The following is a 72089-nucleotide window of genomic DNA, read 5'->3' as shown; positions in this document are numbered from 1 at the left end:
TCCGTCGTCTGTCTCATATCCAAGAACTCCCTGGCCAGCTGCTGAAGCTCGACAGCCGGCATGAACTCTGCCCTGAACCTGGTCGCGAAGTCCGACCAAGTCATAGCCTCGACAACCGAGGCTCCCAACGAGTCACCCACGGACTCCCACCAATCCCTAGCTCGATCTCGTAAACACCCTGCTGCGAACCTCACCTTTGACCCCTTAGGGCAGAAGCTAATCATCTGTGCAGACTCAATGTCTGCAATCCATCGTCTGGCAGCTATGGGGTCCTTTGCCCCATGAAAATCCAACGCACCATTGCCCTGGAAGTCCTTGAAGGAAGTGTGCGAGATCCCGACTAGCCAGATGTCATGTCGCTCCTAAATGCCCTGAGGCAATCCTCCATCAACTCCAGTATCCCTTCCTTGATCGACCTGAAGATAATGGGGGTCGACTCAAGGATGCCTCTGGTGATCTCTGACGCGATGAACTCGCGTAGCCCCTCATCTACTGGCTCGGAACCTGATCCCGAACCCGATCCCTCTCTTGTACTGCCAACTGCTGGCCTCGAGCATAGCACCACCATTCTGAAATACATGATAAAAATTACTAGCGATACAGATACCTCTGGAGAGATCATACCTATTACCAGTTCCCTGGTCTTATCTTGGCATTCCTCGGTTCGGGTACGGATCCTCTGCTTTCAGTACTACGGGCCCATACTACCTTCCACATCTATCCGTACCTTCTCCAAGGACTGCCTTGACTCCACCATGTCCCTTTCCCTACCGCTGATCACTGCTATACTCATCCTAGGCTTGCCCTAGGAAAATCTCTAACTCCACCCTATCCGGTCCTCAGCTACTGAAGGTCTCCTTGTAACGCCAATTAGCCATTACCTGAACACCATCACATGTGATGAGGCTCAGATAATTCTTCGAGTAACAAACTCGTCCCTATAACGGTTAGACTCAAACGAGAGCTGCGCAATAGGGCCCAATCCAGCACTCTGAGATTATTCAACCCTGATCACATGTGACATGACGTATTCACCTAATGGCTAACTCTCATCACTCAGAATCCCACGAAGCACAAAGCAAGCAGCATTCAGACAACAGGAAACAATCTCAAGCAAATTCGTCCTCATAAAGAGAAACTGAACTAACATACAATGCTAAAATCATACTATCAGGCATAACCTAAACAGGCTATCCTACTGCTGTCTACTCAATTCTAGCATGTAGTTTTTCATACATTGAATCACATAAAGCAGGCACATAAGGCATCACTCCTAGATCCTTAGTCCTATCCTAACATGCGGTTCTACTGAAACTGATAAACACAACATAAGCTTGTATGGGTACTTTGAGGAATACTTACTTGAGCTCGGCCGGTCACGCACATCACACACTTCGTTCCTTCTTAAAACTCTTTACTTAGTTTTTCAGAAAATATTTTCTTCTTTAAAATCTTTTAATCCCTCGATTTGAGTTCAGTCACCCCCGAAGGTGTGTCCGAATCCCTCAAACCAGGGCTCTGATACCAACTTGTAACGTCCCAAAAACACGAGCCAAAATTTCATTTTTAAAACATGTACTTTAGCAAAACATTAGGAATAAAACGTTCAACGATCATATCATTTCACAAAAGATATTGTCTGTCTGGAAAACATTTTTAATAAACATAAAAGTGTCAGAGTACAAATCCCCAGGAAGATCTCATAATGCGGAATACAAGGCATGTGTGTGATGTACCGCTACTGCGCCAGCTCCTTCCCCTTCGAAGAAGAGGTACCTGAAACCAAAACTGAAAACTGTAAGCACGAAGCTTAGTGAGTTCCCCCACTGTACCACATACCATATAATCACATAACATACATATATTGTCGGGCATATCTGGGTGCCCGACCTACCCCTTCGGTCCTCACGAACGGATACTGGCTAGCATATCTGGGTGCTAGCCTCCCCTTCGGTCCTTACGATCGGATACTGTCGGGCATATCTGGGTGCCCGACCTAACCCTTCGGTCCTTACGACCGGATGCTGCCGGGCATATCTGGGTGCCCAACCTACCCCTTCAGTCCTTACGACCGGATACTGGGGACTATTTCACCCCTACTACTACCGCATAACACATAGCATCATATCATACTAGCACATAAACATATTATAGGTAGCAGCAAACCTAGATGAATATCATAGAGACAATCATCTAATCATACAACTCCTACTGATGGGCCGGCATTGTGGCCGTAGACCCATCGCTATTGGAAGGTAACTCACCTCAAAGTAGCTGCTGATCGGTATGGAAACTGACTGTCTTCTGTTGTTGCTGCTCCGGAAATCCTCCGGCTATAATTCCCACAAAACACTTAGTCAAATACCGCTAACCGACCTCAGGGTAAAATGACCATTTACCCCTAACCAACCAAGAGTCAAAGTCAAAGTCAACTGCCAGTTGACCTGACTCGCCGAGTTGGCTTGCCAACTCGCCGAGTCCCTGTCCCTTTGTCTGACCATAAACCCGTCTCTACTCGTCGAGTTAGGCGTTGACTCGACGAGTTTCCCTTCTAAACCCAAGGCCAATATTCCTTCATCCTACTCGCCGAGTTGTATGAACAACTCGCCGAGTTTATCTTCATCCGAAGAACACTCTATGTTGCGACTCGCCGAGTTGTTCTTGAGGCAAGAAGATTGCCTTAAACTCGTCGAGTCATGGCATTGACTTGCCGAGTTACTTCATGAGTGATTCTAGCTTCCGACCCACCGAGTCATACCCCATGACTCACTACTCCACCCCGCAACCACGAAAAAGGGGGGAAACTCGGGGACTCGCGACTCGACTCGCCGAGTCTGTCACATGCAAAAACTATATACTCGATTTTGCTTGTATCCAGCTCATGCCATTCATAGATTTGGGTTTCTAGGGCATGAATAACACGTAAAGTTTCCAACTTTACGTGTAAATAATCACCAATAAGGGTTTTAAGGCTCAAAGTGCACCAAAAGAGTAGATCTAGGGCTTTCATGCAATATGGCTCCATAAAGGCAGTAGATCCAAGCTCCTGGAGCTCAATCATGCCTAGATCTAAAGGCTAAACAACTTATTACAAACCATAATGCACAATCAAGCTCGGGGAAAAGCTCAAGAAGGACTTCCATGGAGCTATAAGGGACTATAAGCATGAAAACAGAGGGAAATCGAGTTATACCTCAAGGAAATCACTGAGATAACACAAAGATGCCTGGCCTCCTCCTCCTCTTCTTGATCTCTGAGGTTGGAAGCATATCTGAGGTTCGAAGCTACTGGAACGAGTTGTGGTTGTTGATGGAAGACAGTTTGATTCAGCATTCGCAGATGCTGATTCAGTGTTGTTGGAGGTTGTCGGTGCGCAGCATAGTAATGTTGCTGAGTAGGAGTAGAAGACAGTGATTGTTGTGAAGGAAGAGGAGTAGTTGTTACATTACCGAGGGCAGCAGGTGGTTGTCCTAGAATTCCAGCGAAATGGAGTTGCGGATCGACGGGATGTTCCTGAGAAAATTTTCATTGGGCATTCCGATTACTGTTCCTGTTTTTGTTCCAGCGATTCTTAGGTCTTCCCGAATTGTTGGATGAAGAATAGAGGGTTGCACTTTGTGTCATGGATGGTTCAAGTAGAGAATCTGAAGCTGTCTCGCGAGACTCATGCAAGAGGATCATGTTTTTGGCCTCAAGAAAAGATGGGAATGGCTTCGTGTTAGTAATGGCATCCACAATGCTATGGTAGGAAGGTGGAAGTTGTCTCAAAACTTGCATGACTAGTTCAATTTTAGTGATGTTTGAATCCACATCTTTGAGATCATCAACTAGGTTCTTAAGTGTATAGAACTTGAGCCTTTCTTAGTGTTCCGAAATTGATCTTGTAGTTGTAGCATCTGAGACATCTTATTGTTCCTGAAGAATTCATCTAATCTATCCCAAATTTGTTTAGTAGTACACTCATCACTAGATATAATTTGTAATAATCCGGGTTCACAGGTACTGTAAAACTAAGACTTGATTATAGCATCAACAGAGAACCATTCCTCATCATCATCATTTGTTGGAACTAATTTCCTGAAAAGATGGCCATAGGATAAAGTACCTCTACACATATTGGAAAAGATTTTCCTCCATAATTTGTATCTTGACCCGTCAACAGTTAATTTAAAACTGAATTGGTTGTATACGTTGGTAAGAGTGCACACTAAACTTAATTTGGATGTGGTTGTAGAGGATGATGAACCAGGAGTAGAAGACATGATTGTATCTTTGAGAAGTAGCAGCCAAGAAAAGGAATGTGGAAGACAAGAGATCGATCACAGAAAAGACAGAGGCAGCAAGAGAAAATTGCTATTACTGTGATCTGAAAAAGAAGGGCAACAACAAAATCGATGGCAGCGACAATAACAGGCACTTTGAGCAGGTGACTGGAAAAAAAATTGACAGTCACTAGAGTATGTTGAAGTCGTACGTGATTTTGTGTGAGTAATAAACCCTAGCTTGATACCATGTTGATTAGGGTAAAAAGTCTCGTTAATGAGAGGCTGTGAATGTTGTATATTTATATAAAAGAATATTACAATAAGGTCCCTACACTATACAATATGTATAAATAAAAATATAAACTAACATAATCATTTCCTCTTGTTGTCTTGGGTAGTCCTAAAACAAAATCCATAGAAATATCATCCCAAGGACCTTCGGGTACAGGCAATGGGGTATATAAACTGGTATTTTGGGACCGACCTTTGGTTGTTTGACAAATAAGACATTTAGCAACGAATTGTCCCACATCCCGACGTGAGACTTACTTCTCACGACGTGAGTACATATTCTTCTAAAAGATAACTATGCAGAATACAGTTTCCTTGCCGAACACGAATTGTACTGATCTCACCATGTGAGCCATTACTGCTCACGATGTGAGATGCGATATTTGGAAACTATAAATATTCCTTTACCTATCGACTTTTGGGAGGTTGGATATGATTTTCTAGAGAGATAATCGATTTTAGAGGCTAGAGATCTACGAAAACAACCCTTTGGAAGAGAGAACACTTGGAGATTGAAGATTTGAAGATCACACATCACATTCGGTTTGCATTAGATTGACAATTTTGAATTCTTATGTTATTGTGTGCTTATTTTTAGCTATGAATAGCTAATAATTAGGCTTTCGTTTAGTGAAGATGAACCATAATACTATGTGTTAGTTTCTAGCTTATATTTGGATTTTATGAAGTTGGTCAATGCATGTGTTTGATTATCATTACCTAGTTTTTGAAGTTTTTGTATGTATGGCATAGTTACAATTTTGTCCTTACCTTGTTGCAGATTCTTTTAATTGCTCGAGTGCTGCCTCTGATGCTGATTTCCATTGGAAATTGCTTTTTCCAATGCATCATGTGAGCGTTTGGAAGAGTGGCATGGCTTTTTTTGTTGATTTGGAGATGAATCGGCTTAGAGCGGTTAGCTTGCCATTTAAGCCGTGGGCAACTCTTAGGGTGTGCAGGGATGACACCTTTATCAATTCGTCCACCTTGGTAGGGAGCGATTGAATCCCTTCTTGGGTGACATAGTATCCCAAGAATTACCCTTCCTCTATTTTGAAGGTGCATTTCCCCGGGTTTAATTTCATTATGACCTTCTACAGAGTCTTGAGTGTCTCTTTTACGTCTTCCAACAATCTTCCTTCGTTTGGGATTTTTATGACCATGTCGTCTACAGATACCTCGATGTTCTTGCCAATCTGCTTTATAAAGAGCGAGTCGACGAGTCGCTGGTAGGTTGCCCCCGCGGTCTTTAGGCCGAACGGCATTTTCTGGTAACAGAATGCACCATGGTCCGTGTAAAAAATAGTATTCTTCTTATCCTCCTTGCTCATCAAGATTTGTGATATCCCTTGTACGCGTCTAAAAAGCATTTTAGTTTGAACCCTTGCAATGACTCTGTCACACCCCCAAACCGGAACGACGGAAACGTTTGGGGGCGGATGACGTCATGTATAGTATCACAACAATTGAATAATAGTAATCCAAGCAACAACAACCATTGTATTAATAGTATAATGTTTACATTGTTTTCGAATCATAAACAATTGACTCCAAAAGTAAATAACAAGTAAAGACTCGAAGCTACTATGCTCCGTCTTCTTGAACCCTGAGCATGTACATGTCTACTAGTGCCCTGAGAATACAAGTAGGTTTTGAAAGAGTATCAGCATTAAGCTGGTGAATTCATAAGTGTTTTGTTTTAGAAAACTGTTATGTGTTCTTTCGAAAAATGCGTTATGTTTCTCCAGAAAACCTTATATTTTCTTATGTAATGAATGTTCAGTAAAAACAAATGATTCTTACTAGTTCCTCCTACGAGTACTTAGTGTATACAAATCATATACAATTCAGATCGGACAAACAATTGATTGTGTGATTCTGCCTCAAGCCCACAACCAAACAAGGAACAGGAAATAAGGCGGAGTCACACATCCCACTGCAATTCGGATCTTCAAGTATATAACCCTGAAGTATTCACTAGATACTTACAGATTTAACTGTATTGGTCCTTTGATATCTATTGATATTGTTCCTCAAGAAAATCCAATATTTTCTTATGAAAAGCTTGATTAAACCCATTCCTTCTATAAATACTTAGTTCGTACTAGTTATGTATAAACTAATATCGAATAGACAGTTAATTGTGTGGATCTGACCTAAACCCACAACAAAACAAGGAACAGGGAATGAGGCGGAAACCACACATTCCACAGCCTATTGGATATTCTTCATTCGTAACTCGGTTGTATAGACTAAGGATTTATAGAATTAATAATGAATATTCGTTAATTGAATATTAATCTCATTGTTTGTAAAGTCCTGATGTTTATCCTGGAAAATCCTATATTTTTCCTAAGTGTAAGTTATTGAATTATCTGTTCCAAATCGAAGAGTAGAAGTATCTACCATACTTATGTTGTTTAAGCATTGTTTTGTTTGAAAACCCTAGCTACCACCAGTAATGTATAGTAGTTTTATTACATAAATAAAACTAGTTGAAAACGTATTGTTCTGTATACTGAAAGTGTTGTTAATACCCTCCGGTGATCACTTAGTACATACGAGTTATAGAAATCAAGATCGAACAGACAGTCGATTGGGTGATTCTGCCTAAACCCACAACCGAACAAGGAACAGGGAATGAGGCAGAAACCACACATCCCACTGCATGTCGGAGGTTAATTAATTTCGTATCACCATGATGTATATACTAAGTAATCCCCTAGTTATTGACAATGATGACTGATTGTTAAGTACATTATTACGTGAACGAGTCGTTGTTTCCCCAGTGAGTTCTTATAACCATACTATGGACGATAAACATTACGACGTACTTCGGATGTCGTGAACTGAATGACGTTTGTCACCCTATGTTGACTATAGCTAATAGTCAGGGTGCAGGATTTTCACTCCCGTATAGATATATACACAAACTCACGCTCTCCCTCCAGGAGACTCTGGTTACAAGGGGTAGACTTCCCAGAAGACATCTCTCGCATTGTAGTTCTCTCAACGAATCCATGAATAATACTATGAAAACCCCTTTTGTTATAAATATGAATTCTTATAAAATAGTACCTTTATTTCATAATTCATAAGTTTGTTTCCCTGTTCGAAAACTGTACTTGTAACGTTTGTATCTTAACATGTTCTGTAAAACTGATTTCAAGTCTAGTAATAACGATGTTTATCATGTTTAGTAAGTTCTACGTTCGATGCGTGCTAATGATAGAAAAATATAATAAAAACAAATTATATTTTTAAACACAAGATTTCTTGTGCTTTTACTTGTACCCCCCCCCCCCCCCCCCCCAAAAAAAAAAAAAACATTAAAAAGCTTGTAAAATATGGGGGTATGAACTCGCTGTTGGTTGTGTGTGTGTGCCAGACCACGAGACTGGATATGATGACCCTCGAGTTTGTTGTACGCGGTGTGTAACGGAATCCTAATAACAATTAAATACATATTTGTATCTAAATTAGCGATTTCGTTAGATAAAGTGTTAGAAAAACACTTGCTTTCGGTTAAGGAATGTTACATGGACTCGATTAACTCGGGAAAAGCAGGTTTTCAGCCACGAATCACGGTGAGAGGGAGTTTGCGGCCGTGAAAGGTTTCCATCTGTGATCTATTTGCGACTATGAATAGCCCCTTGAAGGGTTTACGACCGTAAACAGTGTTCTTGAAGGAATTATAAATCTTTGAAGGGTTTACGGCTGTGAACGGTTTGCGACCCTTGAAGGTTTGAAGATTTGAAGGGTGTACGACCGTAAACTCAAGAACAATGGTATTGGATTCGATGAAAAACGCGTTTTAGATGCCCCACAACAACACCCAAAGGTGTTTCTTGATGATTTTTGGAAGAAAAAGGGGTATTTTGGTGTTTACGGTTGAGAGGTTAAAGAGAGAATGAGGGTGTTTCCTACCAGAAAAATGTAAATGAGGAGTAGGGGCTCGTATTTATAGGGAGTTCCATGGTTGGTGGTGGGGGTCCACCTGTTACTGGACGTAAATGGGTTTACGGCTGTGAACTCCAGTCAGGCCGTGAATTGTTGTTTTGTTCGAAGGAAAACTCGGAATTTTGCGTGGTTTTGGTCCCGACTCATATATATAAAGTTCAATTATATAACTAAATGATTTTCCAAACCAAAGGAATTTGACGGGACTCAATAAAATTCAAATTTTATTAACGGAAATTGGCTAACGCTAACGGAAAAAAGGTTCGGGTTGTCACAGACTCCACCTTTTCGTCCATTTTTGGTAGGGGTAGTAGTCTTTGGGGCAGGCCTTGTTTAGGTCGGAATAGTCAACGCACATATGCCACGTTCCATCATGCTTCTTAACCATGACCGGGTTTGCAATCCATGTCGGGAAGATTGCTTCGCGTAGTATCCCTGCATTGTTCAACTTGGCTACCTTAACATTGATCTCTTTGTTCCCGTCTCCTCCCTGGACACATACCTTGGTCCCTGGCTTTATCATTAGCTTGTGTTCTATGACCTCTCTATTCACCCCCACCATGTCTGTGGGTGTCCATGCGAAGGCATGTTTGTATTTCTTCAATAGGTCAATTAGCTCCTGCCTTTTTGCCGGAGGGAGGTTGGCGCATATGTTGAATGGTTGGTCCGGGTGTTCTGTATTGATGATCACCCTTCCGTTGGACAACTATGGTCGTGACTTTTTGTCCTCTATCATGATTTCCTTTAGTTGCATGATTTTGTAGCATCGTAATTCTTTTGGTGGTGTAGCTAGGATTGTCCCCGGTCCTTCTGTCATGCCAAATTTCACTACTCTGTGTATGGTGGACAGTATTGCTTTGAACTTGAACAAAGTTGTCCGTCCCAATATAATATTGTGTTTTGTTGGGTGTCATATGACAATAAAGTCGATGAGAGTCGTCTTCCGCCTTGTCTTGTCGTGGCTCGTCAGTGTGAACGGTAAGTGGATCGTGCCTTGGGGCCACAGGCTGTGCCCTGTAAATCCTGTCAGCTGTCTTGTTGCGGGCTTAAGACCCTCCTTCCATCTGTCCAGAAGGAGGCGAAAGCAATATTCATAGATGATGTCTGATGAGCTGCCAGTGTCTACATTCACACGATGGATGATGGTGTTTCTTATGGATCCTTGGATTATCAACGGGTTATCCCCTCGCAACCCTACGGGGCACGAGTCCGTCATTGAGAAAGTTAGGCCTTTCATGGATCTTGTGATATTATATATTCCGTCGTCATCCCCCGACCTTCCTCTCTTTGCCAGTATGGTCAGGATTTCCTATGGATGGTCGTTCTCTTTCGCTCCATCCTTGGCGTTCTTGGCATTAAATTTTGCACGGAGGCTTCGTGCGATCTCTATCAGGTCCCTTTTCAATTGTTTCTCCTCCATTTCTCATTCACATGTAAATCACAAGTGAATCACATAAGAATTACATGTGATTCACATCTAATTCACATATAAATCACATATGAATTATATGTTTTATGATTGTATTCCTTTTCTCCTGCATGTATTCCACGTTTTATGAAATCGATATAAACTTTTTTTTATTGCACTACTAGAAAAACAGCCTTTTACGACGCTCATTGTGCGTCGTAAAACGCTTAGACGGCGCGCAAATGCGCGTCAAGGAAGGCCCTGTCATAAAGAGAGACGACGCGCGGTTATGACACGCAATGCGTGTCAAGGAAGGCCCTATCATAAAGGAAGACAACACGCATTTGTGTGTCGTAACCTTACGACGTGCGTGTTTATGACACGCAATGCGTATCAAGGAAGCCCCTGTCAAGAAAGGACATGTCATAAATGAAGACGACACACATTTTTGCGTATCGTAATTTTAATTTTTTTTTTAAAAAATTATTTATAGATTTACTGATTTTCAAATTAAATTTGTATTTCATGTCTCATAATAGAAAATAAAATACCATATACAAAAAATATAATACATTGTAATACATTGATACTAAAGGGATCTGATTGTACATTGTTATTAAGAGGTTTTCCTCAACTATATAACCTAATACTACATTATTGTAAAGGGCACCTTCTTTTTTAAGTAACTCATCATTAAGCTGTCATAAGAAGCTCTGAAACCCTTCATGTATCCAACCAATGATCATGTCTATTAGCTTAAATATGAATCCCAACTCTTAATGAAGAACAACACGGAAATCCTACACAATAATCATGTCAGTTGTACAATATCAATATCAACTAATTAATAATACACATGGTATGTATGTATGAGAGTGGAATCAAAATGATCTACCAATAAGAGTTTTGTATTGCCTTGAATCAAAGTACTTTTGATGGCCTCAAGGGCAGCTCCCAAAGGATACTCCTTACATGTGCCATCTTCCTTTTGAATTTGCAGGAGTGTCTGGCAGTTCAAATCAGAAAAGAAAACCAACCAAACCATTACACTTTTATCCTTGTTCATGTTAAAAAATTCCTTTCTATACATATACATATCTAAAGAGTGACAATTAATCAGCACAAAACATACCACCAGACCTGGAAGGCTGCCCTGGTACATAACTAATTGATATTATGCACGAATTGAATTCCATAATGGAGATGAGTAATTGAAGGGAACCAATAGTATATATAAACAGCTCAAGACAGAAAACTTACCATTGTTGTGACAAAATATAATAAACCAAAGTTCCATATGCTTTAAGAAAGATTTGTAAAAACCTAATCATTGGTTCAAAAACAAAATATATTGAACAAAATTCATTTCATTTGATCACGAAATGAAAAGGGTCTGCAACATAAATACTTGGGAACCCATAATTAATTGGAGCTGATGATGGATTTTATCAACAAATTGTGAGCTTTCAGTTTCACACCTATTATTAACAACAACAATGAAATCAGGAAGATATAATATTTACAAATATAATCAATAATGAAAGAAAAGTAAAAACCTTTCTAAAGTACAAGTTCTGTCAGACTTTGAATGATTCAAGACTGCAGCAGCCACAAGAGGTGCACTCTGTGTTTAGCGATTTCTTCCTGTTCCTGTTGTTGTTAAAATTCTATTTTTAGCATGTGCTACTGCTGCTTCTTTATCTGCTTGTGGTTTCTCTGTTTCTTTTCTGCTTTTTTCTTCAACAATAATACTTCCTTTATCATCAGTTTCTGGCAGTTTACTTTCTTTATTGATTAGGGATTCAGATGGGACAACTTCATCACTGAAGGAAAAACAGTTAAACATTAAATACTAATATAAAAAGAACAACAACATTAATAACAATTGGTAAATAAAACTTGCAGGATAAACATCGACCTAGACTCAATGTCGCTTGTGGAATGTTTGTTAATAGTAGTAGCCTTCGAATTGGATGCTTCCTGTAACAGAGAAAAGTTAACATTCCAAAGTTGAGATAATATATATATATATATATATATATATATATATATATATATATATATGTATGTATGTATGTATGTATCCTTACATTATTGGCAAATGAAGTTGAATCTACATCATGGTCCCTGATATCTTGAATTTCGTCATCGTCTTGCAACTTCGTTGAATATGAAAAATCGAACATTTCAGTTATAGTCGATTATTTAACAGTTACCATATAAAGTATGTAAATTTGAAAAAGAAAAAACAAGATCTATGATAATTAAGATGAATACCAAGGATTCTTTGAATTTTAAATCTTCAAGGTCAAAATTACAAGCACCAACACCTCGCTGATACTCACTCTGTTTATCATCATCAACAAGAAAAAAGAATTAGACACACAAAAACTATAATTAGAAAAGAAAATAAAAAAAACAACAATGCTTCTTGTAACCATTGATATGGTTTCTTGCTCGGCTGAAGGCATCTTTTTAAGTGCTAGTTGGGCAGCATCTTTTGGCTGCAGATAGATATTTATGAATTATATATAAATAAATGTGAAAATACAGTTTTATAAATTATACGGTGGATGCATACCTGGGGGGCTTTGACACGATGCCAAAGTCGTGGCAAGTCACCAAATAATTTCCTGGCAGAGAGTTCTGGAGCTTTAGCTTTCTTAAAAAAAGAAAGGTTTAACAACTTCTCAACATTGCCACCATTTCTTTAAAATACTGTTTTTTCACAATTGGGCCCTACCGGATGACTTTAGAAGAAAGCCTCTTCAGATGCAAGTGCATCATGTATTCCACGATTAAGCTTAATATCCTGTGAACATAGAAATGATGTTAGAAGATTGTATACTATTCACAACCTTCCTCAAATCATGTATTCGATGATTAAGCTTACTATGTTTTCAGAATTCAGATATATGGGGATTTGTTTTTTCAAGCACTAAGGAGATGACAGCTGGATCTGCTTCTGTTTGGTGGTTTGATATCAAAATCACATATTCTCCCTGATGGTTTATTAATAATTATTAGGATTTGAACTAATCATATTCATATAATATAGAATAATAGAAACAAGTATGGGAATGAGAATGAGGAACCTAATTAAGTTGTTGTTCTATTTTAGTGAAAAGGGAGAGTGAGTGGGCCCCCATTTCAGCTATGACTTCATAGCTCTGATCCACATTGACTTCTGGTTGGACATTCCTTAGACGAGAACTTGCCCTTGTCATGGTACGTTGTTTCCATCTGAGCAACATGAACAGATCCACCAATTTTTTCAGGCAGAGTGAGTGGGCCCCCGTTTTCTGCTATTTTTTCACAATAACTCACCAATGCGGGGTCCATCTGTGATAGCATTCCATGCACCTGTAACCCCAAAAACACTTCAATCAAACCAAAACTTTGATCTTTTGTATGTGCAAAGGACATAATTGCCCTTGTCATCAAGAGTAGTCTTAGAAAGCTTTGTAATTAAGTAAAAGAAAATGGGCCAAATTAATTCCTTTCATATATTTATAGTGTTATCACATGTTGCAAATTGTTAACATTTCTGTAAATTGAAGAAAAGATTCAAAAGCCAAGCTTCAATTTTCAGTGGGCCATCTTGAAAGACAATCATGAAACAGAATATTACCTCAAATTTAGCTCATCTTTCCTCATCTTGAAGTTTAGCTCAGAAGCCATATGTCGCAAGACACAAGTCCTAATTTTTATAACAAATTAATTCCAAACCAAATAAATTAATTTGAGCAGAATGTTAAAGAAGTACAAAAAATGAAGCTGAAATTAATAAAATTGATTATATATACTATTATTCATACTTACAAGAGCCTTCCAAAAGCATCAATTATGTGGTTCCCACCTCCACCACCACCACCGTTGTTAATGGAACCCATGATTGATCGAGTTTACTTATCTAAATTTGATGAGTAGAGACTTGGAAGGGTAATGTCAGTGCATCCCATCTACTTCAGTAGCAGGGTACGAGGTTGCACCGTGTGAACTCAGGGATGGGGTCTGCAAGTCCAGTAAAGCTAATGCCACCCAGAGGCATATAAAAGTCAAACAAAAACCTTTAAAATGTCATATATGTGTAGTTTGTACTAAATTTAAGGAAATACAAAAGATTTATAATTATTAATCACAATGCATGGTACTTATAACTCCAACTAAAAGTATCCATGTGATTTCTCCCACTGAACACATTTACTAATTCTTGGTTAGGAGTACTATCAGACATCACCAAAATTCAAAACGAAATTGGTATTAATGTTAGTAAACAAATGAAGTTAAATCTAGATTTCAAAAGTGTAACCATTCATCCGAAACAACAGTTCTCATCAAATATTTGAAGAAAGTTTCTTGTCATTTTTTCCATTAACCATTTGCATAACTCTCTTACTAAAGATATAATAATAATATTTAAAAAAACTCACCTGCCCAAGCATTACACCGTTGCCAAATCAACATGAAAATGAAGTCGATTTTCTACTACTCATGTCACAAGAGAATGATTTCCAGCCAAAACTTCAAAGGATGCAGGGACTATTATACCCTTTGGAAGCAAAGCCTCTAAAATCTGCAGTTATTGGATAAAGAAACATGGTTCAAAACATTCCAAGATATAAACTTTATTAAGGAAGTCACATTGAAACCTATAGTTTAATATCGGGGAAAGAGAAGGGCAGAAAAGTAAATTTAGTTGGGAGTTTTAATGGTTGCAAACAATGGTCAATGGATACCTCATTCATTTTCCAATAACTGTAATACAAAGTCAGCTTGCATCTCACAAGTTCAAATGGTGATCTTGTTAAGCATGCCTGAAGAAAACAGATGATAAAACACATATAATAAGCTCATGAATCGGGAAAAGATAAGTTGGAATGAATACCTTAATTGCCTTAGGCATTTCATCAAATGAATTATAGGCGGCCGGGGTTTGGATAGGCTATCACTGGCGTATCGATGATGGCTACTTCCTATAGTACTACCAGATAAACACTGAAAACATAAACATAAACACACGAGATTTAATATTCAAAATTTCATATGTCTTTCGAACTAGATTACTCACCCTCTCGGGAACATGATAGCTTAGAAACGAGGCAATAACTCTTGTTATCTTCTCTATCCAATCCATCTGATCAAGGTCGTGTTCCCCTTATTTGCTGCATGGATGAAGAAAAAGGACCAAGGCTAAAAGCGCAACTGGACTAGGGTTTGTAAATTTGAGGAGTCGTTGTAGATGGAGTAGGGTAGAGGTGAAGAGGAGTTCAGTTACCAATTTTATGTTGAGATTATTGTGTCTAAATTTTGCCATAAAGATACGATCGAGAGAGAATGGTCTTCCATTTCTGGAAGGAAGCGATGGTGTTACAGAGAGGGGGGATCAGACTCGCATGGAGATCTAAGGAGAGAGTGAGCGGTCTTCGATCCGATCGAGAGAGAATCGTCGCCATAAAGATACGATCGAGGAAAATCGTCTTGAGAGGGGAAGTTATTTGGGAAGAACTTGAAGCATTTGAAACCCTAGACCTTGATTCGATGTAACTTGACAGTGGCCATTGTAGATTGATAGATTGAAGACCTGGAGCTATCCCTTGTGAAGAAAGCTGCGCGATTACAGATAGTCCTTGTTGACCGGATCCAAAGATTCTGTCAATGGCTCTATCGGGTTTGGTTAAATCCCCAGTTTGGAATGTGCTACATCTGGTTCATGAACTTGCCAAGTCAATTAGGGTTTTTTTTAATGAAAAATGAAAGGGGTTAATGGATTAGGATGACGTCGTACCTGAGAAAACAAAGAAAAAGAAGGAGACCTCGCAGATCAATTACGATTCACCTTCGAGGTTTACAGAGAGACGGGAGGTAGAGAATGATGGGAGATCTAGAGGAGAGAGTATCAGAGAGGAGAGGGGAGAGTGGATTGCAAGGATGAAAAATAGATAGAAGATAGAAAAAACAAGGCGGGTTTTCAAAATTTTGGGGATTTCGTTTCCCCCTTCATTAACTAAAAACGCATTTCATTAAAATTATAAAGCGACATGTACAGACGACGCACGTTTAAGATAAAGCGCCCTCCGTGTTTCTAATTTTTTTTCTTGAGACACTAAATTAAGGGCACGCAATAATGCGTGACGTAAATCCTTAAATTTTTTGGAGAGATAACACTATTTTAAGGGCACGTCCTTTTGCGTATCGTTAATCAGCGCGTGTTGTAAAAAAGCGCGTCATTAAAGGTCTATTTTCTAGTAGTGTTGGTTGATTTACCACTTCTTCATTATGTAAAATGGTTAGCTTGAATTCTTTTTGTTCACAATATAACAACTTTTGAGCATTTGAACTACATATAATTCACATGTAAATCCCTAGTGAATCATATAAGAATTACATGTGATTCACATATAAATCACATATGAATCACATGTGATTCACCCGATCATGTTTATATATATATATATATATATATATATATATATATATATATATATATATATATATATATAGAGAGAGAGAGAGAGAGAGAGAGTTAGGTTCATATATGAACCCTAACTATTGTGTGATTGTATGACCAAATTTTAACCATTGATCTACCCAAGGCTATGATCGACATTTTCCTTTTATCTTAACTATATACCTAAATTAAAAAAGTAATATATATGGAAGCAACTCTATCAGACGTTTCAAAAGCTCGATCGTTTAATTAGGGCTTCGATCAACATCTTTAATTTCGCCATGTATCCTTTCTTAATCAACTTTTGTGTAGTTTGTCTAAATATATCATACACACCTATATCACTTTTGCTGTGAGAATGTTTATCGTCGATAATGAAATAAACACCGGTATATATGAGGGATTTGTTCGAGTGATGTTTGGGCAAATGTATGCTTTTTTCTGCTTATTTTCTCTTTTATAATTTTTACATTACGTATATTTGAATTGGTTTTTTGTGGTTTGTGATGAGGCACATATATTCTTAAAGAATGTTGAATTTTTTAACAGGGTAGTAGATGTTCATCCCTTTGAGTTCGGTTGCTTTGTCAAGAACAGAAAATTCTTGTAGAATAAAAGTAGTTGTTTTGTAGGTTGCTTCAATTTGAACAGAACATTCATTTAGAATAAACATACATATTAATATGGCTTCAGTTTGAATGAAATAAGATTTATTACTTAAAACCATACTACTACAAAATATTCTTAGAGATTATACATATAAACGTAACATATTATTACAGTAATATTAGACATTGTTCGTGTAAATGTTACATCCTTTGCACCATTAATTTAAGTTATTACCTACTCATATTCCTTAAGAATCGACAATTTCACATAAAAATATACACACAATTATAACATCATTACTTAATGCATTAATAGTTGAAAAAATTGTTAGACTAATAGCCAAAAACCATAATTTTTTTTTCAACCATAACTTCCATAAACCATATTTTTTGTTCAGACCATAAATTCAAAAGACTAAAAGGTTCCATTGACTAAAGACACACAAAACCTATCATAATAATTTTTAGACATTGTATTCTTCAAGAATGCTTTAATTCTTCGAGAATTCTTCAATTGTGTAAAAATATTATGGTGTTTTAGAGCTAAAGAAGTATATTCTTTAAGAATTTTTTCAGTTGTATAAAACATTTGTGGTTTTATAGAGCTATAATACATCAAATCTTTAAGAATTATTCAGAAAAAAATGAAATAAGTTAAACCATTTCTTAACCATAAATTCTAAGAGAATATTTGATTTGTTGCTAACTTAAATGTATTATTAACCCTAAATTCAACCAAAATATTTCATTCGTCGATATGTTAAACAAATTGTTAATCTGTATCTTGAGATTAGAATTTAATTACGTAAATTGAAAATTAAACTGAAACTAAAATTGACATTGATATCCTATTAAAAGCGTATATTCCATATATATTTATTAATCATTTTTATGCTTTTGTCCTTAGAATTAATTCAGTGTAATTATATAGTACATGATATCTTATGTTAATAACATGGACCTTAATATCACAATCATTAAATCTTTTAATCCAATGGACAATAAGTGGTCATATATTCACACAATATTTGTAGTTCACATTTAATCCTAACCCTATATATATATATATATATATATATATATATATATATATATATATATATATATATATATATATTGGTTTTGATTTAGATTTCGAAAACTGAAAGTCAAATTGGTTAACTGGTTAAGTGTCCTATGTTGGCATTTAGTTTGAAAGTTGGTTTTGTTTTTGTTAGTATTTATAATATTTAATCGTTCATAAAAAGATAATGGTAGGTCATAATATAAAAGTTGTATAAGTTGGAGAAGTTTAAGTAATAAGGGGTTGTATGATATGTTTCTTATTGAGTTTAGTGAGACGTTGTGTTTGATTTGGTAACATTCAAACCATTTGATACCACAATTAGTTGGGCATATAACATCTGATATGCTTCTTACCGTGTCTGATAAGAAACTGAGTCTGACTTAATCAAACTTTAATCAAATCTAACTTAATTAGCAATTATTGAACACTTCATAATAAGTTATATAGAAATGAAATAGTAAGATTGAAGTGCATGAGAATTATATGTGTGAGATGCCCTACAATTAATAGAAGCACCCATTTGACAATCTATAGTCTATACGATTCGTCTTGGGATTCTATAAAATTATTATATTGATTTGACTTGACAAGGGTTATAAAGATTGGAGTGCATGAGAATTATATGTGTGAGATGCCCTACAATTAATAGAAGAACCCATTTAACAATCTATAGTCTATACGATTCGTCTTGGGATTCTATAAAATTATTATATTGATTTGACTTGACAAGGGTTATAAGCATATAACTTTGTGTACTTAACAAGAATAAAAATAAGTTCAAAATTGAAGATAGCAGTAACTTAAAATGCAAGTTGTGTATACAACATTGAAATATATTGATATGCATTTATCATCGTGTCTAAAATGATGTGATACACATTCGTAGACTTTCTAAACGGACAATTAGTCGGTTTGTTCGTATCCTTAAATCCATAGTTAACTCAAAACTAAGCAAACATTAATATGGATCATGAAGTGATAACCCATGTAAAATGAATGAGGAATCACCAGATTAGAAACAAGAAAAGAAGAGATAGACTATAAAAGACAATTTTGCAAAAATTGAACTAACGAAGGAGTCCATGTGCCATGTGGTTTGAGTGTGAATATTCGTAGAGTGAAGCAATATTGAATGGCTGATATTTATCAATCAAATAAGAATTCAAGAAAAAACGCAAGAAGTATATATGTGCTCTCAAATCAAGCATATTCGAAAAAGTACACCTTCAGGTCTACATGTGTTTGCATGCGTGTACGTAAGCATATAAACATACAAACATACACATACATGATACATGCATGGTTTATATTAAGAACTAGATTAAATTACACGAACGCTCCTTGTGGTCTGGAGTAACTTGTGTGTTTGGTCTCTAACTTCTTTTTTTTTTCTTTTTTCTTTTTAATTTGAACAGTCCCTAACTTCTTTTTTAAATCGGATGGTCCATACTTTATGTTTTTATTACATCTCTAGTCCCTGCCATACATAAAAAAATATTACTATTTTGGTTGCAGTTATTTTTTTAATTAAACTGTTATTATATATTTATTTATTGTTTATTAAAAAAATAAAATGAATTTAAATAGACTGAAACATTCATTCACCCTTAATCCCCCACCATACCCACTCCTAAAATATGATATATGTCATTTCATCATATCTCTTCTCTATCTATTCTCTATCCAAAATCAAGAACACCTTATATCATTACACGTAGTTGGACCACCGAAAAACATAAAAGGTCGCCAAACTGCAGCCATCGGAAACCTCTGTAAATGTTCATATGTTGTCGATCTATTCCATCGATCTGGACCACCGACGAACCACCGGAAACCACTGACACCACCCACCAGCTTATCTAAAAGAATCCTCTGTTTCACTGCCCTTTCACTATTGGATAAAGGCGTCTAAGGTCTTAACTAAATTGGTATAATCTTAGTGAATAAAATAAAGTCCCTTTTGGGTTGCCCTCATTACCAGAAAATAGTTATGATTGATATTAAGAGAGAGAAAAATGGTTTTTGATATATTATATGATTATTATATTAATAAGAAATAGTTAACAGTTAATTAAGAATTAATCAGAATTAATTAGAAATTGATTTTGGATTAATTAGAATTAATTAAGGGTGTAATGGTTGAATTGCGATTGTTCAATAGTTGAGCAAGAAAAACAATTCTATAACCTCCTTATGCATGGACGGTTTTGAGGAGGTTCCAGATATATTCTGGAAGCCTCTAATAATTGATAAGGAAACATATTCGAATTAGGTTAAAATATTATTATTTTAATATTCAAATAAGTGTTTCTAGCGATTATAAATAGAGATTACAACCTTAATAGAAATCGATCCCTACACACCCAAGAGAGATAAATTAGTTTTCTTCTCCTTCCTCTCTCCATATTTTCGATCCTAGGATTCTCTAGGGTTTTGGTGTGAACCATTAGATGCATCCACATTATTGATGCTTTCTTTCCAAGGAAGATATCAAAATGGTTGTTTGAATTATCTGATTCTTGCAAAAGGTATATGTTCTAACTTTGTAATTTTCGGTGTACATAGGTTAGAAGTTTGTTTCATAAGTATGTTGCTATAACTTGAGAAAAAGTCATAGTGTTTTAGGTTGCATGTACCCATAAATGTTTATGTAAATTCCATTATGCAAATATTTTAATTGTAACCTAGAAAACCCATCAGTGGTATCAGAACCTATGAGTTTCTGTTATTTGTGCATATATGAAACTGGAAATCGATACTTGAAGAAACCGAGAAAAACTTGTCAATCGCAGGCTACACGACAACTGACTTGTTGTCGCAATGCAGTTTCGACTGTAGTAGGGTTTCAGGATTTACTTGCCTTTTTCAAATTGTAGGATAATTATTAGATCTTATTTGTTATTTTATTTGATTGAAATCTGAACCTTTAGACTAGATAATTATAAAACCTTAATTCGAAAATTAAGGAAGTATAAAAGGAAATAATATTATCTAATTATAAGATTAATTAAGATAATTGTTTAATCCTTAAAATATTTAATAAGTTAATTAAATGTTTAATTAAAGGATAAACATTAAATCTAAAATTGGTTTAAATATTAATTAATTAAAAGTTAATTAAGTTAATTGAATCTAAACCTTGTACTACTAAAATGATTTAAAATACACCCTTATATATATGTCAATCAAACCATGACTTGACCTTATTCATGAAGCCATACTATAATATAGGTCTAAGGATACACGCTATATGGCGTGTACGTCGTGCGTACAGACTTGTACATCTAGCATACTCACCCATTAAGCCATAATCCTCCTTAAGCACTTAATGCTTAAGTCCAAAAGTCCAAACCACAGATCTGAATCCTGATAAGTGTCTAGAACCATAAAGTCATTGACTTGGTGACTTTGGATGCCCCAAAAGAACCCAACTTCAAGATATAACACTTTAATTTCATTAAATGGATATAATCTCATGCATAGGTGATTCTAAACCCTAAAGGTGCCAACTTTATGGACCTTGAACCTTAGAAACATCAAGTGGCAACTCATTGCTCCTGGAGTGGTATCAAACCACTAGATCTCATTCATGGGACCAAAAAGGGTCCAAAACTCATATAAACTAGATCTAAACTTCTAATGAGCATGGTCATAGCAATTTACCTCAAACAAGCTGGAAATGAAGTAGAGAATCAGGATCCACAAGCTCTTCCTCGATCAACAATTTTGCTCCACGCTTCTATTTCTTGATTATGGACCAAAACACACCAAAATGGATACAATGAGCTCAAAACACAAAAGAGAGGTTTAGGGTTTCGAATATGAGGCTATGAGGTCAAAGAAGGCTGAGAAATGAGGGTTTCATGAGACATAAGTGTGTTTATATAGTGTCCAACCCCGAAATTAGAGTTTTCGTTAAATCACATGTATGCCCCACGTACATGGATGTACGCCCCGCGTACGTGTCCGAAATCTCATCATGGTCTCGCATGAGTATGCTAAGCATACCATGTGGTACGCCCAGAGCCGGCCCAAGCCCAGGGAGAGCTGGGCCAAGGCCCAGGGCAACAAAATTTGATGGGGCATCAGATTTGATATGGTTGTTATGTTCATTTATATGGGCCAAAGATTTTAATCCAACAACTAAAACATAAATGTCCTGTCCAAATGAAAAAGGGCAGCAAAATCTCCCACACGGCCACACCTAAGCAGCATTTGGCGGCAGTTGAATATCGATTTTGGAAATTGGCACGCATGATGCACACTTTCGACTCCTCGTTCTCTGAAGCAACATCGGCTCACCTAATAACTGAAGATGAGAAGACGAGGCATCCGAGGTTATGTGTAACAGCCCGAAATCTCAGGTATTATTAAATTAGGTTTTGGGGTGAATTAAGAGGGGACTCGGCGAGTTGGAGCCTAGACTCGCTGAGTAGGATCGCAGACTTGGTCGCGGGATCGCGACTGGACTCGACGAGTCCAGATATGGACTCGGCGAGTCGACGCTGTTTAGCGAAAACCCTAACCGTTCAGGTTTGGGACGTATAAAGGAGACTTATTGGCCGTCATTATTCATTTTAGCCTTCTGAGAAGAACCCTAAATCGATTGGGTGCATCTGGAGCAAGGATCATAGGCCATTATTGATTATAGAAGAGTGATTGTGCAAGGAAGAGAAGAGATTGGCTAAAGGAGCAGCAAGGGGGTCACATTCTGAGGATTGGGGACACAGAGAATACATCATCCAGGTAAGAATTCGTGTATGCTCTGCTATATTGATGTATTTATGGATTTAGGGTTTATGGAACCCTTGTGTGATTAGATTGACTGTTACCCTAGTTCCCTAAACGAGTGTAAACCTGTATTGAGACCCTTGGAGGTCCAGAATGTCCCATGTCTATGCATTTCGGGAATTGATGAAGGTTTTGGATTGGAATCCTTATGCCTTAGGTCAAAATGTAAATTATGAATCACATGGTGTATCATGAGCACTGAAATGAGGACTTCACGTGGTAGATCATCCTAGGAAGGCCAGACCTAGGAATGGTCGAAGCAGTTCTGACCTTAGGATGCAGTTTGAGCGGTTGCATGGCATGGACTCGCCGAGTTCGATGAGCAGACTCGGCGAGTAGCTTGAAGATTTACTGGGACTCGTCGAGTTGTTCTTCAGACTCGGCGAGTTGAGTCGGGGTGGCCCCGCGATTCTTCCAGGAGTAACTCGTCGGGTCAAGGAGGATACTCGACGAGTAGATAGGGAATCCCAGAGAGTTGGAGGACGTCTAGACTCGCCGAGTCGCCATGGTACTCGCCGAGTCCGGTCGAGTTGACCGTTGACCGTTGACCAGAGTTGACCTAAGTCTGACTTCTTAGGGATAGTCACACTTAGAAGATATATGTGTTAATGAGATATGTGATGTTATAGGGAGGTTGTAGCTCGTCGGATTGTGCACGAGTGATTTCAGGATTTGCTAGCTTTCAGCATTTACGAGGTGAGTCTTCTCACCATACTGTACCCGGAAGGGTTTGACTGGGTGACCGGAAGGTCAGATACGATATGTGATATGTATGCTATATGTGGTAAGATATTTGTTATATGTGCTATGTATGTTATGTGGGCCGGAAGGCAATATGTTATGGGCCGGAAGGCGAATATGTTATGGGCCGGAAGGCGTGGTGTTGATGACCGGGAGGTCAGGGCCTGGAAAGGCGTATGTGCGTAAGTTGTATATTGGGGAACTCACTAAGCATTTATGCTTACAGTTGTTATGTATGTGTTTTAGGTACTAGCGAGGACCGTGGGAAGGCGCCGGCGTGATCGATACACACTGAAGAATGCTTTTATGATCTTGGGATTTTGAATATTTGTATTTGACAGAATACTTAAACTATTTATGCCTTGTTTTGAATGGAAATAATTATCTTTTAAAAATGAAAAATTTGTTTGAGAATTTGTGTTGTTACAATTGGTATCAGAGCCTTGGTTTGAGGGATTCGGGTGCACCTTCGGGGGTAACTGAACTCAAACCGAGGATTTGAGGAAACTTTTTAAATAAAGGCATAAACTTTTGTAAATGGTTTTGTGGTAAGCAAGAAAGAAGCAGTGTGTACGATCAGTCAGCGCCCGAACGGTAAAGATCCCCAAAATACCTTACAATATTATATGATATGAATTGTTATGCATGCTAGAAGACTAGGTATTCATGATAGGACTAGAGTGGCCTGATTTGTGATGACTTAGTCTAGGGAAGTTTGCCTATATGAGATGCTTTGCTAGTATGCGGGTAGATAGTGCATATCAGAAGTAGAGTACTCACTAACCGGAGTTTGGGGAGGAAGACTTGGGATGAACGCTGATGCGGTGTGGTCGGTAGTATTGGGCCCGTACTACCGAGGACACCGGGTCAGTGGGAGGCCCAAGTAAGAATCCCTGGATATCGGAGACTGAGTAGGGTTGCGTTATCGAGTGCGATTACACTCGCTGGAGTCTCTGATAGTTTTATGTTGTATTTCAGAGACATCATGGTTAGACCACGCCACGGAGCGAGTTCGAGCGGTGTGAGTGACGAGGAGATTCGTCAGATGATTCACGAGGAAGTAGCGGCGGCGATCCGGGCTGAGATCCCGGAGATGTTTGGGTCTATTAAGACCACCCTGATGGAGACGTTCGATGAGCGGTACGCCGCATTGACTGAGGCTGCAACCGCTGCAGCTACCGTAGCCGTGGCCGCTGCTAGGCCACAGGGGGGTGACTCATTGCTGTTCCGAGAGTTCAGCAACACGAAGCCACCAGAGTTCGATGGGACGCAGGATCCGATTGCTGCGATGAGGTGGATCGCAGATATAGAGGGGTGCTTCTACACTTGTTCGTGCCCGGAGCACCTGAGGGTACGGTTCGCTTTGAACCAGCTCCGTCTGGGAGCGAAGGACTGGTGGAAGTTCATGACGGCGAACTTCACTTTGGCAGAAACTACGGCAGTGACATGGGAGGGGTTCACTGCCATGTTCAGGGATGAGTACGTTCCCCCGGTGGAGCGGGAACGATTGGTTCAGGAGTTCTTAACCCTCAAGCAGGGTACTGACTCGGTGGCGGCGATCACGCGGAAGTTTCATGAGAGGGCGATGTTTTGCCCCGAGCTGGTGGCCACAGAGCAGGCTCGGATGAGCCGGTACTTGGGTGTTCTGAGGAGGGAGATCCGGGAGTTTGTGTCAAACTCCACTTACCATACTTTTACTGAGCTTCAGGCGAATGCCAGGAAGCGTGAGATCGAGTTGGAGACTCAGGCCAGGGAGGAGGCTAAGTCTCAGCAGGCAGACCGGCGGCCGGCTCAGTCTCAGCCGGCAGCCAAGCGGATCAAGTCCGCCGATTCGAGGACGGGAGGTTCGAAGAGCCGCACTTGCGGAAAGTGCAGCAAGGGTCACGATGGGGCGTGTCGAGCCGGTGCTTGCTATAAGTGCGGCAAGGAGGGGCACATTGCTAGGGAGTGCCCCAAGGGGTTTATGGTTTGCTTTCATTGCAACCAGACCGGCCATCGGAAGGCCGAGTGTCCTCAGCTTCGTCAGGGATCTGCACCTACTGCCAGGACTACTGAGACTCGACCGGTGAAGGTCGAGGCCCCGAGGGCTTGTGGGAGAGCCTTTCAGCTGACTGCGGAGGAGGTCCGCGCTGCGCCCGATGTTGTGGCAGGTATGTTGTAATTCATGTATTTATTTTTAATGTCGAGATGTTATGCTTATGTTATTATATGCGTAGGTACTTTCCTTGTGAACTCTGTGCCTGCCTTAGTGTTATTTGACTCGGGTGCGAGTAGGTCCTTTGTATCTTTAGCCTTTAGTCAGCATATCAGCGTTAATCGTGAGTCTTTGAGTCGACCTTTGAGAGTTTCTATAGCTAACGAGAAATCGATTTATGCCACGGAGGTTCTTCGGGGATGTGTGCTAGAGATTTTCGGGGTTGGGTTTCCGATTGACCTGATTCCTATTGCGATGGGTGACGTCTGTGTCATCGTGGGCATGGACTGGTTGAGCCGATTCGGCGCTGTCATCGACTGTGAGCGTCAGTTGGTGACTATACGAGACCATAGTGGGGGAGTTCTTTTGGTGTACGACGAGGGTACCCGTTCGGGATCAGCTTTTTGTTCGGCCGCTAGGGCGAGGCAGTGTCTACAGCAGGGCTGTAAGGGTTTTGTGGCGTATGTGATGGATACGCGGGAGGTTTCTGAGAGACCGAAATCAGTTGAGGAGGTTCCTGTGGTGCGCGAGTTTTCAGATGTTTTCCCCGAGGAGTTGCCGGGAGTACCTCCTGTGAGGCAAGTGGAGTTTGGTATTGACCTGGTTCCGGGGGCCGCGCCTATTGCTAAGGTGCCTTATCGTCTTGCACCTCCAGAGATGCAAGAGTTGTCCTCACAGCTCCAGGAGTTGCTGGGGAAGGGATTCATTCGGCCGAGCAGCTCGCCGTGGGGAGCACCTATTCTGTTCGTCAAGAAGAAGGATGGTTCACACCGGATGTGTATTGATTACCGGGAGTTGAACAAGTTGACGGTCAAGAACCGTTACCCGTTACCGAGGATCGATGATTTATTCGATCAGTTGCAGGGAGCGTCTTGGTTTTCCAAGATCGATCTGAGGTCAGGGTACCATCAGGTGAGAGTACGGGATGGGGATGTCCAGAAGACAGCGTTTAGGACGCGATATGGGCATTATGAGTTTGTGGTGATGCCTTTCGGGCTCACCAATGCCCCGGCTGTGTTCATGGATCTCATGAATAGGGTATGCAGACCGATGTTGGATCGGTCAGTGATTGTATTTATCGACGACATTCTGGTGTATTCTAGATCTAGAGAGCAGCATGAGGAGCATTTGAGGGAGGTCCTCGAGGTATTGAGGTCGGAGAAGCTTTATGCAAAGTTCTCCAAATGTGACTTCTGGCTGCGGGAGGTCCAATTTCTAGGACATGTTGTCAATCAGAAAGGGATATTGGTCGATCTGGCCAAGGTTGAGGTGGTGATGAGTTGGGAGGTGCCGAAGTCACCTTCTGAGATCAGGAGCTTCCTTGGGTTGGCAGGGTATTATCAGAGATTCATCAAGGATTTCTCCAAGATCGTAGTGCCACTCACCAGATTGACTCGGAATGGTGTTGCATTCTCATGGGGGCCCGAGCAGCAGACCTCCTTTGAGACACTTCGCCAAAGGTTGTGCGAAGCCCCGGTATTAGCTCTCCCGGAAGGGATGGAAGATTTTGTAGTATATTGTGACGCATCGATTTCGGGACTGGGTGCAGTGTTGATGCAGAGGGGTCATGTGATAGCATATGCGTCAAGGCAGCTGAAGCCTCATGAGGCGAGATACCCCACGCATGATTTAGAGTTGGGAGCAGTAGTGTTCGCTCTCAAGATTTGGCGTCACTACCTGTATGGGGTTCGATGTACGATCTATACGGATCATAAGAGCTTGAAGTATTTAATGGATCAGCCCAACCTAAATATGCGTCAGAGGAGGTGGCTGGATGTGGTCAAGGATTATGATTGTGAGATCCTGTACCACCCAGGTAAGGCTAATGTGGTAGCCGACGCGTTGAGCCGCAAAGCGGAGAGCACTCCATTGCGAGATGTATGCTTGAGACTGACTGTGATGACTCCTGTATTGGATGCTATTCGTGGGGCACAGGCCGAAGCGGTGCGACCAGAAATGCGGAAGAAAGAGCGGGTTGTGGGGTTAATTTCAGAGTTCGTTCAGGATGGTCGAGGGCTTATGACGTTTCAGGGCCGGATTTGGGTACCGTTCGTGGGCGGTACACGCATTACTTTGATGGAAGAGGCTCATAGATCGAAATTCTCGATCCATCCCGGTGCTACGAAGATGTATTTGGACTTGAGGAAAGAGTATTGGTGGCCCTGTATGAAGAGGGACGTCGCATGGTTCGTTGAGAGGTGCTTGACCTGTCGTAGGGTTAAGGCCGAGCACCAGAGACCGCATGGCAAGTTACAGCCATTGGAGATCCCCGAATGGAAGTGGGAACAGATCACTATGGATTTCATCACCAAATTGCCGAGGACTGCCAGGGGAGTTGATGCAATTTGGGTGATTGTGGATAGGTTGACGAAGAGTGCACACTTCCTTGCCATCAGTGAGAGTTCTTCAGCGGAGAAGTTGGCGGAGATATATGTGAGAGAGGTGGTATCTCGGCATGGGGTACCGATTTCGATTGTTTCAGACCGTGATGTGTGTTTCACTTCCAGGTTCTGGAAGAAATTTCATGAGGAGCTGGGTACTAAATTGCATTTTAGTACCGCATACCATCCCCAGACAGACGGTCAGAGCGAGCGGACGATTCAGACGCTGGAGGACATGCTTCGAGCATGTGTATTAGACTTCAGGGGTAGCTGGGATGCGTATTTACCCTTAGCAGAGTTTCCTACAACAACAGCCATCATTCGAGCATTGGTATGCCACCTTTTGAGCTGTTGTATGGTAGGAGGTGTCGGACCCCCATTTGCTGGGGAGAGGTGGGACAGAGAGTGATGGGTAGCACAGAGATCGTGCTTCAGACGACAGAGCAGATTCAGCAAGTTAGACAGAGGTTATTGACCGCCCAGAGACGACAGAAGAGTTATGCAGACAGGCGCCGATCCGAGCTTGAGTTTCAAGTCGGCGACTTCGTTCTCCTGAAGGTCTCTCCTTGGAAAGGAGTGATTCGATTCAGGAAGAGGGGCAAGTTGGGGCCCCGGTATATTGGGCCATTTCGTGTGATTGCAAGGATAGGTCGGGTAGCCTATCGGTTGGAGTTGCCAGCGGAGTTGGGATAGATCCACGACACGTTTCATGTGTCGCAATTGAGGAAATGCATAGCCGATGAGTCGGCAGTGGTTCCATTGGAGGATATCCAGGTGGATGCGAGCCTGAATTATGCTGAGAGACCAGTGGCCATCAGGGATCGGAAGATCAAGGTTCTGAGGAACAAGGAGGTACCTCTAGTGTTGGTTCAGTGGCAACACCGTAAGGGATCGGAAATGACTTGGGAGCCGGAACGTGAGATGCGGGAGCAGCATCCGGAACTATTTGCAGAGTGAGACTTCGAGGGCGAAGTCTAATCCTAGTGGGGGAGAGTTGTAACAGCCCGAAATCTCAGGTATTATTAAATTAGGTTTTGGGGTGAATTAAGAGGGGACTCGGCGAGTTGGAGCCTAGACTCGCCGAGTAGGATCGCAGACTTGGTCGCGGGATCGCGACTGGACTCGACGAGTCCAGATATGGACTCGGCGAGTCGACGCTGTTTAGCGAAAACCCTAACCGTTCAGGTTTGGGACGTATAAAGTAGACTTATTGGCCGTCATTATTCATTTTAGCCTTCTGAGAAGAACCCTAAATCGATTGGGTGCATCTGGAGCAAGGATCATAGGCCATTATTGATTATAGAAGAGTGATTGTGCAAGGAAGAGAAGAGATTGGCTAAAGGAGCAGCAAGGGGGTCACATTCTGAGGATTGGGGACACAGAGAATACATCATCCAGGTAAGAATTCGTGTATGCTCTGCTATATTGATGTATTTATGGATTTAGGGTTTATGGAACCCTTGTGTGATTAGATTGACTGTTACCCTAGTTCCCTAAACGAGTGTAAACCTGTATTGAGACCCTTGGAGGTCCAGAATGTCCCATGTCTATGCATTTCGGGAATTGATGAAGGTTTTGGATTGGAATCCTTATGCCTTAGGTCAAAATGTAAATTATGAATCACATGGTGTATCATGAGCACTGAAATGAGGACTTCACGTGGTAGATCATCCTAGGAAGGCCAGACCTAGGAATGGTCGAAGCAGTTCTGACCTTAGGATGCAGTTTGAGCGGTTGCATGGCATGGACTCGCCGAGTTCGATGAGCAGACTCGGCGAGTAGCTTGAAGATTTACTGGGACTCGTCGAGTTGTTCTTCAGACTCGGCGAGTTGAGTCGGGGTGGCCCCGCGATTCTTCCAGGAGTAACTCGTCGGGTCAAGGAGGATACTCGACGAGTAGATAGGGAATCCCAGAGAGTTGGAGGACGTCTAGACTCGCCGAGTCGCCATGGTACTCGCCGAGTCCGGTCGAGTTGACCGTTGACCGTTGACCAGAGTTGACCTAAGTCTGAATTCTTAGGGATAGTCACACTTAGAAGATATATGTGTTAATGAGATATGTGATGTTATAGGGAGGTTGTAGCTCGTCGGATTGTGCACGAGTGATTTCAGGATTTGCTAGCTTTCAGCATTCACGAGGTGAGTCTTCTCACCATACTGTACCCGGAAGGGTTTGACTGTGTGACCGGAAGGTCAGATACGATATGTGATATGTATGCTATATGTGGTAAGATATTTGTTATATGTGCTATGTATGTTATGTGGGCCGGAAGGCAATATGTTATGGGCCGGAAGGCGAATATGTTATGGGCCGGAAGGCGTGGTGTTGATGACTGGGAGGTCAGGGCCTGGAAAGGCGTATGTGCGTAAGTTGTATATTGGGGAACTCACTAAGCATTTATGCTTACAATTGTTATGTATGTGTTTCAGATACTAGCGAGGACCGTGGGAAGACGCCGGCGTGATCGATACACACTGAAGAATGCTTTTATGATCTTGGGATTTTGAATATTTGTATTTGACAGAATACTTAAACTATTTATGCCTTGTTTTGAATGGAAATAATTATCTTTTAAAAATGAAAAATTTGTTTGAGAATTTGCGTTGTTACATTATGATTGAATCGATCCTCCTAACTTCTTTATGAATCGTTGATCTTAACTTTTAATAAACTTACGATCCCCTTAATTTCTTTCTAACTGAGATTCTGATTGTGAATTTATGATTGAATTGGTCCTCCTAAGCATCTATTCTCCTTAAATCTCATTGTTTTCTCTTAAAGTGAACTTATAAATCTCATTATTTTCGCATAAAGTGAACTTTTAAAGTTTCAAAGGTCTATCCTGAAGTTTCTAAATCAAACACCGAAAACTATTTTTGAGGTATTCGATTTCTGTATTGGGTTAGTTCGATTACTAAATTCTTTTTTCCCGTGTTCTGATTCCCTTTTTTCATTCCAATTTCTGATTAGGTTCACTGTATTCTGAGTTCTATTTTCTTTTCTGAAAGAAACACCAAAAATTTGAAGATTTATGAGGTTTTCGATTTCTGGATCGATTGAGTTTGATATTTGGATTCTTACTTTTTGTATTTCTGATATCATTTTTCTCATTCCAATGACTAGTTTATGTTTATTTTTTTGTTGTTTGTTTCAGGAGGCACACCATATAACTTGGGCGAGTTTGATTTTTCTAGAACATCAAAATGTATATAATTACTTCATTGTTGCTATTAGATTGTAAATTTTTAGAAATGAATTCTTATTTCAGATTCTAAGATTGATTTACGACATCATTTGACATATTGAAAGAGAAAACAAAAACATAACTTTGGTTGGGTTGTATATTTTTTTGCTTAGCTTTAATATCTATATTTCTTGACTTTTAAATATGTTTCCCTGATCAGGTGCTGAAAATACAAAATGGAAAAAAGACAACAAGAAAAGGCTAATCATGTAAAAGGTTTTTGAAGCTCTTGAAGTTGTAACTTTGAAGTATAATATGGATTAGTAAGTTTAAGTATCAAAATTGTTTTTTTTTTTATAAAATATTGATTACTGTAAAATAAGAGATGTTTTTATATCAAAGAATACAAAGACAGCGTTTTAGGTGATTTTGTATGTTTTTATTTGTATTATTTGTTTGATATTTTTATAATTTTTTATATATACATTTTTGTCTATCGCATTGTACATGTATATAAGGGCATAAAATTATTATCTCGCCCCAGGTATCAAAAATCAATGGACCGGCCCTGGGTACGCCTCACATACTCGCTTCATAGCTTGTATGCCAAGTGTATCATGTGGTACGCCCCGCGTACAATAGAAGGACCAAAATGCAACTTCTTAAATACATAAGGGGAAATATTGAAACATATCAAGATTCAAGTGTTGCATTTTGAGACCCTGAGTCAGAGATTATGCGAGGCACTGATTTTGACCCTGCCATAGGGTGTCGAGGATTTTGTGGTTTATTGTGATGCGTCGATCACATGTTTGGGTGCAGTTCTGATACAGAGGGGTCGCATGATCACTTATGCTTCGAGGAAACTGAAGCCTCATGAGGCGAATTATCCGACGCATAATTTAGAGTTGGGGGTTGTGGTTTTCTCCCTCAAGATTTGACGACATTACCTCTATGGGGTCTGATGTACTATTTACACGGATCATAAGAGCTTGAGGTATCTAATGGATCAACCGAATCTGAACATGAGGCAACGCCAGTGGTTGGATGCTGTGAAGGATTATGATTGTGAGATCCTTTACCATCCAGGGAAGGCCAATGTGGTGGCCGATGCTCCTAGCCACAAGGCGATCGTGGCTCCGATCAGGGATATTTGTTTGAGGATGACCGTGATTACTCCACTTTTGGAGCGGATTCGAGAGGGCAGGTTAAGGCTATAAAGGAAGAGCACCAGAAGAGTGAGTGCATAGTGGGTCAGGGGCTTCCTTTGATTATGATAACCAAGGGTTACTGACTCTTCATCGGAGAGCGTGGGTTCAGTATTAGGGTGGTGTGCATCAGGTTCTCATGGAGGAGGCACACAAATCGAGATTCTCCATTCATCCCGGGGCGACGAAGATGTATAGAGATATTCGTCCTGATTATTGGTGACCATGCATGAAATGAGATGTAGCTTGGTACGTGGAGATGTGCTTGACTTGCAGGAAAGTCAAGGCCGAGCATCAGCAGCCTCACATCAAGATGCAACCATTAGATATCCCCATTTGGAAATGGGAGGAGATTACCACAGATTTCATTACGAAGTTGCCTCAAATTGTGCCCGAAGTGGATTTGATTTGGGTCATCATAGACTGATTGACCAAGAGCTCACATTTTATTCTAATTCAGGAGAGTATCTCTACGGAGAAGTTGGTTGAGGTTTACATCAGGGAGGTCGTGGCACATCATGAGGTGTCGGTTTTTGTGGTTTCAGATAGGGACATTTGGTTTACTTCCATATTTTGGAAGAGGTTCCACGAAAAGCTGGGTACTCGTTTGCATTTCAGTACGGATTTCCACCCGCAAACAGACGATCAGAGCGAGCAGACTGTTTAGACCTTCGAGGATATGATTCGGGCGTGTGTTTTGGATTTCGGTGGGAGCTGGGAGATGTATCCCCCTTTGGCGAAGTTTTCGTATTACAACAGTTATCACACCAGCATTGATCGACCTCCTTTTGATATGCTTTATGGGAGGAAATGTAGGACCCCGATATATTGGGGTGATATCGGTCAACGAGTCATGAGGAGTATCGAAGTAGTACTCAAGACTACCGAGTTGATTCAGTAGGTTCGGAGTAGACTCCAGACAACTCAGAGTCGGTATAAGAGCTATGCCGACAAGTGTCGATCAGATCTTGAGTTCTAGGCTGGGTATATGGTTCTCCTGAAGGTATCACCTTGGAAATGTGTCATCCGATTCTGGAAGAGCGGCAAATTGGGCCCCAAGTATATCGGTCCTTTTAGGGTTTTGGCCTGGGTAGGCCGGGTTGCTTATCTCTTAGATATTCTCGAGGAGCTTAATCAGATCCATAACACGTTTTATGTCTCTTAGTTGAGGAATGTTTAGTGGACGATTCCAAGGTGGTTCCATTGGAGTATATTCAGGTGGATGATCGTCTGAATTATATCGAGAGACCGGTGGCGATTCTTGACAGGAAGATGAAAATCTTGAGGAACAAGGTTGTTTGAGTTGATGAAAGTTTAGTGGCAGCATCACAAGGGATCATAATGGACGTGGGAGCCGAAGGACGAAATGAGGGAGCACTACCCAGATTTGTTTGGGGGCAGTGGACTTTAAGGACGAAGGCTGATTCAAGTGGGGGAGAATTGTAACATTCGTAATTTGGTAAGTTTCCTTTTAGCCCTTTAATGCAAAATCCTTATCATTTTGGTCCCTAGCTAGTACGTGGGGGGTACTCTATGAGTACGCTTAGTGTACTAGCTCTTTTTCCGGACGAAAGATTCACCCATGTACATGATGCATACATGGAGTATGCATGGCGTACGTGGTGCAAGGGCAAACCCTAATTTTTAGGGTTTGCACCCTATTTAAACATCTTAAACCACATTTTGACACTTTATTGACCAACCTCCATCACCTTATGCCCTAATATATGAAACCCTAAGTGTATTTGGTGAGATTTGAGCTTGTTAGTGAGTTTGTTGGTGTTTTGTGGTGAAGAAGAAGAAAAGGAACACTTGGAGGTTGCTTGGGAGTAGCTTGAGCCTGTAGATCTAAAGTTATCTTCACCTTAGCAAGCTTTTTGAGGTAAAAAGTTCTCATCTTGATGGTCCTTTGCGGTAGATCCATTGTTGTGTTATTTAGGCATTTTTTTGGGTCTCTTAAGTCATATATGAAGTTATGGTCTACTCCAGAAGGTATGGATGTTATATATTTGCTTATTTGAGGTCCATTGTCCATAAAAATGCAAACTTTATGTAAGGTATTGGTCCATGCAAGTATTAAGAATCTTATTAAGCTTATTTTTGAGTGTTGGGCCCTATTAAGTCATGCAAGGATGTAAAGTTGTCAACTTTACGTATTAAGTCACCACTTAGAACCATATATGATAGTTTAGCATGTTGGCTTAACCATTTAACTGTTTAATGGGTTGGGTTGGTAAGCTGGGGAGTACAATGGGCGTATCTAGCTGGTACGCTGCACGTACTGACCCCTGAAGGAGTACGCTAAGCATATGAGCTGAGTATGCCCCGCGTACTCAGCAGGTAGACTTTTGGTTTGACTTTTTGGGCCTTATCTTGGGTTTTTAGGGATTTGGGCCTTGATGGGCCATTGGACTTGTGACTTTGGGTCATGGATAAACTACGAAATTTCTTGGGATAAGGTCCGTGATGATTTTTGGGCCCAATTTGGAAGTTGAGCCTTATTTAGCCTTGTGATGCCATTTAGGAATTTGGGCTTTTTGGAGAGAAAGGGTTGGGCCTTGGTTTTGGGCCAAGTAAGAAAAAGGGTAAAATGGTCTTTTACCCTGGATATTGGACAAGTAGCTTAGATTGTTGATTATGGGTCAAGATCCAATTATTAATTGGATATTATTTAATGATGTTAACATAGGGATTTTCCAGACCAATAAACCGAGATTCATTTAGGAGATTTAATAGCTAGAGGTGAGTTTCCTCACTGTGTTTAGCGGGTCAAAGGAACCAATGCCGATCCATGTTTGATATGTTAGGATGCTAGTTGTCTGGGTGACTCTTGCATGTGTTTTGTGTTTATATGTTTATCGGGTGGGGCCCGATGAGTATTCTGTATGTTATTATATTTGTGATTATTGCATGTGTTTGTATGATTATACGTTTATATGTTTACATGTATACCGGGCGGGGCCCGATGCCAGATCTGTTTACGAAGTGGGGATCGATGTCGGGGGGCGGGGGGGGGGGGGGATGTTGGGCTGGGCTCGATGACGAGCGGGGCCCATTATATGTTTTATATGTACGGTATGTGGTATTTTGGGGAACTCATTAAGCTTTGTGCTTACGGTTTTCACTTTATGTTTCAGGTACTTCTGGTTCGAAGGGGAGAGTCCTGGATGATTGTAGTGCACACACCATGTCGTTCCGCATATTTGTATCACTATGATGTACTTGGATGTTATTGATACACTATGGTTTCTATGATGTTGTTTGGATAATGGTTTTAATTAATTTAAAAATCGAAATTTTTAGTCTTAATTTTTAGGATGTTACACAAATAATGCAACTTATTTCTTCTGCAACAACTTTAACTTGAAGTGTTGATACACCCTCTTAAATTTATCATCTAGAAAATGATAGCTTACCTTATTAGATTCAATTATACAAAATGGAAAGTTCTTCATTGTGTAGGAAAGCAAAAAACCAAAAACGTAAGGAATGAGAAAAAAACAATTACATCATCTACAAACTTCTTCTCATTGAGGCCTTAATCTAGCTTGGTTCGCATATTTTTCAATTTCGTATTATGCTTCACATAATCTTTTATATCAGCTAACATTTCCCTTTGGAGTAAAGATTCAAAGTACTACAAGGTGCCAAACACCAAATTATAACAACAATCCACATTGTAGATATCCCTCTATTCAAAGAAAATCGAAAATCTCAACAACTATTCACAGCTAATCAGAAATCTGTAAAAATCAGGAACATAATAGTCAAATATTTGCTTATAGAACTCTTGTTTTATGTTCACTATAAGAATCAAACAACCAAATATTAAGGATACCTCGAGTTTACCGCCAAAACCAAAAATCAAACCAAAAAGAACAAAAACTGAAACAAAGAAGATTCGAAGGATTTTATGGGGAGAAAAGTGAGGGTCCAGAGACCGATGAAACTAACACCGAAGTGCGATTGCAAAATTAACCGAGGCGGAGAGAGAAAAGAGATTATACGAACCTAGATGCAGTGCAACAAAGAATCGTGTTATTCAAATCGCAGGGCTTGAGTGAGAGGGAAAGATCGTATGAGGAACCAAACAAAAGAAGATTATGAAATCGATTAACATCCACACTATGGAATCGATTGAAATCCACTTAATGGAATCGATTAAATCCACCCTTCAATCATCGATTTGAAGAGAAGTTGAGAGAGTAGTTCGAGAGAGTGACAGGTTTGAGGAGAGCTACAGAGGAGAGGTTAATGGACCAGAAAGGAAGAACGAAGGGCAAATAAGGGCAATTGGGTTTCTTTCCTAGTCAACTATGTTTTTTTTGCATATACCGAATCAGGAGATTGGTTAGCTATTGCTAATAACTAACCGAGGCAACCAATTTGGGGCTCTACCAAATGGCCTAACCGGACCAATTTGCTGATCGGACTAGTCAACTCATTATCAAACAACCCCTTAGTGACCACACCATATTATTTAAAAAGCTTGATATTGGGTTTTCTTCTTAACTTTTCCATGCACTTCAAAATCAAAAGCCACATACATTATTTAAAATTAAAGATACAAAAGTCAAAACCAATGATCCATACTTAAAGGTTCAACATCTTTTGTTTGATTCTAAGTAGCAATTTAAGTGAACCTTCTACAACCACAACCACATCTATGACAATTTAAAGAACAATATACATATATGATATCTCTATCCATCATTACAGGTTTAACATGATGCTTCGGAACATGATATTGGTCTAATAAAAGTTGCAGGAACATGATGCTTAGAATTTGACATACAATATTTGAGTATTGCATGAACCGATTTCAACCCCCGCTTACAAGTAAAAAGTACCAAACAATTCCTTACAAACTAAAACCAAACAAATTTTCGGTTTTTTAGATATCACGGGTCTAAAATTCAAGACCCGGTTCCACCCACCACCCTCCTCACTTTGATATTTCCGGTTCTAAATCTATTTTACCCAGATCTGAAGCGATACCGGTTTCTTTATATCGATCCGATTCCCGAGCCCACTAATATCCCAATTCTTGTACTGGATCCGGATCCGGATCCGGTTCTGTATAGATCGCTATTCAGGGTTTTTTCAAATAAAATTCTTGTGGAAAAAAAATCGCCATAATACGGACAACCCGTTTCTAAATATTTGACAACATAAATGCCCGAGTGATCCTTTCTTTTGGTATATAAAGGAAAAAAGAAAACCCTTGCAATTTCAGTACTCTCTCTATCTCTCTCATCACACAAATACAGAAGACCGCCCCGTGCGATTCCTCTTATCTTTTTCTCGTCGTCTATCTCTCCACCGTCGTTGGCTACTTTCGCCACCTCCTTACCTCTACCCTTTCAAAACTGCCGCCCACAAAGCATCCATTTTTCTCAATATTTCCCTCATTTTTTTTATCGGATTCTAAATTTCTTAATTTCTTAATTTGTCGTTGTCGGTGGCTGTTAAATATCATTTGACGAATAGAATTTCCTTAATGCCCATTTGAGATCGAACGGTGCTTTTGGATTTATGATCTTCCTTCTAAATGTGTTATTCAAAATCACAGGGTTTTGTGTAAGAAAGAAATCTTGGTACATATTCCCCTGAGATTTATAATTAAAACTTGTAAATTGTTGTTTCGTTTTTGGTAGGTAAGTGTGCAATTGAATTCTAGTTGAATCGCGTTTAATTACCGTTTCCTGTATTTACAAATTCTTGGATCTCGAAAGCATTATCCGTTTTTGAATTCCTCGCCAATTCAGATCCTTCCTATACGTCCCTTTTGTTGTACCGACAATATAATTAAGGGTTTGGTGGTGGTAGTTGATGAATGGGAGTGATATGTACAGCGTAGAAGATAGAGATAAGAGAAAGAGGTTTGGGATTGGTATTGGAATTGGAATTGGAGTTAAGATCAGGGCAATGGGATTGAAGACATTAGGGGAGAGTAGAGTAGAAAAATTGAAGGCAAATGCAAGGTCTCCGAAAATGAAGTTGTGGATAATTAGGGCCACAACAATGGTGTTGTTGTGGACTTGTTTGGTTCAGTTGACAGCTTTAGGGGATACATGGGGACCTAGGGTTTTAAAAGGTTGGCCTTCTTCTGTCACTCAAGATTCCCATTCTTTAGATGTCAAGTTTTTGCCCAGTGGTCCTGCTAGGGTTCTTCCTCCCAAGAGTGAGTTTCTTTCTTCATGTTTTTTTTTTTTTTTTCAGTTTTGATATTCATGATGACTGTAAACATGAATTCTGACACTTTTTAATCATGATTGTACTATGAATCCCAACCCTTTTTATGGGTATTTCTTGGATTTTTCTGAATTCTGATAACTACATGACAAAATATGATGATCATCTCTTCATTTGTGGCATTTCTATTATTTCTTTAAAAGGGTTTATAGAACTAACATCAATAAGAGACAATTAGTTGGCTTTCCTTAGAATTTGACAATTACTTGGTGTCCTTTTCAATTTTAATGTTTGAATCTATTTGGTATTGAATGTAGGGGTTTACCAAAACAATGGTTACCTAATGGTTTCATGCAACGGAGGACTCAATCAAATGCGATCTGCAGTGAGTGTATTCTTTATGAATCTTAACCAAAACGGATCAATTTCATAATTAGTTTCTCATTGTTTCAAATAATTTCTTCATTATGTAGATTTGTGATATGGTTGCGATTTCAAGATTTTTAAATGTTACACTTATAGTTCCCGAGCTCGATAAAACGTCATTCTGGGCTGATCCAAGGTATGGTGAGTTATGTCAAATTGAGAACTTTCTTGATTTGAATTTGATTTTAACCAAAAATCTTGAATTCCAGTGAGTTTGAGGACATTTTTGATGTCGATCATTTCATTACTTCATTGAGAGATGAGGTACGGATACTTAAGCAACTTCCTCCAAGGCTTAAAAAGAGAATGGAATTGGGATACGTGCATACCATGCCTCCCGTTAGCTGGTCCGATATTTCTTATTATCATAACCAGGTATTATTCTTTCAGCAATCCCTGAGCTTGGCCCACACTGTCCATCCTCAGAGTATCATGTGAGATGTAAATTAGATACAGACCGTACTGTGTAGTACAGAGAGGTCCAATCTAAGTTGTACTTCTCTAGGTCTAGGGCTTCTTTTTGAAGTTTTTGTATGTATGGCATAGTTACAATTTTGTCCTTACCTTGTTGCAGATTCTTCCTTTGATTAAGAAATTCAAAGTTGTGCATTTGAATAGAACAGATGCTCGGCTTGCGAATAATGGTCAACCCCTAGAACTTCAGAAGCTAAGGTGTCGAGTAAATTTCAATGCTTTGAGATTTACTCCTCAGATAGAATACTTGGGTAGGCGTGTGGTGCAACTTTTGAGAAAAAACGGCCCCTTTCTAGTGCTACATCTTAGATATGAAATGGACATGTTAGCATTTTCTGGATGCACTCAAGGATGCAATCCTGATGAGGTGGATGAGTTGACCAGAATGAGGTTTGACCTTCTTTCTTTCGTAGGCCCTGTTAGTTACACATGACAAGACTTAATAACAAGGTTGTACTGTGTTTGGTATACAAAAGACATGAATACCTTCCTTGTCCTCATTATTAATTACTACTTTTTTGGCAGATATGCATACCCATGGTGGAAAGAAAAGATTATTAACTCTGAGTTGAAAAGAAAAGACGGGTTATGCCCTTTGACTCCTGAGGAAACTGCCCTTACTCTAAGGGCACTTGACATTGCTAGTGACATTCAGATTTATGTGGCGGCTGGTGAAATATATGGTGGTCAAAGGAGAATGGCCAGCCTTGCAGCCGCTTTTCCAAAACTGGTTAGTTAAAAATCAAAAATGGTAAAATTAGTTAAAATCAAATTATGTGATTATTTGGTAAAAAGTAAATCAAAAAGAGTTTAAGGAATAGAGAACGATTGAATAAAGAAAAAGTCAGGAAAGACGAGCTTTCTTCTTCATTAAGTCCTTACCTTTTACAAATTTACCACCCGTGTTTTCTCAAATACTTTTTAAACATCATTTATGTGGTCTAACAGGTTAGAAAAGAGACGTTATTAGGAGCAGATGACCTACAATTTTTCCAGAACCATTCGTCACAGATGGCAGCATTGGACTATCTTGTATCATTAGAAAGTGACATTTTTATCCCTACTTATGATGGGAACATGGCCAAAGTTGTAGAAGGCCATCGCAGGTACCCTTTTCACCATTCTTTCTTCATTCTTTTTTACAATAAAAATTTCTTGAATCTTTTTCAGACCCATAAAGAAAGCTTGAATCTTTCTTACAATAATGATTCAAACAGACCCTTAGAGAAAGCTTCAATCTTTCTTACAAGAACGATTCAAACAGACCCTTAAAGAAAGCTTGAATCTTTGATCCAAACATATCCATAAAGAAAGCTTCAATCTTTCTTACGATAATGATTCAAACAGACCCTTAAAGATAGCTTCAATCTTTCTTACAAGAACGATTCAAACAGACCCTTAAAGAAAGCATCAATCTTTGATCCAAACAGACCCATAAAGAAAGCTTCAATCTTTCTTGAATCTTTCTTACAATAACGTTTCAAACAGATCCTTAAAGAAAGCCTCAATCTTTCTTGAATCTTTCTTACAATAACATTTCAAACAGACCCATAAAGAAAGCTTGAATCTTTTTTTTTAGATACTTGGGTTTCAAGAAGACGATATTATTGGATAGAAAGCTTCTGGTTGAATTGATAGACGGATACACGAGTGGTTTGTTGAGTTGGGAGGAATTCTCAAGTGCTGTGAAGGATGCACACATGGCACGAATGGGGAGCCCTAAAAAAAGAAAAGTTGTTCCCGAAAGACCAAAAGAAGAAGATTACTTTTATGCAAATCCAGAAGAGTGCTTGCAGCCATTAGTAGACATAGACCCTGTGACTCTGAGCATCCTAAGATGAGTAGGCTCTTGTGGAATATTTAGGTCAGTATCTTTATCAGAGGCCTCATCAAGATGGAAGATTGTGGTTCATTATGGTTCACTGCCTTCGAGCCAGTGGTGCTGGAGGTGGGTCAATCTTGAATGAGGCGGCAGGTGGTGGTGGTAGTGGTGGTGGGTGGTGGACTTCCATGTTGTTGACCATGTTTTCGTAGGGCTGAGAAGGCGTTTATTATTAGTATCCTTCTTTTTTTGGCTTACATATTATTGGTAATAATGCAGATTCATGTATAGGAATTAGTAATTACCCTGGCATTGCAGGGTTATATCCTGGGCCTTGAAACTACCGATGTATCACATTGATTCGAAATATAGATTTGTTTTTGCCCGGTAATGTATCTCATCAGTGAAGACGATAACATGATACAACAGTTGTAATATAGAGGTAGGTGCTGTTTTTTTTCTGAGGCAAATGTTTGCAGTTTGCGGACCATATTTGCAGCTCTGTAGTCAGTGGCGGAACCAGAAATTTGATATGGAGGTACAAACATTGTCAATATATTAGTTGGGGGTACAATAACATGAAATATGTTTACAAATAATATTTTTTATATATATAAAACAATTTTTTGGGGGTACTGTAGTATCCCTAACGCCCCATCTAGCTCCGCTACTGTCTGCAGTAAAAGAAGACGATTGTTTTTTTTTTAACATCCGCAAGCTGTTAGAATAAATAAAAATCTAATTAAACTGATTTAAAAAAAACTTAAAAGAGTTTTTGAATAATTTAATGACTTTATCATAGATATGTAACAAATGTAGATCAATTTTTTTGTGTTACTAAATAAAAAATGAATAAAATGGTACGGATTAATGAATATATTTGATAAAAAACCAAGAAATTTTGGTTGCAAAGTCATACCTAAACATTATAATTAGAATAAAAGAATTTAACATGTAATATTGATGGAAATAAACTTTGATTTTAAATGAAAACTTTTATTTTACCTTTTCAATTAAATCAGTTAAAAACTGACTATGACCACTTTGGTAGAGGTTTTGTCTCTTAGATTGGAGGTTTCGAGTTCTATTTTTGATGTTGACGATTGTGATACTAACTGCTAACCACTAATTCCGCCGTTCATATATATATATATATATATATATATATATATATATATATATATTTATTTATTTATTTATTTATAAATTTGTCACAAAGATCATAATTGTGTCGTGTCGTCGAACCTTTTTTCTTTAAGTGTTGTAACTTTTTTTTTTCAAATTGTTTGTCATAGATGAAGTTGGAATAAGTCTAAATTTAAAAAAAACAAAGATATATATATGTGTTTTGGGCTAGAAAATATCTGAAGAGGTTTGAAGAAATTGGTTCATATAACAGTTTGTAAAGCCTAATAATGTCTGCGCGTGGTCTGTACAATGCTGATATAAAATGTCAAGAAGATCTGCAGGCGAAAAAATAAACATCTTAGTGTTAGGATTATTGGTGAGTGAGTGTTCTTTAATTGAAAGTCGATTGGGAACTTAATGGTTCTTGCTCATCATAGATTTGTTGCAGAATTGTGAGATTTTGAAAATCAAAATGTATTATCGTTTTTTTAATCAAAGTTAACAAAAAAAATGGAAAATATTTGGAGTGTTATGCATAAAAATGGTTAATACATGGTGTAATAGTGACTTATCTTTTAACTTATTATGACATTTTGCAAAAATGGACCTATTTTGAAAATTTTTGTTGTAAAAATGGACCTATTTTGAATTTTTTTCTCTGCTTTAAAACACCATTTTGATTTCTACTAAGCAAAAGAGTTTTCCAAATAAAAGAACGTTTTTTAACATTAAATAGACAAACGAACGCAAACCGTGATAAATGTCACAACCGGTCCCTTTAAAAACACAAATAATTCAAAATATATCAGGTGGAATCAAAACTCAAAATCCCCTCTAACACTGTAAAAAACCATATGTTTCCATCAATAAGTGACCTGTTTCCATCAATAAGTGACCTTAACTGTGTAGAATTATATAACAAAATAATGTCAAACAGCAAAAATCAGGTGAGATACATATACTTGATTGCAAATATAACATCGAAGAAGCTTGTTCGTGCGTGTGTGTCTTTGTGTGTGTGTGAGTGTGTATACACACACACACATAGAGACGCACACACACACACGAACAAACTTCTTCAATGTTATATTTGCAAATTACCATAATGACCAGTTTCGTAATTAGTATTTAGCTACTTTTATATATCTATGTATGCATCTTCATTAATTAAATATACAAATCCTTGGCTCCTTAGCCTTAACAAATTGACCACATACTAAAAGGCTTCTAGCCCAACGGTATCCGATTTTGCCCTCCCTCATTAGGATTGAGGATTCAAGTCATGTCGTAGACATAAGTGGATTTAATGAGTAATGTAACATCCCGAATTTCAAAGGTATATTTCGAATCCCTCCTCTTTTATAAGTTGCTAATTGAAGTCCCTGAAGTTGGTTGAGTTGGGCCATGAGAAGTTTGAGGACTAAAGTTGCCACTTTGAGTCAGGAAGGAGTACGATGAGCGTACATAAGGGTACGCTGAGTGTACTAGGCATGCCATAGTACGCTGGGCGTACACTCATGTACGCTGGGCGTACTCATGTTAGGTGAAAGCCCTAAGATTTAGGGTTAGGGACTATATAAACAACCTTATAGCTTATTCCTCTGATTATCCTCATCCTCCATATCCCAGAAAACGTTCCAAACCCTAGTTTTGTGTGAGAAATGTGAGTTGGTGTGCATTTTGAACCTTTGAAGGTGAAGTCATTGCACAAAGGAGTTGGAGAAGGAGATCAAGGCTATAGATCTGAAGTTGTGTTGTGCCCTAGAAGCTCCAGAAAGTAAAAAGCTTGGAACTTTATGCTTGTGTGTTATAGATCTAGTCATTTTAGTTTTATGGAAGCTTTCTTGTCCCAAAAGTCCCAAAATGGTGCATGTGATGACTTGGACGAAATGGGTTGTCCTTTCAGACCTTAGAAGATGTCCTAAGTGATAAAAATGAGGTCCCAATAGCTAGATTTGTCTCATGCATGAAGTAGGAAGGTCTTAATGGATTAAGACCATGTGTTAAGAACTTTCTGGACGTCCAAAGTGATAAAGTTCGAAACTTTATGGTTCAATGGCACATTTGGTCGATGGATCTGGAAGTTGGGCTTAAGTGCTTAAGCCATTAAGCACTTATTAGGGTTTTGGTGAAACCTCGCGTACGCCCCGCATAATTCCTGTATGCCCAGCGTACGGGGTCAACCACCCCGATGGCAGTCAAAATAGTGCAGGCGTACGCCCAGCGTAGTGGAGGAGTACGCCCCGCGTACGTCCTCAGTTTGGACTTTTGACTTGGGGGCTTTAGGTTGGGCCGTTGTTAGACTATTTGGAATTGGGCCTTGTTAGGCCCTGAATATTTGAAGTAGGCCTAGTTTTGATAAAGGATCCTATAGTAAGGCCCAATTAGGAAGTTAGGCCCAATTAGGAAAATTGGGCCATTATTGGGCTTGTGCATATGGACTTGGGTTAGTGTATTGATATTGGGCCTTAGGCCCAAATTGGGAAAATGGACAATATGGACCCTTTGGCAAATTTGGAGATCCCACTTAATAATTTAGTGTTCATCATTTTAGGCAGTCAGGGTGGTCGGTGAGATAGCGGTGGGAGACTCCCAGTTCAGTTCTGCACTACTTGCTAGGTGAGTTATCCTCACTATATCAACAGGGTCTAAGGCACCAAGGCCGACCCTTTATGGATTGTATTCGGATTATTATGTGATATGTCCACTGATTTACATCCTGGTAGTTAGGATGCTATGTTAGTGATCTGTTAGGTCGGTGTCCTGGTTATAAGATCATTGCTATGTTTATGATTTGTTAGATCGGTTTGACTGATATATGCATGCTATTGTTTATATGTTATCCATGTGCACATGATTGTTTGTTTGGGGGTTGGGTTGAGGCGGTCCTGCTTCGTGCTGTAGATTAACATACCCGGGGCGGTCCGGATAGGCTATAGGCCCTAAGGAGGCGGTCCAGTCAGGCCGAAGTCCCGACAAACGGTCCGGATAGGCTGTAGGCCCTGCGAGGCGGTCCAATCATGCCGAAGGCTCAGGAGCGGTCCAGATAGGCTGTAGGCCCTGCGAGGCGGTCCAGTCATGCTGAAGGCTCATTATACATGCTGTTTGTTATTATTTTGCTGGGTGGTATATATTGGTATTTTGGGGGTAACTCACTAAGCCTTCGAGCTTATATGTATTGATTTTTGTTTTAGGTACTTCAGGTGACCATGGCAAGGCGAAGGCGTGACGTATACATCCTCACATTTTATGATTTGGGATTTCTGGGAACTCTGATATGAAATCATTTTGAAAACAATTTGTGAACTATGTTGATGTTTGAATAATTTTATTTACCCGAATTGGTTTTGAAAAGCTTAAATTTTAGTATAATTTTGGGTTGTTACAAGTAATTTAAGAGTAAGTTAGATTTTCCGTTTAAAAGAAAACAAACCAACCACACACTTCTAACATACCTTACTTTTGTTGGGTTTGGGCTCCCTGGGTTGCCAATTTTATGTGTTATTTTACTATAGGGATAATGACTTGAAAGGGTAATGGACTTTTGAGTTTATTCACATTTAGTTACTAAACTTTTTTTCATTATCTTTTTGCCACTGAACTATTGAAATTGTTCACATTTTACCCGTATGACCGGTAACAACCGATCATAAGGGTAAAATGTGAACATTTTCAATAGTTCACTGACAAATAGATAATGAAAAAAGTTTAGTGACTAAATGTGAACAAAGTTGAAAGTTCGTTTCCATCTCAAATTATCCTAATATTATATCCCGAAAAAGGTATAAAAAAACGAATTATTTCATCACGCTCCTTAAGTTGTTCCTAACTATTTCTAGTTATTAATGGCTACCCAAAACATATTTTGTTTTTAGTTTATAAAATTATATCAATTTAGTTTTGACCTTAGACACCTAATCTAACATTACTGGCTACCAATAGGGTGTTTTGATTCTATCTAAATATCGATGCTTAACTTCATGTTTGAGTTGATGCAAGATAGCTTGAAATCTTTATGAAGACAACGTCCTTAATGTAAATCCAATAGTTATTGATAATATATTTAAAATTGATGTTGCTGCTTAGTTTTATTAAAGAATCAACTTCTTTTCTTCTCTCAGATGGTGTTGGTTAGTTCCTTGGGCAGTTTCAGCTTTTATTTGACTCAGTGTGTTTCCTGTACAAAACTGGTCAAGGAAAGCTATTTTATGTATGTTTAAAGTAAAAAATATCATAATATTCTTTATTGTTTTTTCTTCTTTAAAGAAAATAAGATGCTTTAAACTCACAGACAAATTAATACTATACCATTTTATTTTTAAAATATAATCGTTAAAAATGAAAAAAATAAAAATAAAAAATTTCTAACTAACGAGGGGAAATTTCTATAATAACTTTTTATATTTGGGGCTACTTTTGAAACTGTAATATAATATGGACCATTTATGTATCTATATATTTGACCGTATGTATGTTTTCAACTATATGTATGTATATGTTAACACAAGTTACATAAGAAAAATTAAAAAGAATAATAATATTAAAAATACTTCTAAATGTATTATGTGTGTAATATGAAATTTTCGATACCCTTTTTAATTGTAAATATACTAATATGATGTATGTCAATACATGGAGTATATCAACATATATAATGTATCAATGTATGTATGTATTCTTTTATAAACAACGTATATGGTTTAATGTATGTCAATTTAAATGTTGCATAATTTTATAACACTAAATTCATACATATAATATTAGGATAATTTTTATACATTCAATATTGCATAGTTTTATAACATAACACTTATACATATAATATTTGTTTCGTTTTTCGTTTTTTATACCTTTTTCTGGGTATAATATTAGGATAATTTGAGAGGGAAACAAACTTTCAATTTTGTTCACATTTAGTCACTAAATTTTTTTTCATTATCTATTTGCCACTGAACTATTGAAACTATTCACATTTTACCCTTATGACCGGCTGTTACCGGTCATAAGGGTAAAATGTGAACAATTTCAATAGTTTAGTGACTAAATGTGAGCATTCAATAGTTTAGTGGCAAATAAATAATAATAAAAGTTTAGTGACTAAATGTGAGCATAATCGAAAGTCCATTAGCCTTTCAAGTCATTATCCCTTTACTATATTTGGTGTTTATGCTATGTTGAACATTCACCAAGTTTTTGAAGCCCATGGATCCCAAAATAAGGGTTATTCTTATGTGAAAAAAGAATAAAAGAAATTAGTGAGAGAGATCATTAGAGAGGTAGAAAATATATCTTAATTTGATTCGTCAAGATGTGTGTGGTCATGGGAGAATCGTCGTTACGTGTTCGTTAAGCGTTGCATTATCATTAAATTTAGATTGTATACAATATGAACGATGGAGATCAATGTTGGAGTCTTCAAAGAATTCTGCATTAGTTTTTGTTCGATAGATGGTGACAGATGGTTGGTATTGTTTACCAGGAAACTTTGTTTATTCATCTTTGATTCAAGGGTTATTTTATTCTTGAGTACCCGTTTTTGTATATAATTTGTACTAGAAAAAAAAACTCATGTATTCTCCGATTTTTGTGCCAGTGGATTGGTTCCTAGACTTGGACCCGTGGTTTTTACTTCTTGTTTTGAGGAAGTTTTCCATGTTAAAAATCTTGGTGTCTTTCATTATCACAAGTGGGGGAGAATATATTTAGCAATTAATTGTGTTGATATTTCCCTCAAACAAAGTGATATTGGTGTTTAATTGGCTCAACAAAATAGTATTAATGTTTGGTTGTTTATTGGACTTGTGATTAATAATGGAGACACATATTTCCATGATGGTTAATCCCAATGGATCAAACTTTCATTTGCGGAAATCAAAGAGTAGGATCTTCATCATATCAAAATATTCCATAAACCATTCTTTTGTTTCGAAAAGCCAGAAAACAAGACTGATGAAGAACATAACTTTTTTACAAGTATAAGTTTGTGAGTATATCAGTTTACTTTGTTCAATTGAGCACTACTCACTTCTAACATATCTTACTTTTTGGATGATGATATGAGTTTTTTGATATATTTTTTATATAGGTCATGATCACAACATATGTTGTTACATATTGATGTATATTATTTTACATATGGATGTATTGGAATAATGATAATTAAACTGATGTAATATGAATGGTTTTATAGCTAGAAAATGAATATGAATCATCTATATTTAAAAAACGGATACATCCCACTTTTTTGTATTTACCTATACCGAACCAACCTCAAAGCCCATTATGTAAGGGGTAAACATGAATGTATGAACCTTGAACCTTTTTATGACATTTCATACATCAACCATTAGTCTCTCATTATGGACGCAATAATCTATATTTTAATCTTATCATGTTAAGAAAAGGAAGCCATAGGGTGTGTGTGACGTAAAGAAAAAAAAATTCAAACCTATCAAAGATTGCACAAAGATACTATTACAACCATTTTCCAATAAAATTTGAAACCAAATGGCCTTTGACGTAGCGATATCAGAAGATGATAGATTGATGCCTCTCAATCAAAGGTTGAGGGTTCAAGTCCCATTAGAGACGAAACATTCAGGATTTGATGGATATATGCCCTTAGCCAAAGGTTGAGGGTTCAAGTCCCATTCAAAATGAAATGTGTAGATTAAGAGTAGATTAGTGGGTGGTGTAACCGTTCTAAAAAAATCAGAATAAAACAAAAATGAGGTACCACATATGACATATCATCTTTTTTTAAAATGGTCTTATATGAATACAGTCATCGTACACTCCAAATAGGTTTGTTACAAGTGAGTTAGACGTTGAATCATCCACATAATAACCCAACCATAAAACAAAAGACATCAATGTGATATAAGAAAAAGAAACACCTACAAAAAAAATACATTTGCGTGCATTCAAGAGGGTGAAAACTCAAAACCTTGGTCCAAAAGTCACCAAAAACTCCCAAACTCTTGCATGGATCAATGAGAGTGCCAAAACTTTTATGAATTTATGAACTCAAAACTACAAAAAAAATACATGACATGGACCTGGAGTAGCTCATACTCCACTAGATCAAACTATGGGACAAAAAATGGAGTAGCTCATACTCCACTAGATCAAACTATGGGACAAAAAATGTACACAAAATCTAAACTATCAAGATCTAAGCAACTAGCTCATCAATATTTGAGCTTTATATCTCCAAATGATGCTTGAGGGTGAGATGCTTCTGGATCCAAATGGTCTTGAGCTTCTTAGATGGTTTCTTTTCCTTCTCCTTCCTTCAAGAACACCGCAAAGCACACATTCAAGCTCACAATGCACACATAAGAGAATTAAGGTTTGCTTGGGATGAAAATGGGGATGGAGGCTGATGAACGAAAGGGTCTCAATGAGATAATGATGCTTAAATAAGGTCCAAACCATAATAATTAGGGTTTGGGTCTTCGCCACGTACGCCCAACATACGACCAACATACTCAACACCTACGCTTTTTCATTAAAAAGACCAAAGGGACCAATTTTGCAAATAATTCTCATACTAAAGCTATAAAAGGAAATTACCTGAACAAGGTGTTACATATAATACAAAACTGGTGAAATTGAACGATACAAAGCTTGGTTAGTGCTAGTAGTATACACATAAACACAACATATTGATTTTCAAAAGACGGTTTCACCAGTAGATAGCCAAAACGACTAGAGTGATATGTCTCATTGCTACATTTGTTATAAATCAGTCAATGATGTCAAGAATGCTTTGTATTACGTCAAGGATTTAACATTACTTTGATCGTGCATTCTTAACACAATTATTTAGTATTACGTTTACAATATAATAAAATATCATGATATATAGTTACAAAACCATAATTAAGACGTCATTATGTATTCAACGGTTTCAACTACAAAATCAAGTTCCTTCAAATTAATAACATGCAACATATTTTACAATTCTTTCATGTTTTCATGATAATTCGGTATATTCGAATTATTCTCCTATTCATATTCGGCTTTTCATGCATCTATGTCATGCATATTTTAAATCAAAAGATCTCTTGATATCTTGACAAAGGTATTAGTCATTTGAATACCATAATACACATGAAGAAAGTAAGGGTTGATGCCAAATATTATGAAATTTCGTTGTTTTAGACTTAATAATCAAAGATATATTGTTCCGGATGATAAAAACAACAATATAGAATAAATAATCATAAAACGTCAACGAAGCCAAAATGTATGTATATGTCTGTAGTCATGGTTGACTATTTCAACCCACATAATAAATTAAAAATCAAATGTGTTGAAGTCTTATTGATATTTATCTTGCACCAATGTTTAATGAATTTGTTGGTGATTTTAGTGCCATAAAACATTTTGTATAATTGAAGTTGACATGTGAGCTAAAGAGCTTATTGTTTGTACTCTATATTATATGTTGGGTAAATGCGGAGTGCATGTATATATAAGATCGAATTATAAGCCAATACGACATAAATGCGGAGGTTAAGGGGATTGCGCCCCCTTGCAAGGTCCTAGATGCAGCTCCCCTAGCGGGGTCCAAAGGCAGTGCCACTGGCGGTGGTCCCACTGACCGGTCGCAGATAAGGTCGAGAGGCAGCTCCCGAAAGGTTTTCGGAAATTTGAATTAGTTTCATTATGGAAAAACCGAATTCTAATGGGTGATTATGGTAAGATTGACAAATCTTGTCAGTTTTGGAAACCATTGATCAAACCATTAATTTCGAGATTTTCCTAACTGATTCAGAAGATTAAAACCTAATTTGTCATACATATATACAACCCCTTTTTTTGAGCCGTGGATAGAACCCTTCTAAACTCTTCTTCTGAAACAAACTCAGTACCCTCTGACGATTTCGCTTGTGTTTCTATGTCTAGATACACAAATGCCCTTTTGAATTATCCTAAACTGAATTCCCTGTAACCTATACATAGAGTGAAAATATCAGTTCAAAAAGTGAACTTACACGATCCATAAGAAATTTGGTTATCCACCATCAACCTACATTCTAATCCCCAACATAATTCATCCAAAATTTCGATACAATCAAAATCCAATATCATAACAGACGGTTAAATGACATGTTAACGATCACATGCGATCTTTCTTTGTAGAACATATAAAAGATACATTAATACATGATAATATGAATTAACTTTGATCCATTTGAGTTGAAATTTTTTGTTAAAACAATAGAAATAGTTATAAAAATAAACAGATTCAACTTAAATATGTATATAATGAAATTACAAGTTTTATAGTGGACTCATGATGCTATGAAATTCAAAGATGCTTTCCCTTCTGATTGTACATGATAAGACAATTACTAGCATGGTTGAGAAGTGGAGGTCCACTCATCTTACAAGAAGAAGAAGTAGGGAGGGGCTTGTGGAAGTTAGAGGTATGGACTCGTCAGCACCAATATTGGTCCATGGACCCAATGTGCTTGCCATCAATTACAACTCGAACCCTTTCGGACCCACTCATGCCCACATCCATCCAAACCATTAAACCAAACTAACTTGCTCGAATCATTGATATTGAAATCCAAATTGTTCGAATTTTGATTACGAAACTTACCAAAAAAAATTGTATTTATTATATAGTAAAGCATATTATATCTTCGGTGATTGAATCCTTTTCATTAAGATCAACCATGATTGCTTGATGACCCCTCCGACAATTACTCACACTTGGCCATTGTCGTGCAACAATTACTAACAACACGAGAAGACTTTAAGGACCTTTCATTTTACAATTTATTATTTATTTATGAGTTCATAGACCCACAAACTATAAACTTGTATTCATTATGATTTTAGTTTATGAGTAGTAATGTAGTATGTTGTAAGAAGTAAGAACCGTAAAGGTTACAAATGTGTAATTTGATTTTTAATCATGTGAAAATAATTTATGTTAAGTCATATTTTATAGATAAATTATCAAATAATTAAAATAAAAAAATTTATTAAAATGTAAACGCATATTACCTTTTAGGTGGTCCAAAAATATACTTAACGTTATATGTCAATATCACAAAAGAAATGCAAAAAAAAAAAGTTAAAGAAATTTAAAGATACAAAAATGAATATTTGATGCTAACATAGTTGGCAACTTTTACTAGAGTTCAACTATATGAATAAGAAATTTAAGGTAGACTAATATATTGATAACCAAAAAGTATTATATCTTGGTGAATATATTTGGAATGAGGAATATATAAATTTTTAAGAAATTAAATTTATTAAATGTAACTATACGTCAAAATATTGCATAATGGTTACAAAATGTTATTATACAACTGATTTGTGAAATCTGATATTTTCTTTGACCTTATGGACACCACTAAGGTTTAACAATGGAGTGACGACTGAGGTCACATCGCAGTTTTCGGTACAAGGTTTGTGGTGCTCGGTCAAACATTTATGGTGCTCAATGGAAATGTCTATGGTGCTCGGTAAGTGTGGTGTTTAGATAAATGAGCAAGATTGGTTGATGATGTTTTGAGTGCATCTTATAAACACTTTTTAGGTTAACTTATCATTTTAAACAGATCTCTCTCTCTCTCTCTCTCTCTCTCTCTCTATATATATATATATATATATATATATATATATATATATATATATATATATATATATATATATATATATATATATATATATATACCCTATAAGTAGAAAACAAATGTGACGACTACGATTATAATAAAATACCTCTTTAGTTCATCGGGAGATTAACCGATCACTCTAACCATGTGAACCATATTAATTCTTTATTTTATTTATTTTTCTTTTTTGCATCTTTATAATGTGTTGTGTGTTTATGGATTCTTGATTATATCATATTACCGTTTTTACCGGTGCAAGTATCGATCAAGTAATAACCGGTAAGCACGATATTGATTCAAGGAACTTAAGGTGTCAAGTACCACAATAGAAAATAAAAACCACTACCAAATAATAATAATAATAATTTGGATAAGTATACTTAATACAAACACAAAATAATCTAGAAGGCAATAATGGAAATGGGAGATGTTCAACCAATATATATATATATATATATATATATATATATATATATATATATATATATATATATATATATATATATATATATATATATATATATATATATATATATGGGTTTTATGCAAATCAAATAAAAAAACTATGTGTGCATGCAACCCTAGATTTTGATCTATGATTTCTCTAATTGAACATACAACTTTGAACAACAAATAAGAAACCCTAGCATATCTAGTATATTTTAATTTAAACTAATTAGGGTTAGGAGAAACATATCTTGATTGTTATTGTAGAAAATAACAAAGAAACCTTTTTGTTGATCTCTTGGAAGCAAGCGCCCCAAGTGTCGCGCATCTAATCGTTCACACCCAAACCCTAGCAACCAAAGAGCTTGAAGAGGGAGATGAGAGAGGTGAGGAATTTCGGAATTCCTCTTAGGAACGCAGGCATGAACGAAATTCAACCCCAATGGGGGTTTATATAGGTGACAAGAAGGTGTTGGATAAGACAGGTATCTCCAAGATAACCTTAATCCATTTTCTTCCTCCCCAAGGCATCCAAGGCACCCTTAAAGCCCAAGGAAACCCTAGAAGATATTCTAGAATTCATCCCCCCCTATGGGAGGTTCTAGAATTCCTCAATGCTCAACTATTGAACATTGTCACCTTTAATCCTCCTACTTTTAATTAATCCAATTAATTTCTAATTAATTATTAATTAAATAATACTATTTCCGGTTAATATATTATTCTCATACAAATTATTTATTTTGATTTCTAATTAATTTATTAACCATATAATAAATTAATAAATCAATCTCTCTCTAAAAGCTATCATATTCAATTGCTAGGTTTGAGGACAACCCAAAATGATGGTGCTACTATCAATTTAAGTATAATTGCCAGTACGACTTCCAAACTGATTAGCAAATTGTAGCTTCCAAAAGCTGATGTCGAACTCTGATCCAGTCAGTTATGTGTCCTAAGATAAGTGATCACATATTCCTCCGCTCTACAAGATATCGTAAGTACATGAGACATGATTACAATCAATCTCATTGTCCAAGTTTTGTTTCCCGATCTCTGATTTGTGACGACTGAATTCAGACTTCTAATTAAACACATCAATTTAGTCCGGGCTCGGCCAAGCACTTATAAGTCAACACCAAATCAATGAGGGGCCCAAAGATATCGCTTTTCCCGTTAGGAAAAAAGGAACGAATAAACTTTGACTTATATTCTTGTACCATTTACTCATCAAATCATGCACAACAATACGTTTTATAACATCAAGTTACTGATGCGTTTACGTATTATCAATGCAAAACTGATTTATAAACAACAACTCATATATCTCCGTTTCAAGAATATAAGATATTATCATCTCAAAATTATTCGTGATAAAATCCATGTAGTAATTCTCTGAGCGTTGATTTATCCAATACTCAAAATCCCCATTTTCTAAGTACTCATGAACATTGCAACAAAGCTATTGCTATGTCTAATCTACATAGACAATCTACAATTCTATTCATGATAGTCTTAATTTGCTACTTAGTTCCAAAAGTACGAGTGACTATGGAATTTCGAATAATTAAATTATCTAGGAAGTAAAACATGCAAAGTGAAACACAATAATAACCTAATTAACTATGGTCTCAAACTATTGAATATAAATAAAACCCTTATTATTTAATCACCATATTAATTAGACTTTATTCAATGTATAATGTTTCGAGTAATCAACTAAACACTTGAATTAAACATCAGTCATGCCATGTTATAAACATACATACTGTCTCTCTATGGTCCTTCCTTTGTGAACATATTGATTGGACACTAATCCAATGATGCTCATTTCATAATTCCAAATTTTATCCCTACTTAAAATGTGTTAGAGTTCAACCTTACATGAATTGTCTTTTTTTGATGACATGGCGTCAAAGTCACCGAAACTTATCCAACGATGTCATAAAATGATCCATTGGAACTTTGTTATTACAAGAAATTCCATGATAATGAAGTTTCAGATTCAAGGCACATTCCTCGAACACCTTCCTTACATTAACGTTTCTGACTCACATGTAGATTTTAATAATCAAATCCCTCTATGGAAACATTTCCATACACCCATATGACCATCAATTCTGATTGAGAATCATCCCAATCTAAAACATGTCACTATGGTCCTTCCAAACAATACTATAATTCCAACTATCCACAAGCAACCGATCCTTTGGTATAATCTCAAAACATTGTTGAAAATTGTTCAACTTTAGTCACACAAAGTTCTAGTCATTTTTCCTCTCAATGCCCTAGGCATTTGGAAAAAACAGAACAAGCCAATATTATAACATATGAAAAACGATCCTATATACGAAGCATATGGGACTCGATGTCTTACATAAGGAACTGATATCTGTTTAGTCCCTTGCTATAATATTTTCCATATATCAAATTTCCTATGTTGAATCATTTCAACATGATATTCATGTATATGTCCAAGACTAAGTTCTATTAAAACCTTCAATCTAAACTCTTAGATTCGAAAGGAAGTATGAGTGCCCTCTCCCTTAAGTCTCATTATAGCAAAACAATTTCTAAACTTTGCAATTTGCAAATTTGTAGACTTTGTTTCCTACAAATAGTGTTGCCAACTTGCAACACTTAGCATAACATTATGCTCCCATTAGCTTTGGCATGTACCCATAAATCAACTGGACTTCTAGAAATCAATACTCTTTGACATTCTTACTAAAGTGCAGATTTCTGGTACGTGATGCTTCGATAAGTCTTCAACTAGACTTCTCAAGCTTATACACCTTCATTAGATAACATATGTGTGCTTGTTCAAACCTTTTCAGAACTTATAACCATATGTATTGAAGGTTCACACAATTCCTTGCCATTTCTCACAATTCAAACTATAAAAAGGGATGTTGTAATCATATTGCGAATTTGAGAATGCAATTAACACAACCACTAGCCATAATGATATTTTTTAGATCTTTAAAATCTACTAGTGAAAGTGTTTCCTCATAATCATTTTCATGAATTAGAGAGAAACCTCTTGCCACCTAGATTTTATGGTGTACTTGTTCCCATCCATGTGAGTCTATCATTTCCAGCCTATAATCATAATACAAGGTTTATGACAAAACCAAACTCAAATTTAGCTTTCATGGACTAAACTTTGCTTATTCTTAATTTCTTGCCATCTGTTAGCACAAGGGCCTACCAGTGCTTCCATGTTGTTAAGGAGTTCACCAATATTGACAAATGTACTTTCATTGACCAACATGCTCTTCCTTTTGTAGTGAAATGAGAACCATAGAACCCATAAGCATTGCTAAACCAACTGGAAGGTGCACAGAAACAAGAATGTGTCAACTTAACACGATAAGTTATTAACCCCAGGTCGTGTGCTAGCGATAATTGAAAGGTTTTATTCTCGATTGACTCTAGAAACTTTTCAAGATCAATGAGACTCCTAGTGACTTCTTGACTTATAAGTTTCTATCTCAAGGAACATTCGTTGACGAGCAAAACAAATATTCAAAAGTTAGTGTGGATTCTCGACAAGAAACACTTCATGGAATTGGCCTTAGTTCATCATTTTCTTTTAACCAAAATATCACAACTTCCTCCAAATGTGCTAGAGTAAGAAAACATTATTACTCCACATTTCATCAGGTTTTATAAACCTACTTAGTATAAAATAAGTTTCAAGATACGATATTTAGTAACTAGAGCATTGCTCTAAAACTTGATTGGATATGAAGTATAACTCATCTCTTGATTGAGCCATTTTAACAATATCTGATTCCTCTTCTTAGTCAAACAATTGCACTAAGATGTTCTTTGAGGATCAATTGTGATATAGTTCCAAAATCATTAAGATGATCATAAAACATGATACTAAAGTACTCTCCTTTCCTTTCAGATTGGAGAAACTTTTATCTTTCTACCTAGTAGACTCTTCATATTCGTTCAGCTACTCTTTGAAACCTTTTCAAAGTATCAAAATTAGGCTTAATCTTATAAACATAATCATGTTTAATAAAGCATCAATAAATCATGACGAATAAAGTTATCATCCTTTGTGGTGGATCTGAATAGTCCACATCAGTATGTACTAGATCCATTAGTCCTTCACTTGACTCACATAAACATGTGATCAATGAATTAGTCATAATCTTTCAACGATCAAGATTCTTATACATCACACAATTCAAATTGCATGACTCCAAGTTTCTATCCAATTGAAACTTGGGTGATGAGAATTCCTTTTCACTTGGTTAATTATGACAATACCACAAACGATATAACAAGAATCAAATCCACAATTAACATTGTCAATTATAGAAATGTAACCAACATTTTCATAAATGCCATTGTAAGGAAATATAAAGTAAGCCAACTAGATAATCCAAAATTTCACTTTTATTGATAATAAACGAAAAATTGGAACTTGTCCTTACATTGCATAAATGAAAACAATGTTTCTAGACATTTCCTAAGAAATATATTAAATTATCATAACTCCTAAGCTACAACTCCAAATTCTGATCATCGAACCATGTGGCTGAAATCCATTTCTCAGGATTAGAATTTGCTCATTCTTCCTAAGCTTCCTTCTTTCTCTTAGATCATGTAATACAATCAAAATGTGATCATCACACCGTGTATTAAGAGTCTATGAATAGGAATCTTAAAATAATGGAGTTAGATAATGGATGTACCTGAAGTAGAGCCACACAAGTTGACTTTACCATATCTAAGATCTTTCAGGTAGTCTTGGCAGCTTCACAACCAATGTCCCTTTAATTTTCAATAGAAACATATGGACCTTTTACGGTTAGCACATGGAACTATCTCAGAACTAGCATTTCTCCTTACCATACAATCAAACAGTTTGACATTGGCCGATCCCTTTCCATTGAGAAGAGAAATCTTTTCTGGACCACCATTATTACCATCGTCAATGTCCATGGAAACTTTGGAATTAGATCCTTCAAACACTTTTTCTTCACTTGTACTCTTAAGCATTTATGATTCAACAAAAATCAACATATGTGTCAGATCAATTAGGGTCACGTCGTGGTCTCTCATATAAAAGTTATTAATGAACTGACTATATGACTCAGGAAGCAAAAGGAGAACCCAATTAATAGCTTTATCCCTTGATAAAAAGACACCCAATCTTTCCAATTTTTCAATGTACAATTTCATTTTCAGAACATGTGTATACACAGAATTTCCATCTTGATGTTTACATGCCAATAGGGCTTGAGTAGTTTCGTATCTCTCAACTCAAGACATGGGGAAAGTCACTAGAGAGGAGGAGGAAGAGTTGCAGAAGCATGATATCCATTGCCACCATTGCTCGTAGAAGGGAACATACTTTCACCTTGATCAGAATGTGGATGATCATCTTCAGAAGGAAAACTATTTCCAAAAAAATGAGTTAGACCATTATTGTCTTGACTTGACAGCTATAATAGGAAGACAATTCAATTTAGTTGATTTTAGTCCTTAATTACTAACCCATAAATTCAAACTAAGGCTAGGATCCATATTTTCGATTCAAACTTTGAAGAGGGATGCTGTAATAAAATTCAAATATATTTTAGGTAGGTAAGGCTTTTACTAGTTTTAATCTTATAAAACTCCTAGATCTTTTGAGATTCATTTAATCTAGTCAATGAGATGTTTAATCTTTATTATGCTCTCACTTTTATGATTGGGATGTCGAGGATCACAAACGAGATGTGAATAACCATGCAAAGTAGCTTGGTACTCTCGATGTCATTTATCATCTCGTTTTAATGTGTCGGTTAGGAACGCACACTCCATTAATCAACGATAATTTTCGAGACACCCATTACCACTCTTTATTAGTCCCTCATTATTATGCCAGTTAACCATAAACGCGCTCCACTAACGACTTATAAAGTGTAATGTGCAATTTATGGATTAGTGTACAAATTCACATTTTCGTAAAGTAACTATGAGTGGGATTTGAAAATAGTTTAGTTAATTTTTAATCGCATTATACTTATTAATGAGAATTAATTGTCCTATCAAACCCATTCGGATAACGACCATCCACCATACAAGAGAGCGGTGGGTAAAAATGGATGCCCAATGGCGGTCATTTTATAGGCCGCTTCCTTAAACTCCCCTTATACTATGGCTTCGTGAATGATGTGTACTAGCAGTTCGAATGACATTTTCTTATACATATAATACAGATTAAAATTTTAATTATATACATACTATAAGGTGTACTTTAAAACATTTTAAAATTACAAGGGTTTAATCTTTTAATAAATTCAAATTTTAATTTAATTAAATTTAAACTATTTTATGAATTTATTAATCATCTTTTAATCAGTTACTTAATTAAATTAATAATACGATCCATAAGGATGTATTTTAAACTTTTCAAAGTATTAGGGTTTATATTTTAAAATTTGAAAATTAAGAAATTAATTTTAATTCAAAAGTAAACCAATCATGAATTCATAATAAGGATATCAAATTACTTAGATAGTTATTAAGTTTTACTTATTTAAAACATTATTTAAGGTAACTATCCTAATCAATTCATGAGATAAGCAAAAAATTTGATTTCCGTGGATCTGACTGTGCACCACGTCGTGGTAAGTAATTACCATGCCGTGGTCGGACGAATTCGCAGGTCACTACGTCGTGGTGGCGGAATAGAATGCCAATTCTGTTTTGCTTCTCCTTGTTCAAGTTCAAAAATTGCAACAATTTAATAGAAAACAAAACCTACGCTTTGATACCATTAATGTGTTTTATGCAAATCAAATAAAAAAACTTATTTGTGCATGCAACCCTAGAATTTGATCTATGTTTTCTCTAATTGAACATACAACTTAGAATAACAAAGAAACCTAGTATATTTTAATTTGAATTAATTAGGGTTAGGAGAAACATAGCTTGATTGTTATTGTAGAAAATAACAAAGAAAACCTCTTGTTGATCTCTTGGAAGCAAGCGCCATAAGTGTCGCGCTCTAATGGTTCACACCCAAACCATAGCAAGCAAGGAGCTTGAAGAGAGAGAGAGAGAGAGAGAGAGAGAGAGAGAGAGAGAGAGAGAGAGAGATGAGATAGGTGAGAAATTTCGGAATTCATCTAAGGAATGAAGGCACGGATGAAATTCAACCCTAATGGGGGTTTATATAGGTAATAGGAAGGTGTTGGATAAGACATGTATCTCAAAGATAACCCTAATTCCTTTTTCTTTCTCCCTAAGGCATCCAAGACACCTTTAAAGCCCAAGGAAACACTAGAAGAGATTCTAGAATTCGTCCCCCTATGGGACGTTCTAGAATTCCTCAATGCTCAACTATTGAGCATTGTCACCTTTAGTCCTCCTACTTTTAATTTATCCAATTAATCCCAAAATTAATTCCAATTAATTTTGATTAACTATTAATTAAATAATACTATTTCCAATTAATATATTCTTATCATAATATATTAACAAATTATTTATTTTGATTTCTAATTAATTTATTAACCATATAATAAATTAATAAATCAATCGCTCTCTCTAAAAGTTATCCTATTCAATTTCTAGGTTTGAGGGCAACCCAAAAGAGCTGTGCTAATATCAATTTAAGTATATACCAGTTATAGTTATACGCTTAGACACCTAATCCAACATATATATATATATATATATATATATATATATATATATATAATATTAATTACGAATGGTAATAGGAATAGTAAAGTTATTATGTTTCAGACATTTATTCTTTGCCCACTTTCACACTTTTAATCCCTAAGACTAATTACGAATGCTAAAATTTTCTTATTTACCTTTTGCCCCAACATTTCATAACTTCCAATGTAACGCCAAGTTTCCGGTATTTCTTCCTAAGGAATTAATGTTTAGAGTTTTGGATTTTTGGTGGCTACAACGTAGTGAATTCGTTCCCAAGACATGGCCATGGCTTGAGAATACGCACATCATTAGTGGTTGCCACGATGTGGCGGTATACTGGCCACGGTGTGGCAACTGTTTAATGAAAAACCCTAAATATGGGGTTTGTGCCCCTATTTAAGGGATGTGATAGTTAGGGTTGTCCACCCTTAGCCTCTAAAGCAAACCCTAGCCTCCATTTTTAACCTTTGAGCTTTTATGGTGTTTGGTGGTGAAGAAGAAGGTGGCCGTTGAGCTTTGATTCAACACACGACTCTACCCATCCTCTTTGTGCACATTTCTGGACTCTTGTAAGTCCTCAAGTTCTTAGCTTTATGACTCCATGTGCTTAGATCTAGCTTTTCTTCATTTTTAGGCTAGTTGTAAGGTTAGGGTTCCATAAAGTTTCCAAGTTTTTGGATCCTCAAATTCTCTTTGTAATTAGAAGTTATGGATCTGAAGATTGGTAGAGTTTTTAAGTCTTACATTTGATCTTGACCCATTTTTACATCTTTTTGACCTAGCTTGAGCTCAAGACATTCATTGGACATGCATGTCTATAAAGCTATGATTTTTATGATCTTTTGGGAGTATGGAAGCATTATGGAAATTTTGAATGAATGGGGAAAAGGATTAAGAGCTTAATGGCTTAAGCTGGTCTATGCGATCCTCATGACGTGGGGAATTAGTCACCACGCCATGGCGTTTGGTCGAGTCGCGTCTTTTTTGTCCTATTATCCCCATGACATCGCATATGCTTGTCCACATCGTGGCGACCGGTTGTTGACTTTTAACTGTTGACCGTTGAATTTGAGAAAGTTTGACTTTAGGTAAAAATGAGGATTTTGGGCTGTAGTTTGAGACTAAACCCATATTTGTTGTATAGGCGACTCGTAGAGTTGGTTTTTGGATCTGTGATCGGTTCAACTATCTTCTAAACTTTGAGGTGAGTTTTCTCACTGTACTCGTGGGTCGAAGGCACCAATACCATCCCACTAGATCATGTTATGTATACTTGTATATATGATGTTGCGATATTGTAGTGATGTATTAGATTGGTTGATCTGTATGATTACATGTACTTACTAGCTATTGATTATTGTTTGCATATGTCGATATAATGCGGTTGGGTTGAGGCTTTACTACTTTGTGTTGTAACCCAACAAACCCGAGGCAATCCAGTCTGATAACTATGGGTCGGGGAAATCTATTCTGATGGCTGTGGGCTGGGGGTAATCCAGTCTGATGACTATGGACCCGAGGGTAATCCAGTTTGATGACTATGGACCTAGTATGCAAGCTTGTATGTGTATTATCGTATGAGGTATTTTTGGGGAAATCACTAAGCTTTGGCTTAATTATTTTGGTTTTAATGTTTTCAGGTACATCAGATGATTAGGGCAATGTAAAGGCATGATCGTACACATCCTCTCGTTGATTTATGTTTTTGAAAGATTTTTGATACTCTGATTCTATAAATTTGATTTGAAAACAATGGTTTATATCTTATGGTTCTATGGAAATGTTTTATAAAATGAAATTCTTTTACCATGGTTTTGAGATGTTACAAGTTGGTATTAGAGCCTTGGTTTGAGAGAATTGGATGAACATTTGTGTGATTCCAGACTAAAACTAAGGAACTGCAAAATATTTTTCATAACTAAATTCAAGATAATGAAAGGAGAGAATCGGATTTCGTACAATCAACCGGACCCAAGGAAAGTATTCTCCAAGATACCCACACTTGTTTTGCGTAGTGATGATATGGTAGAATTTCTTGCTAGTTTGTAGGCTAGGGATATTCATGAATTACATGATATAATTTCATGATTTATGATGCTTTTAGCCTAGGAGAATTTTTTGATGTGCTATATGGAATTGACATTATATTGCGGTTGCTTAGTGTGTGCATCATAATTATATATAATTAAGATTTTATAGCCTGAGAATGTTTGATTTAGCCTTATTTCATGTTCCTTGTTTGGTTGTGGGCTTAGGGTAGAATCACTTATTCGATTGTCTATCAAATCCAATGTTATGTATGATTAGCATACACAAGGCGACTACAAGGTTATTGGAAGTTTCAGAAGTGATTAAGGTTGTTAGAAGGGTAACATAAGGAATAATTAGCCACTCTCAAGAGAGTGGGTATAATATGTATATATATCCTAGTTTTTTTTAGCCTTTGTAGCCGGGAGGTCCGTGATGATCCTTCGAGACAAATACAGGTAGGTGTGGAAGGTAGTATGGTCTCGTACTACTGAAAACACATGAATCGTACGTGTATCAAGGAGGTCATGAAATTTGAGGATTTAGTGGTTCAGTAGTAATGTGTAGCATGGATTGTGACTTTTCTAATGTATTCTAATTTATTTTTCAGTATGATGATCATTAGAGGTTCGAGATCAGGAGCTGACGGCCGGGAGAGGCTAGGATTGGCTGATTATGAGATTCATGAGATGATCACCACTCAGGTGACCATGGAAACTAGGGAGGTGATCCCGAAGATGTTTGGGTCTGTCAAGACCGCCATGATTGAGCTGTTTGAAGAGTGCTATGTTGCCATCATTGAGGCTGCTGCTGGCGCAACCAATGCAAATGTTGCTACTTTAGGACTCTAGGGGAGAGGGATCGTTTAGTACCAGGACTTTAGCAACACAAAGCCCCTAGAATTTGATGGGTTCAAGGACCCGATCATTGCTATGAGATGGATATATGATATGGAGGGTTGTTTCTTCACATGCTCGTGCCCTAAGGAATAGAGTGTCAAGTTCACCTTGAACCTTATTTTTTTGGGGGCAGAGGATAGGTGGAAGCTGGTGACCGGTGCTTATTCTCTTGAAGAGAAGGCTGCAGTGACTTGGGAGCAGTTTACTGATATGTTCCCCGCTGAGTATGTTAGAGGGAGAGGTTAGCCTAAAAGTATCTGCCAATGAAGTAGACGACAGATTCAATGACAGAGATCACTAAGATTTTTATAGAGAGAGCCCTTTTCTTCCTTGAGTATGCTGCTTCAGAGCAGGTTCTTATGTACTGCTACTTGAGCATGCTCAAGACTGATATTCATGAATTTGTGTTGACCCAGATGTATAGTCACCTCTCCGAGTTGCAGTCTTTCGCTCAGAGGAGGGATCTTGAGATTGAGACCCCAAAAAAGGAGAAAAGGAAGGCCCCAGTTCAAACACAGCTAGCATTGAAGCAGTTTAAGCCGACTGATTCATGATCTAGAGGTCAGAGGGGCTGCACTTGTGGCAAGTGCAGGAAGATGCATGAGGGAGCATGCCGATAAGCGACTGGGTGCCAAAAATATGGCAGGGAGGGCCATATTGCGAGGGAGTGCTGTTAGTAGGATCCACTATCAGGTACCATAATTTGCTATCATTATGATTAAGTTGGCCATGTGAAGGCCAACTATCCATTACTTGCTGCGAGGCTGGTGCAACATCGGCCCAGAACACTCTTAAGGTCATAGATGGGCACCATGGGAGGGTTGAGGCCCCAAAGGTTAGCGGTCGTACATTTCAGCTCACAACAGAAGAGGTCAGGACAGTGCATGACATTGTTACTAGTATGTATTCATTTATTACTATGTCAAGTTATTTCTTGTTTGCTTATGTTTGTATTTTTGATATGTACCCTCTTAGTCAATTCCCTGCGTGCTCTTGTACTATTTGACTCGGGTTCGAGTCGATCTTTTGTATCTTTGTCCTTTAGTAGGGATTTCGATATGACCCCTGGGGATTTGGAGTGTCCATTGCTAGTTTCCATCGCCAACGAACACAAGGTTGCTGCATTGAGTGTCTTTCGTGATTGTACCTTAGAGATTTTCGGGGTGCTCTACCTGATTGACTCGATTCCCATTCCTTTGGGGGATGTGTGCATGATTGTGGGAATGGACTAGTTGAGCAGATTTGGAGCTTTGATTAAATGCAAGAGGTAGATAGTGGGGGTTCGAACACCAAGTGGGGGAGAACCGACCGTTTATGGCGAGGGTACAAGGGTTGGTTCAGCCTTTTTTTCGAATACCAGGACTAGATAGTATCTCCGTCATGGTTGTTTGAGCTACCTCACATGTGGTTGACACTCAAGTGGAAGGGAGAGTTTTGTTTTCAGATGTACTAGTGATCAGGGATTTTCCAATTGTTTTTCCAGAGGATTTACCCGATGTGCCTCCCGTGAGGCAGGTGTAGCTTAGGATCGATTTGATCCTTGGTATGGCCCCGATTGGCAATGCGTCGTGTCGCCTCGCACCACCAGAGATCCAAGAGTTGTCCTCTCAGCACCAGGAGCTGCTAGGCAAGCAGTTTATCAGACCGGGAAGTTCACCCTAGGGAGCACCAATTCTGTTTGTGAAGAAGAAGGATGGGTCTCAACATATATACATTGATTAACGGGAGTTGAACAAGTTGACTGTGACGAATCATCACCCACTTCCTAGGATTAATGATCTTTTTGATTAACTTCATGGTTCATATTGATTCTCCAAGATTGATCTAAGGTCGGGTTTTGTTAGGTTTTGAGCACTATAACACTCCTATGGTGCACATGCAACTCTAAATGCTTTGGATCTATGTTTTCTCTAATTATACATGCATTTTCAATTTTTCCAAAGCATTCTTCCTAGCTAGCATACAATTGAAGCTATACAATATAAACTTAGTTTGGATGCTTGCCTCTTAAGTAGGGTAGAGTTCTTGACCTTTGAAATCTTGAGCACCTCAAGTGTGATGCCTCTATTGGTTCACAAACACCAATATGCAAGAGGAGGCTTGATAGAATAGGTTACTAGCACAAAATCAACTTCACCCTCTTGAAAAGTAAGTGGCAATTGATTTTGTCTCTAGGAGGGGCTTATTTATAGTGTTGCACATGCTAGGGTTACACTTTCTAAACCCTAATGACTCATGACTTTCCACATTCTCATGCTCCATGGATTAGTTTAGCCTATCTACATAATCATGGATCATTGGCCCACACTATAAGAATCATTGATTTATATAATCAGTCCCCATATATTTAATTAGTCTCTTTTGACCACAAAATTAATTCCAAATTAATTCTTGATCAATACTAATTAAATAATATGATTTCATATTAATATATTGTACTTGTAATATATTAATAAACCATAAATAACCTTATTCTCAAAATCCATCCTATCAAATTGCACTGGTGAAGGCAACCCAAAAAGGACCATGCTACAATCGGTTTCAAGTACATCCTAGTTATAGTTATGGGCTTAGACACCAAATCTAACAGTCTCACACTTGGATAAGTCTAATGACTATAACTGCCAATGCGACTTCAAGATCTGACTTAGCAATCGTAAGCTTTGAAAAACCGTTGTTAACTCTCACCCAGTCAGTGACGCATCCTTTAGATAAGGGCTCATATACTCCTCTGTTCTCAAGATATCAGCTAGACAAATACATGGAACAATATCATACTTACTGTCCAACAATTTGTTTCCTAATTTCCGATTCGTCTGACATAGAACATAACTGAACACAAAAATTTAGTTCTGACTGGGCCCGACACATAAGTCAAAACAGAATCATCGAGGGGCCCAAGATATCGCTTTTAATCCTCTTAGGATAAAAGGGAACAAATAAGCTTCGACATTATATGCTTGTACTAACTACTCATTAAATCACACACAACGACATGTTTTATAACTTCAAGTTACTGATGCGTTTTTGTGCCATCAATGCACAACCAACTCGTAGCCAATAACTCATATATCTTGGTTTGAGGACTATATGATATTATCGTCTCACAATTACTCATGATAAATTCCATTGAAGTAATTCAGGTGAGCGCGGGTTGATCCAATACTCAAATCTTATTTCAGAAGTACTCATGAATAGTGTAGCAAAACTGTTGTTATGCCTAACTCCTTAGACAATCTAAAAGCCAACTCATGACGGTCTTCTTTCATACTTACTTCCAACGTATGACCGACTTTGGATAGTTTGAATAAATCTTATTATTCTGGAAGTCAAAACATGCAAAATGAAACAATAGTAAATAATTGGCACAAGACAGTAACTTTACTTATAAATAAAATCCCTTTTATTTAATCATCAAATGTCAATTACAATTTATCTATTTATCTAACCACTAAAACTAATATCGTCTGTTAGCCCAATGACCCTTGTATGTTGCAAGTGCTTAACCCAAGTTAGTCCCTTTGTAAGAGGATCTGTTGGGTTGTCATCTGAAGATATTCCCTTTACCACGAGGTGTCCTTCTTCTACTTGATGTCTTATGAAGTGGTATTTTCTGTCGATATGTCTGGATCTACCATGATCTACCGGTTCCTTGGTTAAGGAAACTGCCCCTTCATTATTGATGGAATGACTCCAAGGTCTTCGATGAAGTTTTTCAACCATATCGCCTCCTTCGATGCTTCGCTTGCTGCTATGTACTCTGATTCGCACGTTGAATCAGCTATAGTATCATGCTTGGAACTTTTCCATGTCATTGCTCCTCCATTCAGGGTAAACACCCAACCTGACTGAGATAGGAAATTATCTCTGTCAGTTTGAAAGATGGCGTCGCTATATCCTGTCACTCTCAAGTCATCACTCCCACCAAGGTTAAGGACCCAATCCTTAGTCCTCCGCGAGTACTTAAGAATGGTTTTAATCGCAGTCCAATGAGCTTTACCATGATTCCCTTGATATCTGCTGACCATGCTCAAAGCAAAGGCCACATCAGGGCGAGTACAAGTCACAACATACATGATCGAGCCAACTGCGGAAGCATATGGTATCCGACTCATCTATGCTATCTTAACCTCTATACTTGGACTCTGGGTCTTACTCAGTTTGGTATTGCTTAGGATAGGTAGGTTACCTTTCTTGGAGTTCTCCATGCTGAAACACTTCAACACCTTGTCCAAGTAGATACTTTGAATAATTCCTATTAGTCTTTTACTCCTTTCTCTCAATATCTTTAACCCTAGAATATAAGCAGTTTCTCCGAGGTCCTTCATAGCGAAACACTTCCCAAGCTAGGACTTGATCTCCTGCAAGGTTGGGGTGTTATTTCTTATGAGCAGTATGTCATCCACATACAACACCATAAAGCTCACTATGCTCCCACTAGCTATGACATATACACATGACTCATCCTCGCTTCTCGAAAATCTAGACTCTTTGACTTTCTCATCAAAAAAAAGATTCCATCTGCGAAATGCTTGTTTTAATCCATAAATGTATTTTTCAAGCTTACACACTCTGTTAGGGTACTTTGCATTGAGAAAACCCTCTGTCTGACTCATGTAAACATCTTCATCCAACTATCCATTAAGGAAAGCGGTTTTGACATCCATTTTCCATATTTCATAGTCATGAAATGTAGCTATGGCTAGCATAACCCTTATAGATTTAATCTTCGCTACTGGTGAGAAGGTCTCATCATAGTCAACTCCCGAAGTTTGAGTAAAGCCCTTCACAACCAGTCGTGCCTTATATGTGTGTAATTTCCCATCCATGTCGGTCTTCTTCTTGAAGATCCATTTGCACCCGACTGTCTTATGACCCGGTACATTGTCAACCAAGTTCCAAACTTGATTGTCATACATGGACTGAATCTCGCTGTCCATAGCCTCTTTCCATTTTGCAGACTTGGGGCCTGCCATGGATTCCTTGTAGTTGTTAGGTTCATCCAAATTTACCAGTGTGCTATCACTGATAAATGTATCACCTTCTGTAGTAATATGGAAACCATAAAACTCAGGTGTAACTCTAACTCTATTGGAATGCCTCAGAGGTACGAATTCGTCAGTATAATCAACCGGAGTTTCCTCCTCGGGTTGATTGCTAGTATTTGAGGTTCCTTCACCGCTTAAATCTTAAAGATCTTCAAGGTCAATTTGCCTCCCGATGTCCCCTTGGCGTATAAGTTCTCTCTCACGAAAGACTCTTCTCCTCGCGACGAAGACAACATTGTCACTCAGTCGATAGAAGAGATATCCAAAGGAATTTTGTGGGTAGCTGATGAAAATACATCGTTCACTTCGAAGTTCGAGCTTTTCATGAGTCTCATGTCTCACAAAAGCCTTGCAACCCCAAACTTTGTTGTGGTTTAACGAGGGAACCTTCCCTGTCCACATCTCATGAGGTGTTTTGGAAACCGTTTTGGTATGGACTAGATAAAGGATATGGGCAGCAGTCTCTAAGGCATATCCCCAGAATGATATAGGTAATGAAGCTCGAATCATCATAGAATGAACCCTATCTAGCAAGGTTCTATTGCTCCTCTCATCCACACCATTAAGTTGTGGTGTTCTAGGTGGCGTCAGTTGTGAAACAATTCCACATTCCTTAAGATAGTTAAGGAACTCGATACTAAGATACTCTCCTCCTTGATCGGATTGCATCATCTTTATCTTCATGCCCAATTGATTCTCCACTTCTTGCTTAAACTCTTTGAACTTTTCAAAATTTTCTAACTTGTGCTTGATTAAGTAGACACAACCATATCTACTGTAATCATCAGTAAAAGGCACATAGAAGTGGTTAGCATCCCTTGTGACAGTTTTGAATGGTCCACACATATCAGTGTGTATGAGATCCAACAGACCTTCACCCCTTTCACAAGTACCAGTGAAGGGTGACTTGGTCATCTTTCCAAGTAAACAAGATTTGTAAGTGTCATCTGAATTTAAGTCGAATGACTCCAAAACTCCATCCTTTGGAGTTGGGCTATGCGCTTCATGTTGACATGTCTAAGACAACAATGCCTTAAGCATGCCTTATCCAAATCATTGGAAGAATCAATGTGTAACACATTATTTCCTAAGATATCTACAACCATCACAGTTTCATATATACCATTGCAAGTTAATGCTTCAAAATAAAATACACCATTGTAATAAGCATTAATACCACCAATTTCGTTATTAAAGGAAAAGGTAAAACCTTGTTTATACAAACTGTGAAAGGAAATAATATTTCTCGCCATATCGGCCAAGTAACAACAATTATTCAAATCTAAATCTAAACCATTACTAAGCAATAAATAATAAACTCCAATCTTAGTTACATGCGACACTTTTCCTATTTCTCATGATTAAGTATATCTTCCCGTGCTCCACATTCCTACTTCTTTTTAGTCCCTTCAAGTAAGAACAAATGTGAAATCCACAACCTATATCAAGGACCTAAGAACTAGCATGTGATGAGTAATTAGATTGAATAGTGTAAACACCTACAAAGGAGGGCTTGATCTTGCTAGCCTTTATGTCTTGCAAGTACTTGGGGAAACTTCATTTCTAGTGCCCTTTTTTCATGACAATGGTAGCAGTTAACATCCTTCGGATTGGAAGAGGGATTAGCAGAACCAGCTTTGGCCCCACTAGAAGAGGGTCCATCAAGAGACTTTCCCTTGCGACTCTTGCAGGGAGCCTTCCTCTTCTTTCCCTTCCCATGTCCGATTGCCAGTATAGGGGCAGAAGTAGTAGTAGTAGGTGTAGACACAACTGATTTGCCTTTCAGGTTGCTCTTTGCAGTCCTCAGAAGGCCTTGAAGCTTGCTAAGAGTGACCTCCTCCTTGTTCATATGACAGGTCATACGAAACTGATCATAACAAGAAAGTAAAGAGTGTAGAATTATATCTATGGCCAACCTTTCATCAAAATTGACATTCAACTTAAGCAAGCGGTCCATGAATCTCTGCATCTTTTGCAAATGGGTCGTGATGTGTAACACTCGTGTTTCTAGCCTAGGCATTTATATTGAGGTGATAGTCTAGGTTAACCTTTGTAACTCATTTTGAAGAAATGAAAAGGAATTATGTGAATATTATGTGAATTATGTGTTTTATGCTTAATTATTAGGGCTTAATTAATTAAGAATAAAAATAAGCGTCAAAATTAAAGTGTGAGATAAGCCCAATATCTTTACATAAAGTTGTAGTGGTCGAAACAAGGATTTCGGGGATATAAAGAATACAAAAATCCGAGTTATAACGAAGAAGTTATGACCTGTCGAAGTTTCGCGACAAAACCGACACGGTGCTGAATGTCATAAAAAGTGAGTTTTTTATAAACTACTTTTTAGCCTTAGTTATCTAAATGAAATTCATAGTATTCTTTAAACCGAGAAGTTCGATAAAAAGAACGCCCAAATCTGACTTCGTATGAGGAAGTTATGATTTTTCGAAGTTTTAACTTAGCAGTAGACAGCTAAAAACTCGAATTTTAGATAGAGCGATTTTTAGCCGACACAACCTAAACGAGAATTGAAGGTCTCGTCATTTGTAGCACAACCGTAAAAAGTCTGACGGAAACGGACGTCGGATAAAAAAGTTATGAATTTTTAACGAATTTCTTGTCCCGGTCTGTTAAAAATAATAAAAAAAAAATTAAATTCAAAATTAGCCGACGAAGTCTAAACAGAAGTTGTAGAGTGTAATTTTAGCTACGCGTGCATATAAAGAACGTCAAAAACGGAGCTC

At 37.7% G+C, this 72089-nt stretch overlaps 1 protein-coding gene across 1 annotated transcript; it reads left to right on the top strand.

The window, feature by feature from the left end:
* The first annotated feature begins 37755 nt into the window (after positions 1 to 37755).
* Positions 37756 to 41857, top strand: LOC145062192 (rhamnogalacturonan I rhamnosyltransferase 1-like). The gene is made up of 8 exons (XM_079009853.1): positions 37756 to 38733; positions 39062 to 39129; positions 39218 to 39306; positions 39380 to 39545; positions 39745 to 40034; positions 40170 to 40374; positions 40593 to 40750; positions 41224 to 41857. Exons 1-8 carry the CDS (start codon positions 38382 to 38384, stop codon positions 41483 to 41485), a joined length of 1590 nt encoding a protein of 529 aa, XP_078865979.1. The 5' UTR covers positions 37756 to 38381; the 3' UTR covers positions 41486 to 41857.
* The last annotated feature ends 30232 nt before the right edge of the window (positions 41858 to 72089 follow it).

The sequence above is a fragment of the Lactuca serriola genome, chromosome 1 (genome assembly GCF_051521515.1).
Source record: "Lactuca serriola cultivar US96UC23 chromosome 1, Lser_US96UC23_V15, whole genome shotgun sequence".
In the NCBI taxonomy this organism is placed as follows: domain Eukaryota; kingdom Viridiplantae; phylum Streptophyta; class Magnoliopsida; order Asterales; family Asteraceae; genus Lactuca; species Lactuca serriola.
This window is presented reverse-complemented; position numbering and strand designations above follow the sequence as displayed.

Coding starts and splice junctions, on each gene's coding strand:
- LOC145062192 (XM_079009853.1), top strand. CDS start 38,382: ATGAATGGGAGTGATATGTACAGCGTAGAAGATAGAGATAAGAGAAAG. Junction 39,130..39,217: donor TCAATCAAATGCGATCTGCA/GTGAGTGTATTC, acceptor TTCATTATGTAG/ATTTGTGATATGGTTGCGAT. Junction 40,035..40,169: donor GATGAGTTGACCAGAATGAG/GTTTGACCTTCT, acceptor CTTTTTTGGCAG/ATATGCATACCCATGGTGGA.